General features: G+C 44.1%; 4 protein-coding genes across 7 annotated transcripts; 2 read left to right on the top strand and 2 right to left on the bottom strand.

Annotated features, from left to right (window-relative positions):
- The first annotated feature begins 33,177 nt into the window (after positions 1–33,177).
- Positions 33,178–38,680, top strand: LOC129838875 (mitochondrial import receptor subunit TOM20 homolog). The gene is made up of 5 exons (XM_055906114.1): positions 33,178–33,425; positions 34,639–34,685; positions 35,286–35,367; positions 35,611–35,753; positions 37,821–38,680. The coding sequence occupies exons 1-5, from the start codon at positions 33,302–33,304 to the stop codon at positions 37,866–37,868; spliced, it is 444 nt and encodes a 147-aa protein (XP_055762089.1). The 5' UTR covers positions 33,178–33,301; the 3' UTR covers positions 37,869–38,680.
- Position 38,681: 1 nt separating this feature from the next.
- rbm34 (RNA binding motif protein 34) lies at positions 38,682–47,364 on the bottom strand. Of its 2 annotated transcripts, none has more exons than XM_055906093.1 (12): positions 47,305–47,364; positions 47,113–47,158; positions 41,837–41,996; positions 41,442–41,560; positions 41,107–41,320; positions 40,908–40,967; positions 40,683–40,726; positions 40,402–40,485; positions 40,006–40,069; positions 39,766–39,808; positions 39,541–39,659; positions 38,682–39,335 (listed from the first exon to the last, which is right to left on the bottom strand). In XM_055906093.1, exons 2-12 carry the CDS (start codon positions 47,118–47,120, stop codon positions 38,916–38,918), a joined length of 1,335 nt encoding a protein of 444 aa, XP_055762068.1. In that variant the 5' UTR covers positions 47,121–47,158; positions 47,305–47,364; the 3' UTR covers positions 38,682–38,915. The 2 variants fall into 2 exon arrangements, with proteins under 2 accessions (XP_055762068.1, XP_055762059.1); XM_055906084.1 differs by having other exon boundaries at positions 47,095–47,158; positions 47,305–47,359.
- Positions 47,365–47,442: 78 nt separating this feature from the next.
- Positions 47,443–57,464, top strand: tbce (tubulin folding cofactor E). Of its 3 annotated transcripts, none has more exons than XM_055906058.1 (17): positions 47,443–47,630; positions 47,904–48,074; positions 48,251–48,335; positions 48,630–48,806; positions 49,204–49,289; positions 51,982–52,081; positions 52,183–52,285; positions 52,721–52,797; positions 52,901–52,993; positions 53,302–53,366; positions 53,623–53,687; positions 54,078–54,230; positions 54,696–54,849; positions 55,135–55,203; positions 55,809–55,868; positions 56,606–56,697; positions 56,935–57,464. In XM_055906058.1, the coding sequence occupies exons 2-17, from the start codon at positions 47,942–47,944 to the stop codon at positions 57,028–57,030; spliced, it is 1,608 nt and encodes a 535-aa protein (XP_055762033.1). In that variant the 5' UTR covers positions 47,443–47,630; positions 47,904–47,941; the 3' UTR covers positions 57,031–57,464. The 3 variants fall into 3 exon arrangements, with proteins under 3 accessions (XP_055762033.1, XP_055762048.1, XP_055762042.1); XM_055906073.1 differs by having other exon boundaries at positions 47,898–48,074; XM_055906067.1 differs by having other exon boundaries at positions 47,893–48,074.
- Positions 57,465–64,617: 7,153 nt separating this feature from the next.
- On the bottom strand, positions 64,618–66,433 carry LOC129838866 (uncharacterized). The gene is made up of 2 exons (XM_055906102.1): positions 65,763–66,433; positions 64,618–65,567 (listed from the first exon to the last, which is right to left on the bottom strand). Exon 2 carries the CDS (start codon positions 65,520–65,522, stop codon positions 64,773–64,775), a length of 750 nt encoding a protein of 249 aa, XP_055762077.1. The 5' UTR covers positions 65,523–65,567; positions 65,763–66,433; the 3' UTR covers positions 64,618–64,772.
- Positions 66,434–70,976: the final 4,543 nt, after the last annotated feature.

The following is a 70,976-nucleotide window of genomic DNA, read 5'->3' as shown; positions in this document are numbered from 1 at the left end:
TAGGCATGCTGCAAGGAGGCATGAGGACTGCAGATGTGGCCAGGGCAATAAATTGCAATGTCCGTACTGTGAGACACTTAAGACAGCGCTACGGAGAGACAGGATGGACAACCATGTGAAACAACACCGGCACAGGATTGGTACATCCAAACATCACACCTGCGGGACAGGTACAGGATGGAAACAACAACTGCTGAGTTACACTAGGAACACACAATCCCTCCATCAGTGCTCAGACTGTCCGCAATAGGCTGAGAGAGGCTGGACTGAGGGCAGATCCTCACCAGACATCACCGGCAACAACGTCGCCTATGGGCACAAACTCACCATCGCTGGACCAGACAGGGCTGGCAAAAAGTGCTCTTCACTGACGAGTCGCGGTTTTGTCTCACCAGGGGTGATGGTCGGATTCGCGTTTATCGTCGAAGGAATAAGCGTTACACCGAGGCCTGTACTTTGGAGCGGGATCGATTTGGGGGTGGAGGGTCCATCATGATCTGGAGCGGTGTGTCACAGCATCATCGGACTGAGCTTGTTGTCATTGCAGGCAATCTCAACACTGTGTGTTACAGGGAAGACATCCTCCTCCCGCATGTGGTACCCTTCCTGCAGGCTCATCCTGACACGACCCTCCAGCATGACAATGCCACCAGCCATACTGTTCATTCTGTGCGTGATTTCCTGCAAGATAGGAATGTCAGTGTCCTGCCATGGCCAGCAAAGAGCCCGGATCTCAATCCCATTGAGCACGTCTGGGACCTGTTGGATCGGAGGGTGAGGGCTAGGGCCATTCCCCCCAGAAATGTCCGGCAACTTGCAGGTGCATTGGTGGAAGAGTGGGGTAATATCTCACAGCAATAGCTGGCAAATCTGGTACAGTTCATGAGGAGGAGATGCACTGCAGTACTTAATGCAGCTGGTGGCCACACCAGATCCTGACTGTTACTTTTGATTTTGACCCCCTCCTTTGTTCAGGGACACATTATTCAATTTATGTTAGTCACATGTATGTGGAACTTGTTCAGTTTATGTCTCAGTTGTTGAATCTTATGTTCGTGCAAATATTTACACATGTTAAGTTTGCTGAAAATAAACGCAGTTGACAGTGAGAGGACATTTCTTTTTTTGCTGAGTTTGGACAGTCATTGTAACTGACCCAGTTAGATGTCCGAGACCAGGGGAGTGTTCATTAGGGCATGAAACGGAAAACATTTAAAAAACCTTTTTCAGCTGAAAAGTGTTGAAGTGTTTCTTGTTGGACAAGTCCAGGTAGGTCCAAACTGCTGATGCCACTCTATCTCCACTGACCCCTGTTCTCTCTCTCTCTCTTTCTCTCTCTCTGTGTATGAATGGGACAGAGAGGGCTTTCCAGAGTCACCGACCGGTGGTGAAAGAGAAAGAGAGATGGAGGGAGAACGAGAGAGAGAGAGACTGATGACATGGCCTGTCTGTTGGCCCGGTCACAGTGGAGCCACTGTGGTGTGTAGCCACCTGTTCATTTGCAACAATCGGGGAAAGGATAGACAGAGAAAGAAAGAGAAAGGTATTTTGTGTGCGTCAAGTCCAGTAACATCAATGCACTTAGCCTCGCCGATATGAATTGTTCTATTTTTAAACCTACTGGGTGTGCGTAGGGGGCTGGGGTCCGCCCTTGACACTAATGGCCCAACCCAGTGAACTCATACAACACACACACATCTCCCCCCCCACATATGGCACCACCATGTGTCCTCGCTTATTGGGGTCCTATAAGTGGGGGGCAGGGGGTCATGTCCGCTCGCTTTAACCCCCCCCCCCCCCCCCCCCCACCCCCAGTCATCAGAGAGAGAGAGGCTGGTGCTTTGGTCTCCCTCCATACAACACAAAGATCTTTGTCGGAGAACCAATACCTGGATTTTGTGAGACCCCACTTCTTCCTCCCCCTTTAATTCCAGAGGGGGGCTTTCAGCAGTATTGGGGGGGGGGGCTTTTGGGTGGTCTTCTCGAGTAAGAGGTCAAGGTGCCAGGAATAAGTTGGCAAAGCAACAAACAAAAAAAACACAGACACACATGGGGGCTTTTAACGACGAACATCAGAGGCTGTCTGCGTTCGCGGACTTTGGTATTTTCGAGGGATAAAACCCTTATTGTTAAAGTGCAGTGGACTTGTGTGTCTGCAACCGTGAGCAATGAAGAGCTGCAGTTTAGATGGAGTACATTTAGCTCACTCAGTAAAGGAACGGTAGACAGAAGCCCTTAGAATAGATCCTACCAGGCTTACGTAAACAGTGTTGTGAGGATTTGGGCTGTGTTTGATGTCTCTTCCTCTCCTCTCCTTCATTTATTTTCTGTTCACTCCCTCCTTTCAGAGAGGAGAGTTAGCAGGTTGTGTTTCCGTGGATACTAGGCCTCTGTGGATGTGTTGCAGGTAGTAAGCTACCGATCGATGTGCTCTGGTGAGGAAATTCTGCTCGGTAACTCGTCGTCATGGCAGAGGCCCTGCGTGGTGATTGGAGGGGAGCCGTCGCCTGGGGGGGCTCGCTCTATGATTGCAGTGCATTTTTTTTTTTCTCCCCCCCCCCTCCCCTCCCCTCCCCAGCCAGACCAAACAGAGATAACGCTGTGGAGGGAGCCGCCGTTGCATAACAGCCCCAGTTTCATCTCTTCCTCAGTCTGTCCTTCTTTCTCTCTCCCGTCTTTCACTCTCCATTTCTCTCCTCCAGTCTCTGCTCTGTCTTTCTCTCTCTCCCTCTTCATCCCTCTCTCTCCTGTCTCTCCCGACTTGCGGTGTCCTCAGGGGTCGTCCAGCGGAGACTTTATACAATTACTGGTAGTGGAGCGGTATAATTTAATCGGGAGAGGGGGAGGATGGAAGGAGGAAGGAGACGAAAGTAAAGGGGGCACGACAGCTCGAGAATACATAATGGATCAAAGGGAGAGGAGGATAAAAATAGACGGGGGTAGGTGGCGGAGGAGGGGAGGAGAGAGAAAGGGAGTGAGGGAGGCAGGGATAAAGATAAGGGATGACAGGGAGACATAAAAAGGGAGAAATTCTTAGTTATGGCTAGGTTGTTGCGCCGGTTTATTTGAGTCTTATAAACCACCAGTCTGCCACAGAAGTGTTTTTGGATGGTGGTTGGTCCTGGTAGCCATTACTAAAAGCTCACTGTTGGCTACCTCATGTTGAAACCAGATGTAGTTTGAAGACCTTTGCAGAGGCCAAATACACAATCAAGTTACCTCAACCCCTTCAACCAAAGTTGAAAAAGAATTAACTATGTCAACGTACTGTATGAATCGGGACACAGAATGTTCTTAGAAAGATGCTACTTAAAGTCCCGAAATTCCGTATGTTAGCTTGTAGGCTACATACTGGCCTTAAGCAGGAAGAGACATATTAGTCAGTGTCTGTAAAAATACAGTTTCAACTCAAACCGGATTAAAAATAGCCTCTAAAATAAAGATGTATTTCATTAACCTACAAGATTTGAACTAGTTTCCAGAGTTTTCACTTGAAATGGAATTGATTCCAACCCTGCACCGAATATCAATAATCAATTATTCCCTGTCCTCCAATGGTATTGTTAATAACAAAACTGCTCAGTAACAAAAGGAATATTTATGAGTGATTTGGGTTTGCCTCACGTCCATATTTATTTATGCTATCATTTTCCAAAGTAACAGAAAAAGGTGAGTTGAGGGTACAGGATTATAGAATGGAGGCTTGTTGAAGAGTGGATGATGAGAGCTGGCAAGGAAATAGCTAACACCATTCTATTTTTGAACTGCCTCATTAGCGAGTGCTGGATTTCACGTCACAAATGACTAACTGTTAATGATGGTGAGATTTGAAGTGACACATTTCTAAAAGTAAAAGGTGGCCTATCTTTGTAACATCTACAGTATATAGATTACACTGCTGTAAGAAGCTTGCTATTGTCCTTTCTACCAGTTCACGAAGCTGCTTGAGTCTGATAGTAGGATAGTAGAGAAGCAGAGTTTTTCTCAAATAGTTTTAATCCTCAAAGGGGGATTTTTTGTACAAGACTGGAACTTGGCACATCCCACACTGACTGGCGCGGCCTCAACCATAAACCATAAACATTCTCATACGCCAACATAGCTCCCTGTCCAAATCCGAACTCTTTTCCCCCTTCTCTCTCATAAGTAACGGTTCACTTCTGGGTTTCGTTTTTGTACGGCCTCCAGTTCTCCATCATTTGGAACATAACAAAACAGGACAGACTCTGTAACCAGAGAAATGTGAGTATCCGCTCTGGTCATTAAGCTCCCGGGCCAAATCAGAAACAAATGTTCCTTCTTAGCCATCTTTGGCCCGCTTCCCGGAGCCCTTGTCCTCCGGAGTCTGGCGTCCGTTCCCTTAAAAAAAAAGTGCTCGGCATCAGCATAAAGGGAGCCGGTGAGAGCACTTCCGTTCATAACGTATCAGATGGCCCGTCGGGCTTCATCGGGTAGGACCCATCTCCTTGACAGAGATCGCTTTCCAAAAAAAGACTGTAGAGTGCAAGGTTTAGTGGAAGGGGGGAAAGTGGGGGAAAGTGGGGATATCTCAGGTATTTTATCTCCTTGCAGCCTTAGCCATTTGTTTAGTGGGCTAAGTTCAAGCAGCGGTGCAGTGAGTTTCGTTTGTCGGGGTGTAGTGGTGGCGGATTATCCAAAATGTTGAAAAAACCTGCAAGGGAATATGTGGCCGAAGGCCTACAAGAGGGTGAACTTTGTATCAATTTTCAGTTCTGCAACAGTGAGATGAACTCAAACCGGTATACCAGATAAAGTTAAACAGTTATCAGTATTATCCAACGTTGGCCTTTTTTACACCGCGGTTGTTTTCAGTCACATTTTCCAAGTTCAAAACGCTTCACTCCCGTTTCAAAACATTTTCTCACTACAGAAGAACACAACTGTGATTTTTCCTCTTGGCAAAGCGTTTTCAAACCTTTCCCAAGTTCAAATAGTACATTTCCTTGTTTCACACCATTTGTTTACATTTTCACCATGCTGAACACAACCCTGATTTGTCTTTACTTATCTTGACTTGGCCACAACAGCCTCTTGACACGTACGCCAGCCTCTGACTGACTGACAGTGAGATGGGATTGGAGTTTAAGATAATTAATCTTCTGATGGGCCGTGGTTAACTGAACACTAAAGATGATAATCCCGGGCTCCAGGTACCTTTGGTCTGATACATTCGGAAAGGTCACCAAAGGTCAATGGTCACAATGTGATACGGTCAGGTGAAGCTGGTAAATGGATTGTGATGTAGGGTTGTAAATGGTGCGTGTGGGTTGTAAATGAGGACTACGAGGCTGGAATCCGCCAGTCATGCAATCTAGAGTAGAGCCAAGACTTTAACAGGCAAACCCAGAGCACATGGTCCTTGGAATCAATTGCATACCCCATAGAAATAGAATGACTAGATTTACTATTTCTATGGGGAACATCATAGATTCCAATTATATTTATATGGTGAGCAACATGGATTCCAATGAAAGGGCTGTTAATGGGTTGGCATGTTAGTCTTCCCAGCTAGCACATAACGTTCTTAGAACCATATGTTTCTTAGAGCTTGGTGAGAGTGTGGTTGTCCTATGTTTATTTTACATACAACCTTACCACAAATTTCTAGGAATGGTGCAAGATAGTTGGTTGGCTTTGGAACATTCTCAGCACATTTAAGACACTAGACAAAAATACTAGATTTTCTTGGTATTTCATTACTTTAACTGAATGTTTCCTGAAAGTTCAAACATGATTACATTTCAATGTTGGTAATATTCTAGGAACGTTCTCCAACTGGTTTGACATTGGGAATGTTATCAAATAGTTTGGAAAATGTTAAGTAACAACATTCTTCTGTGGTAACGTCAGTACTTTAGCATAACGTTTCATTCAGGTTTCCTCGTGGTTTTATTCAAAGTAATATGCTCAAATTGTTCTGAGAATGTTAAGGAAACTTTCCATAAAAAACAGCTTGAAAACTAGTAACGTTCAAAGAATGTTATAGGAATGTTATATAAAAACATATACATTACGTTCTCAGCATGAACAAAACACTCTCTATCCTCTATCTTGTTTAGTGTGTTCGGGTGTGTTGGCCATGCCAACTAATTGGCCACACCTGATCTTAACGAGTGCATGTTTCCTTTGAAATTAGGTCTGTTTGACTAGACTAAAATGAACAGGTTTGTATAATAAATAAATAAAACATGCCTTGCTAGATCCATCCTGGTGGCGCAGTGGACTAATTCCATGAATAGAGAACAGACGAGCCGTGTCATAATATCAAATAAATGTGTTTTCCTGATTAATGTCTAAACAAATGAATTTCCACGTGTTCTATCTGTGCTTGGAGTTCAACACAATGATCCCAAACTAAGCTAGCAGTGCTATTAAAAGTCTTGTTGAAACATTTTCTCAGAACGTTATTTAATTACCTTTAACGTTAATAAAATCGCCAAGAAAAATGTTCAAGGAACCATTGTAAAACATTTTCAGAACCTCCCTGCAACTTTAAAATTAATGTTCCTAGAGCAAAATGTTCACTTCCGTTCTCAGAACGTTTAAAAAACGTTCAGTTTTATCGGTCAGGAAACTTAAGGCTTCATTCCCAGAACCAATGGGAAACCAAAAATATACATTCTCACAACTTCCAAGGAACTAAATATGCTAACTAGGTTATCTCTCCTATAGTGCATGAAATACAATCCAGTGATTCTATATCTGTGCCGTTCCCACCGTCAAGAAGTCTTTGTAGCGGAAACAAAAATATGATTTTATGACGCATTGTAAAGTCATTTGGGACAGGAAACTGAACAAAAGACCTCAAGTAAGAGGAAGTGGGCTCTTCACGGGAGGCCCCACCTTTCTTCAGCCGACATGAGGTGAAAGTTCAATCGTCCTACTGTCCCTTGATATCTCAGCGAAAACTGGATTTGCTGTCTTAGCCTAATTCTGTTTCTCTAACCCCGAAACGAAAGGAAGTGTACGATAAGCAAACCCAAGACTCTTTCATCTATTTGGGTCCGTACTCGCCCCTACTGTGATCGCCTGGCAGCAGAACAGAGCCTTCACTCCTCTCTCCTGGGAAATGGCTTCAGGAGGATTACTGGGAAACGGCTCTGCCCCGCCGTTTCCCAGGAGTCTTCCTAGTGCAGTCAGTGGTGGCTGGTGGCTGGCTGGTCCATTTGCAACGGGCCACTGGGGTTTATCGATTCACTGTTTGCCACAGTGTATTACTATTACACAAGATTACCTAGTGGTCTATGGGCTACTTAGATGTGCGTGTGGCCATTCATGTTGTTGACTGTTTGCAATGGCAGGAAGAGGAGGAGGTTTGACCCATCCTGTTCTCTCTCTCTTTCTCTCTCTCACTCTTATTAAGAGCTTAGCCTACCTGTCCTGACCTTTGACCCCTAAACTTGGACAGTCCCTTGATGGCAGTCTGGTAAACATACTGTAGGTGTAAAGATGCTTACGGTCGCCACTTATGCTCATACCCGTATACGGGTTGAAAATTGCAGTTTTGGGCACTAATAAGTGCCTAAATTAGAACGTAGTGGCTGTACATGATGTCAGAGCTCTAGCTCTGCACTTCACAGTGCTGTATTGGTTTTGGCTGAAAGCCGTTCTGAACTTGAGCACAACAAAAAGGTGCCTCCATCTCTCCAGGTAATTGGGGAACTTCAGCAAATGTTTTGTTGTCTGAGTGAGGGAAATGCTGTAAATTAAGATGACTCTATGTATTTTGAAAGATGAGACATGAGGATTATAATCAATACCGCTTTGACGTCATACAAGCAAGCCAAACACCGTGAGTCCAAATGTGCACTTCACATCTCCAAATCATAAAACTGATGTCATATACCGTGTCAACATTTATGATCACTATGTTTGATGTACAGTTACAAGACAACATGGTGTCCTATCACACACATGCACACAGACCAACACATTTACAACTGCGACCTGGCCAAGATAAAGCAAAGCAGTGTGACACAAACGACAACACAGAGTTACACATGGAATAAACAAAAGTACAGTCAATAACACAATAGAAAAGTCTATGTACAGTGTGTACAAATGAGGTAAGATTAGGGAGGTAAGGCAATAAATAGGCCATAGCGGCAAAATAATTACAATTTAGCAATTAAACACTGGAGTGATAGATGTGCAGAAGATGAGTGTGCAAGTAGAGATACTGGGGTGCAAAGGAGAGAAAAAAACAATATGGGGATGAGGTAGTTGGGTGGGCTATTTGCAGATGGGCTATGTACAGGTGCAATGATCTGTAAGCTGCTCTGACAGCTGATGCTTAAAGTTAGTGAGGGAGATATGCGTCTCCAGCTTCAGTGATTTTTGCAATTCGTTCCAGTCATTGGCAGCAGAGAACTGGAAGGAAAGGCGGCCAAAGCAGGGATTGGCTTTGGGGGTGATCAGTGAAATATACCTGCTGGAGCGCGTGCTACAGGTGGGTGCTGCTATGGTGACCAGTGAGCTGAGATAAGGCAGGCCTTTGCCTAGCAAAGACTTATAGATGACCTGGAGCCAGTGGGTTTGGTGATGAATATGAAGCGAGAGCCAGCCAACGAGAGCATACAGGTCGCAGTGGTAGGTAGTATATGGGGCTTTGGTGACAAAACGGATGGCACTGTGATAGACTGCATCCAATTTGCTGAGTAGAGTGTTGGAAGCTATTTTGTAAATGACATCGTCAAAGTCAAGGATCGGTAGGATAGTCCGTTTTACGATGGTATGTTTGGCAGCATGAGTGAAGGATGCTTTGTTGCGAAATAGGAAGCCGATTCAGGCCCTCCGATTTGACACACTGAACTCTGTCTGAAAAGTAGTTGGTGAACCAGGCAAGGCAGTCATTTGAGAAACCAAGGCTGTTGAGTCTGCCGATAAGAATGCGATGATTGACAGAGTCTTAAGCCTTGGCCAGGTCGTTGAATATGGCTGCACAGTATTGTCTTTTATTGATGGCGGTTATGATATCGTTTAGGACCTTGAGCGTGGCTGAGGTGCACCCATGACCAGCTCGGAAACCAGATTGCATAGCGGAGAAGGTACGGTGGGATTCAAAATGGTCGGTGATCTGTTTGTTAACTCGAACAAGCTTAGAACAAACTTTCAAGTCATGTACCACCTGACCCAGATTGGCATTTATAATGGTTTGTTTTTGGATTGCGTAAACAACAACAATAATTGTGTGATGGTGGGGATGCAGGGTTGTGTTTCAAACAAAACAACTACAAGTGTGCTTGCTCTAGTTCCTCAACGGCTCAGCTAGGAGAACACAAAAAGGTACCTTGAAAGTGCATTGAAATTGCTTAGGAACTGTGCACACTTTAGAGAGGTGTATGGCCACTTAGACACCAGTTAGTCCTCTCACTCAAACCCTTGTTTTTCTTATGTTGCACCTACCTAACAGTTTCCAGCAATAGTCTTATCAAGTTACTCAATGTATCCATCAATGTATTTTCAGATATCGTTTTCAATAACTTCAGTGAAAAGTAAAGTAAATGTAAAACGCAGATAAAGTCAACAGTGTGAACAGGTGAACTGTTATCTCCAAACTGTTCCCTTTCAATTGCTGCCATTATTATGCATATGCTTTCATATTTCTTCTGTATAATCATTTCATTTTAGCCCCGTCCATATAGGCCAATTCCCACAACTGTAAAGAGTTCAAGGGCCAGTTCACATATAATTACAAAAGGACATATACTGTATGTTTTCTTTAGCTATGGACCTGGGGAGATTGTTATTCACACTCTTTGAATTTGTACAACATAACACAGTCGCTATGTGCTAACATGCTAACATTAGCATCAAGCTAGCATTAGCATTGACGACCAATAAGCTATGGGAATGAATTAACCTAAGTTTAAATCACTTTAGAGAGTGTGTGCAGTTACTTAATGTAGCGAATGGAATCATTTACCTTTTTTTTTAGAAAGACAGACACTTCCAATATAGACTGATACTGATTCAAAATCATATATATTTTTTAACAATCTGCAAAAAGTGCCTGTCAAACATCATGAGTAAAAATCTGTTTAAATCTCTATTTTCACCACAAGGCTTGACCTCTGCTTGCTTGCGCAAAAGAAAACAACACTTTCCCAAGTAAGTCCCTCTCCATAAAAAATGAAAATGCAGAATTTGTTCAGGTCCCAGATTATATTGACTGCAGGGGGCCCGGAGAGGTGAAGTAAAAGCAATAGTGTTTAGGTTGCACCCCAAATGGCACCCTATTCCCAAACATAGTGCACTACTTTTGTCCAGGGCCCATAGGGTGCTCTATGTTGGGAATAGCGTGCCATTTGGAATGTACCCTTAGACTTAATCGCTGCTCTGGGTTTGCGGTCAGCCAAAGCCCTGAAGAAAATCTAGTGTGCGTGAGAAACATTACACTGGCCGATGTTGTGGCTTGTTTCTTAGCGTGACCCTCCATGCACCATGGATTAGCTCCAGTTACCATTAATGGAAAGTAGAGCAGACTCCTGGCTAGGCTGTTTGTGTGATAAGGCCTCTCTCTCTTTTGCTTTCTCTCTCTCCCTCTCTCTCTACTGAGTGTCCCCCCTTCTTCTCCTACCTCGTGTACTCAGTGTGTGTGTGTGTGTGTGTGTGTGTGTGTGTGTGTGTGTGTGTGTGTGTGTGTGTGTGTGTGTGTGTGTGTGTGTGTGTGTGTGTGTGCGTGTGTGTGTTGGTCTGTGTGTATGTGTGTGTGTGTGTGTGTGTGTGTGTGTGTGTGTGTGTGTGTGTGTGTGTGTGTGTGTGTGTGTGTGTGTGTGTGTGTGTGTGTGTGTGTGTGTGTGTGTGTGTGTTTAACTGTTCTTGTGACTCCGAGGACTCCCGAGTGGCGCAGCGGTCTAAGGCACTGCATCTCAGTGCTAGAGGTGTCACTACAGACCCTGGTTTGATTCCAGGCTGTATCACAACTGTCTGTGATTGGGAATCCCATAGGGAGGCACACAATTGGCCCACCGTCGTTTGGGTTTGGCCGGGGTAGGCTGTCATTGTAAATAAGAATTTGTTCTTAACTGACTTGCCTAGTTAAATAAAGGATACATAAAAAAGAGGTCCCCACAAGAATAGTAAACAGACATTTTGTTGGTCCCCACAAGATCAAATGCTATTTCTAGGGGGTTTAGGGTTAAGGTTAGGATTAGTGTTAGGGTTAGAATTACATTAAGAGTTAGGAGCTAGGGTTAGTGTGTGTGTGTGTGTGTGTGTGTGTGTGTGTGTGTGTGTGTGTGTGTGTGTGTGTGTGTGTGTGTGTGTGTGTGTGTGTGTGTGTGTGTGTGTGTGTGTGTGTGTGTGTGTGTGTGTGTGTGTGTGTGTGTGTGCGCGCGTTAGGGGCTAGGGAGTGCATGTGTGTGTGTAGACCGTGTCCATGTCTGTGGCCCCCAGACAAAGTCCAAATGAAATACCAACACAGATCAGCAGGGAGAAAGGTAAATGTACAATTTCCTGGAAACACACATTCTCCAAATCCCCAAAAGCCTTAGCCGCAGACTGTGTGTGTGTGCTTGTGTGTGTTGTTGAAAAAGCAGTTATATCAGTGCAGCTGAAAAGGGCAGATATGCAGACACAGCCACACACACACACTCACACACATTAACCCCCCCCCCCCCCCCCCCCCGCCCACACACACAAACACACACTAAATCCGTCTAACCCCACCCCCCGACAAACACAACGCATACCATGAGGCTTGTCTTTAGAACCAGGGCCTCAATTAATGCTATCCTGCCTTCAAGAAACTCCCTCTCAGCACCAGAAACCCAATGCCCTCAGGGATGGACGGATGTGGAGAATGTGTGTTTGTTGGGGAAGAAGGGAGAAGAGAGGTGTAGGGAAGGAGGGAAAGAGGGGTGGAGGAGTAAGGGAGGCCCATTGAGAAGTAGGCCCCAAACAAGGGCATCCTTTGTGCGAGCTAGAGGCTCATGTGATGAATTAGCACTAGCTCGCTGCTGCTGGAGAACATTTTTCTCCTCCCTCCCACTCTCTCTCTCGCTCTCTCCCTCTCTCTTTTTCTCCCTATCTCTTTCTCTCCCACTCACTTTCTCTCTCTCTTCCTCTCTCTGTAAACCGTGTGTATCTCATAACTAAGAGCTTGTGTTATGCTTTACGGTGAATGAATGTGGCCCCCCATTGCTGACTATGGGAAATTATGAGAGTTCATTGTGTACACACACACACAATACACACAAGGTACACACAGTACACACACGGTACACACACACACAGTACACACAAGGTACACCCGGTACACACAGTACACACAAGGTACACACGGTACACACACTGTGTATGGTAAACACACACACAGTTTTGTATTGTTATCCTTGTGGAGACCAAATCATTTATTCCCATCCAAAATTCTATTTTCCTTAACCCTAAATCTAACCCTAACCCTTAACCTAACCATAACCCTAAGCCTAAAATAGCATTTTTCCTTGTGGGGACCGGCTAAATGTCCCCACTTGTCCAAATGTTCATTGTTTTACTATCCTTGTGAGGACCTCTGGTACCCACAAGGATAGTTAAATAAAACACACATACACACACACACACACAAGGTATACAAACTAATGCTGGTACAGGCACCCCAATATTTTAGACCGACAACTGACTTGTCAATTTGGCAACAAACATCCTGACTCGTGGGGCCTTGATTGGGTGGAGGGGGAAACACGAACCGTGACCTATATAAGGTATTTAGAAAAAGTCCTCCAGTGACATTCATGGAATCTAGCATTTACGACCATGTCGTTCTTCAGGGGATGCGTGCCAAATAGCACCCTATTCTCTAGTGCGTTACTTTAGGCCAGGGCCGTCCCTATATAGGGCCTATGGAACCTGGTCAAAAGTAGCTCATAGGGAATATTGTGCCATTTGGGATGCAACCAGGGCCTACATAGTCGAAGTGAAGCCTTTCTCACACCCGCGACACACCGCCGACACTATGAATACACGGTACCATTTTGCGTCGTGATATGATAGACAAATACCACCACCTATACGGTTGACTCATGCAGCTTTCTTTTATGTGTGAGTGTGTGTGCGTGTTTGTGTGTGTGTGTGTGTGTGTGTGTATGTGAAAAAAAGTATGAAAATGATCAGTCGCTCTGGATAAGTAACAAAATAATGACTAAAATGTAAAGGTGGTATGGGTTTGCGTGTGGCGAATATTGCTTAGCTTTCCGTTGACATAGGCTCTTTGCCAAGCCCTTGGTGAAACCATTCCACAGTTTGGGATTCCACAGAGAATGCCTTAGATATGTTTCTTTTTCAGGCATCCGCCATGTATGTCTGATTAGATAATTATGGGTATTTTGTATCATTGTTGTGGGCCCCGACAAGGGGAATGGTACAGCTTGCTTTGCTGTGTGCTGGCAGGAGTAACGGCTCTACTTTTGTTTGTGCGTACATGCGTGTTAGAATTTTGACCTACCGATACCAGGTTTAGTATCACGATACTCGATACCATCACAATCAATTGATACCGAAACGATACCAGAATGATACCACAGCAAAAGAATAAGAAGTATTAGCCAAAGTCACAGAATGGTACTTCACAGATCGTTTTGGTTCAATATCGTTACATTTAATATTTTTGACTTTTTGAATGTATGCATTAATGAATCAATTATAGAACTATACAATACATTTTACTTTTTTATTTTTTAAGGGACATTAACATTTATTTGAATGGTAAATGTCTTGATAAACTGGGTGAATCAAGATGTAGCCTAGGCCTATTCACAATACAGGGAAATGCATATTCAGTAGGAGTGTGTACATGCATTATTATTGAGCTTGTTTTGGCTGACTTCATGAGGCTACAGATGAAAAACTGTTTACCTGTTTACCTTCTATTCGGAATACATTTTTTGTTACTAATTTTATACCAAAGCTAGATCCCTTCTATCCATGACCGCTCGTAGGTGGTGGGCCGTAGCAACCTATCTTCTTTAGTTTTTGAGATGATATACCTCTGTCGAGGGAGGAGATGGTTTTTACATATTATGTATATTTATTTATTCTGAAGACATACGTTTGTTAGCAATGTCAATTCTTGCAATTTGTTTTCAAAATACTTACTTTTATGTTCGCTAACTGGACAGGCAAACGCCACGGCGTACTAAACTGTAAACAAATCCAAACTTGAGTACTATCCATTGTACTATCTCTGCTGATCATATCTGCCAATCACATTATCCGATTCCAAGGTAGTAGAGAGATCTCTGTCCGACAAACTAGTATCAGGTAAATAATTTGTATTTATTTGTAATAAAACTATTTAATTATAGAAACGTGATACCATCAATGCAAGCTGTAAAATGTCTCCCAGCTTAGAACAGCAACTTTAGTAATGTAGCTAGCTTGCTAGTTAGCTAGTTACCACAAGTAGAACAGTTGCTAGCTAACAGGAACAGATAGCTTTATCACTAGCTAGCATGTCATTCTGGGACAAGGACGTTTTAGCTATCAAGTAATAATTTAAAACTATGAAAGTCTATAGGACTAGTAGTGTAAATCTAATACAGTCATCAAGGAAGGACCCACAAAATTTCATTCAAACTGACAAATAAGAAATGCCATATTGTCCCTGTCAATAGTTGGAATAGGATGACTGCCTCAGACTGTCAAGATGTTTATTTTGTAGCTCACATAGTACATTCCTTTGCTGTGATTGTTTATTTTATTAATTATTATCTATCACATTTGTCTTTTATTTGTTTTTATTTAACCTTTATTTAACTAGGCAAGTCAAATAAGAGCAAATTCTTATTTACAATGACAGCCTACCAAGAGGCAAAGGGCCTTCTGCAGGGATGGGTGCTGGGATTTTTTTTTAAACAAGTAGGACAAAACAGAAGACAACAACATAACATGACAGCAACACATGACAACACAGCATGGTAGCAACACAACATGACAAAAAAACGGTAGCAACACAACATGGCAGCAGTACAACATGGTACAAACATTGTTAGGCACATACAACAGCACAAAGGGCTAAAAGGTAGAAACAACAATACATCAAGCAAAGCAGACACAAGTGTCAGTAAGAATGTCCATGATTGAGTCTTTGAATGTAGAGTTGGAGATAGAACGTTCCAGTTTGAGTGTTTTTTGCAGCTCGTTTCAGTTGCTAGCTGCAGCGAACTGAAAAAAGGAGCGACCCAGGGATGTGTGCGCTTTGGGGACCTTTAACAGAATGTGACTGGCAGAACGAGTGTTGCACTGTATGTGGAGGATGAGGGTTGCAGTAGGTATCTCAGATAGGGGGGAGTGAGGCCTAAGAGGGTTTTAGAAATAAGCATCAATCAGATGGCCAGTTTACAGAGGAGTATAGAGTGCAGTGATGTGTCCTATAAGGAGCATTGGTGGCAAATCTGATGGCCGAATGGTAAAGAACATCTAGCTGCTCGAGAGCACCCTTACCTGTCAATCGTCAGGTTCTTGGGAGTATGTCTAGTGTACTGTCTAGCCATACTACCAAGAACTTGTATGAGGTGACTACCTGAAGCTCTAAACCCTCAGAGGCAGTAATTACACTGGTGGTGGGGGGGGGGGACCACATGACCTTTGTTTTGGAGGTGTTCAGAACAAGGTTAAGGGCAGAGAAAGCTTGTTGGACACTAAGAAAGCTTTGTTGAAGAGCGTTTAACACAAAATCCGGGGAGGAGCCAGCTGAGTATAAGACTGTATCATCTGCATATAAATGGATGAGAGAGCTTCCTACTGACTGAGCTATGTTGTTGGTGTAAATTGAGAAGAGCGTGGGGCCTAGGATCAAGCCATGGTGACAGGCAATGGCTGACACAGCAGATTTTATGACTTTAAGCATTACACTCTTTGAGTGAGGTAGTTAGCAAACCAGCTCAAAGACGCCTCAGAGACATCAATAATCCTTAGCCGACCCACAAGACTGGAATGGTCTACCGTATCAAAAGCTTTGTCAAGAAAAATAGCAGCACAACATTGCTTAGAATCAATGGCAGTGGTGACATCATTTAGGATCTTTAAGGTTGCGGTGACAAATCCATAACATTAGCGGAAACCAGATTGAACACCAGACAGAATACTGTAGACATCAAGAACTTTTTTCAAGATAGAAATTGAAGATAGAAATTGCAAGATAGAAATTGGTCTATAACAGCTAGGTTCAGCTTGATCTCCCCTTTAAATAAAGGATGCGCCGTGGCTGCCTTCCAAGCACTGGGAACCTCCCCACCGAGGAGAGACAGGTTAAAAGTGAAGAGATAAGATCGGCGATGATAGGAGCTGAAACCTGAAAGAAGAAAGGATCTAAACCATGCATACTTTTGTTGTTGTTGGGGGGGTGGTCAAGTTTAAGGAGATCCTTTAGCACCTCCGACTCAGTGACCGCCTGCAGGGAGAAGCTGTGTAGTGGGGCAGGGGGAAAAGAGGGAGGAGCATCAGGGCTAGTCGCATTAGAAGGGCTGGGAGGTAAGGAAGTGTTGGATAGGCATTTCTCACATGATCTATTTATCCTTTCAGAGTTGAAGAACACCCACTGCAGATACATGTGCTTGTTTGAGCATCTTTATTCATTTTTGTCTCTCACTTTTGTCTCCCATGATCTAGTCACCAAGTCTTGCAGTTTGAACTAACCCTGCTGTCACTATTTAGACATTGAGACTGCATGTAGTCTAGTGGTTAGAGTGTTGGACTAGTAACCGAAAGGTTGCAAGATTGAATCCCCGAGCTGACGAGGTAAAAATGTGTTGTTCTACCCCTGAACAAGGCAGTTAACCCACTGTTCCTAGGAAGGCTGTCATTGAAAATAAGAATTTGTTCTTAACTGACTTGCCTAGTTAAATAAAGGTTAAAAAGATAAATAAATAATAGTACTGTTGTCATTTCTTTGTGGATATTGTCTTACACGATCTAGTACACTTTGGAGTTGAAGAACAACAACTACAGATACTGTACTTGATTGAGCATCTCAAAGACTGAATTCAATGTAGAATCTAAATATTATTTTAGTATTGTAACATGCAGTGGGGAGAATTATATGGTCCCCGTCAGAAGCACAGGATTTTTCCATTGATGGTAGAGTACTCCTCTCTGGACCACACAAGCTTTAGATTGCATTCTGCTATGGCACTTGTCCAGCTACATTGCCGACCAGGGTGGTGTCATGGCGTGGCCCTTTTCGGGTGTAGATCGTGGCTTCTCCCTCTCTCACTATCTCCTACACCCAGGTTTTGTTATCTCAGGTCGTAAATTCCTGGCGGAGACTCTCTCCCCCTTTTTTATGCAGAGAGAGAGACCGGCGTGAACAAAGGATCTCACGTGGCCGAACTCCTAAATCCCCAAAATGGGGAAATGAAACTGTATGTTCACCTTTGAGAGTGTGGGAATGGTCTGTGGACACTTAAGAGACAGTTATGTTGAGTGTGTTTCATTTGGTGACCTCACGAAGGACAGGAAACACACATAACTATAGCTCTGAATGTGTACATTTCTCAATTATGGTGTTTGCATCTAATTCTTGTATAAAATGAATGAGTAAAGATTCAACTATTTGTGAAATGACGTAATGTGTTGTTAAACCTTTAATGTGAGAGAATTGCATTCACTTTAACGTTTAACTAAGTCATTGGCCTGCCCCTGTGAGCACAGACATGATCTGGCATCATGGAATCTCCTTTTCTATTGTTACGAATAAAACCCTCTCCTAAGAAAATCCTCTTCAGACCACGCATACCTCGGTGTAAGCTGAGGTGGCAGAGGTTTGAGTACCAAAAGTAGAAAACTATACCACGTGGAGCATTGGATACACGGCTGGAAATGATTCAACTCTGAGACTATCGATCCCTACAGAATAAGAGCAAATCTTAGATACTAATCACTAGTCTGTAGCTAGAAATTATGTAAACATGGGACGAGAATACCGACAACTGCCGAAACATGTATTTTACGAGAACATTTCTGAATAGTACTCTGAAGTATTCATTATAACCAAGAAAGACTTTGATCTTCAGTGAAACAGAAAGATAGAGAGAGACTCGGATGAACTATCCAGCAGACGGACCAGATTCCAACAGAGAAGATCACAACGACACATGGGCGTAAATATACACTGCTCAAAAAAATAAAGGGAACACTTAAACAACACAATGTAACTCCAACTCAATCACACTTCTGTGAAATCAAACTGTCCACTTAGGAAGCAACACTGATTGACAATACATTTCACATGCTGTTGTGCAAATGGAATAGACAAAAGGTGGAAATTATAGGCAATTAGCAAGACACCCCCCAAAACAGGAGTGATTCTGCAGGTGGTGACCACAGACCACTTCTCAGTTCCTATGCTTCCTGGCTGATGTTTTGGTCACTTTTGAATGCTGGCGGTGCTCTCACTCTAGTTGTAGCATGAGACGGAGTCTACAACCCACACAAGTGGCTCAGGTAGTGCAGTTCATCCAGGATGGCACATCAATGCGAACTGTGGCAAAAAGGTTTGCTGTGTCTGTCAGCGTAGTGTCCAGAGCATGCAGGCGCTACCAGGAGACAGGCCAGTACATCAGGAGACGTGGAGGAGGCCGTAGGAGGGCAACAACCCAGCAGCAGGACCGCTACCTCCGCCTTTGTGCAAGGAGGTGCACTGCTAGCGCCCTGCAAAATGACCTCCAGCAGGCATTTGTAAAAATTTTGTATTACAAGAAATTCTACACTGAACAAAAATATAAACGCAACATGCAACAATTTCAAAGATTTTACTGAGTTACAGTTCATATAAGGAAATCAGTCAATTGAAATAAATTCATTAGGCCCTAATCTGTGGATTTTACATGACTGGACAGGGTGCACATAGGCCCACCCACTGGGAAGCCAGGCCCAGCCAATCAGAAGGAATTTCTCCCCACAAAAGGGCTTTATTACAGACAGAAATAATCCTCAGCATTCCCCCCCCCCCTCCCCCTCCTTAGTTGATCCTGCAGGCGAAGAAGCCAGATGTGGAGGTCCTGGGCTGGCATGGTTACACGCAGTCTGTGGTTGTGAGGCCAGTTTAATGTACTGCCAAATTCTCTAAAATTATGTTGGAGGCGGCTTATGGTAGAGAAATTAACATTAAATTCTCTGGCAACGGCTCTGTTGGACATTCCTGCTGTCAGCATGAAAATTGCACGCTCCCTCAAAACTTGAGACATCTGTGGCATTGTGTTGTGTGACAAAACTGCACATGTTAGAGTTGCCTTTTACTGTCCCCAAGGTGCACCTGTGTAATGATCGTTCTGTTTAATCAGCTTATTGATGTGCCACACATGTCAGGTGGATGGATTATCGTGGCAAAGGAGAAATGCTCACTAACAGGGATGTAAATACATGTGTGCATACATTTTAGAGAAATAAGCTTTTTGTACATATGGAACATTTCTATGTTATATTTCAGCTCATGAAACATGGGACCAACACTTTACATGTTGCATTTATATTTTGGTTCAGTATACAGTACATTCGTAAAGTATTCAAACACCTTGAATTTTTCCACATTTTGTTACGTTACAGCCTTATTCGAAAATATATTAAATTGTTTTTCCCCCTCATCAATCTACACACAAAACAAGCAAAAACAGTTTTTTAGAAATGTTTACAAATTCATACAAAATAAAAAACTGAAATATTACATTTACATTTACAAGAATTCAGACCCTTTGCTCAGTACTTTGTTGAAGCACATTACATTACATTTACATTTAAGTCATTTAGCAGACGCTCTTATCCAGAGCGACTTACAAATTGGTGCATTCACCTTATGATATCCAGTGGAACAACCACTTTACAATAGTGCATCTAACTCTTTTAAGGGGGGGGGGGGGGGTTAGGAGGATTACTTTATCCTATCCTAGGTATTCCTTAAAGAGGTGGGGTTTCAGGTGTCTCCGGAAGGTGGTGATTGACTCCGCTGACCTGGCGTCGTGAGGGAGTTTGTTCCACCATTGGGGTGCCAGAGCAGCGAACAGTTTTGACTGGGCTGAGCGGGAACTGTACTTCCTCAGAGGTAGGGAGGCGAGCAGGCCAGAGGTGGATGAACGCAGTGCCCTTGTTTGGGTGTAGGGCCTGATCAGAGCCTGAAGGTAGGGAGGTGCCGTTCCCCTCACAGCTCCGTAGGCAAGCACCATGGTCTTGTAACGGATGCGAGCTTCAACTGGAAGCCAGTGGAGAGAGCGGAGGAGCGGGGTGACGTGAGAGAACTTGGGAAAGTTGAACACCAGACGGGCTGCGGCGTTCTGGATGAGTTGTAGGGGTTTAATGGCACAGGCAGGGAGCCCAGCCAACAGCGAGTTGCAGTAATCCAGACGGGAGATGACAAGTGCCTGGATTAGGACCTGCGCCGCTTCCTGCGTGAGGCAGGGTCGTACTCTGCGAATGTTGTAGAGCATGAACCTACAGGAACGGGTCACCGCCTTGATGTTAGTTGAGAACAACAGGGTGTTGTCCAGGATCACGCCAAGGTTCTTAGCACTCTGGGAGGAGGACACAATGGAGTTGTCAACCGTGATGGCGAGATCATGGAACGGGCAGTCCTTCCCCGGGAGGAAGAGCAGCTCCGTCTTGCCGAGGTTCAGCTTGAGGTGGTGATCCGTCATCCACACTGATATGTCTGCCAGACATGCAGAGATGCGATTCACCACCTGGTTATCAGAGGGGGGAAAGGAGAAGATTAATTGTGTGTCGTCTGCATAGCAATGATAGGAGAGACCATGTGAGGATATGACAGAGCCAAGTGACTTGGTGTATAGCGAGAATAGGAGAGGGCCTAGAACAGAGCCCTGGGGGACACCAGTGGTGAGAGCACGTGGTGCGGAGACAGATTCTCGCCACGCCACCTGGTAGGAGCGACCTGTCAGGTAGGACGCAATCCAAGCGTGGGCCGCGCCGGAGATGCCCAGCTCGGAGAGGGTGGAGAGGAGGATCTGATGGTTCACAGTATCAAAGGCAGCCGATAGGTCTAGAAGGATGAGAGCAGAGGAGAGAGAGTTAGCTTTAGCAGTGCGGAGCGCCTCCGTGACACAGAGAAGAGCAGTCTCAGTTGAATGACTAGTCTTGAAACCTGACTGATTTGGATCAAGAAGGTCATTCTGAGAGAGATAGCAGGAGAGCTGGCCAAGGACGGCACGCTCAAGAGTTTTGGAGAGAAAAGAAAGAAGGGATACTGGTCTGTAGTTGTTGACATCGGAGGGATCGAGTGTAGGTTTTTTCAGAAGGGGTGCAACTCTCGCTCTCTTGAAGACGGAAGGGACGTAGCCAGCGGTCAAGGATGAGTTGATGAGCGAGGTGAGGTAAGGGAGAAGGTCTCCGGAAATGGTCTGGAGAAGAGAGGAGGGGATAGGGTCAAGCGGGCAGGTTGTTGGGCGGCCGGCCGTCACAAGACGCGAGATTTCATCTGGAGAGAGAGGGGAGAAAGAGGTCAAAGCACAGGGTAGGGCAGTGTGAGCAGAACCAGCGGTGTCGTTTGACTTAGCAAACGAGGATCGGATGTCGTCGACCTTCTTTTCAAAATGGTTGACGAAGTCATCAGCAGAGAGGGAGGAGGGGGGAGGAGGGGGAGGAGGATTCAGGAGGGAGGAGAAGGTGGCAAAGAGCTTCCTAGGGTTAGAGGCAGATGCTTGGAATTTAGAGTGGTAGAAATTGGCTTTAGCAGCAGAGACAGAAGAGGAGAATGTAGAGAGGAGGGAGTGAAAGGATGCCAGGTCCGCAGGGAGGCGAGTTTTCCTCCATTTCCGCTCGGCTGCCCGGAGCCCTGTTCTGTGAGCTCGCAATGAGTCGTCGAGCCACGGAGCAGGAGGGGAGGACCGAGCCGGCCTGGAGGATAGGGGACATAGAGAGTCAAAGGATGCAGAAAGGGAGGAGAGGAGGGTTGAGGAGGCAGAATCAGGAGATAGGTTGGAGAAGGTTTGAGCAAAGGGAAGAGATGATAGGATGGAAGAGGAGAGAGTAGCGGGGGAGAGAGAGCGAAGGTTGGGACGGCGCGATACCATCCGAGTAGGGGCAGTGTGGGAAGTGTTGGATGAGAGCGAGAGGTAAAAGGATACAAGGTAGTGGTCGGAGACTTGGAGGGGAGTTGCAATGAGATTAGTGGAAGAACAGCATCTAGTAAAGATGAGGTCAAGCGTATTGCCTGCCTTGTGAGTAGGGGGGGAAGGTGAGAGGGTGAGGTCAAAAGAGGAGAGGAGTGGAAAGAAGGAGGCAGAGAGGAATGAGTCAAAGGTAGACGTGGGGAGGTTAAAGTCACCCAGAACTGTGAGAGGTGAGCCATCCTCAGGAAAGGAACTTATCAGGGCGTCAAGCTCATTGATGAACTCTCCAAGGGAACCTGGAGGGCGATAAATGATAAGGATGTTAAGCTTGAAAGGGCTGGTAACTGTGACAGCATGGAATTCAAAGGAGGCGATAGACAGATGGGTCAGGGGAGAAAGAGAGAATGTCCACTTGAGAGAGATGAGGATCCCAGTGCCAAGCACCTTTGGCAGTGATTGCAGCCTCGATTCTTCTTGGGTATGACACTACAAGCTTGGCACACCTGTATTTGGGGAGTTTCTCTCATTCCTCTCTGCAGATCCTCTCAAGCTCTGTCAGGTCGGATGGGGAGCGTCGTTGCACAGCTATTTTCAGGTCTCTCCAAAGATGTTCGATCGGGTTCAAGTCCGGGTTCTGGCTGGGCCACTCAAGGACATTCAGAGACTTGTCCCAAAGCCACTCCTGCGTTGTCTTGGCTGTGTGCTTAGGGTTGTTGTCCTGTTAGAAGGTGAACCTTTGCCCCAGTCTGAGGTCCTGAGCGCTCGGGAGAAGGTTTTCATCAAGGATCTCTCTATACTTTGCTCCGTTCATCTTTCCCTCGATCCGACTAGTCTCCCAGTCCCTGCCGCTGAAAAACATCCCCACAGCATGATGCTGCCACTACCATGCTTCACCGTAGGGATGTTGCCAGGTTTGCTCCAGACGTGACGCTTGGCATTCAGGCCAAAGAGTTCAATCTTATTTTCATCAGACCAGAGAATCTTGTTTCTCATCTTTTAGGTGTCTTTTAGGTGCCTTTTGGTCAACTCCAAGCGGGCTGTCATGTGCCTTTTACTGAGGAGTGGCTTCCGTCTGGCCATTCTATCGTAAAGGCCTGATTGGTGGAGTGCTGCAAAGATGGTTGTTCTTCTGGAAGGTTCTCCCATCTCTACAGAGGAACTCTGGAGCTCTGTCAGAGTGCCAATAGGGTTCTTGGTCTCCTCCCGGACCAAGGCCCTTCTTCCATGATTGCTCAGTTTGGCCGGGCGGCCAGCTCCAGGAAGAGTCTGGTGCTTCCAAATTTCTTCCATTTAAGAATGATTGAGGCCTATCTGATGGAGGCCTTCCCCATATCTGTGCCTCGACACAATCCTGTCTTGGAGCTCTACAGACAATTCATTCGACCTCATGGCTTGGTTTTTGCTCTGACATGCACAGTCAACTGTGGGGCCTAAATAGACACGTGTGTGCCTTTCCAAATCATGTCCAATCAATTGAATTTACCACAGGTGGACTGCAATCAAGTTGTAGAAACATCTCAAGGATGATCAATGGAAATAGGATGCACCTGAGCTCAATTTTGAGTCTCATAGAACAGGGTCTGAATACTTATGCAAATAAGGTATCTCTGTTGTTTTTGTACTGATACATTTGCAAATATTTTCGAAAAACCTGTTTTTTGCTTTGTCATTAGGGGTTTTGTGTGTAGATTGATGAGAATGTATTTATTTTTAATCAATTTTAGAATAAGGCTGTAACGTAAAACAAAATGTGGAAAAAGTCAAGGGGTCTGAATACTTTCCAAATGCACTGTATATATGTAGGCTATGCCATATGTATTGGTTAATATGCGTATGCAGCTGTCGTTTATAAACCTCCATTCTAGCGTACATGACACACACATCTTTCTATGTACTTGCTTTTATTTGGGTTTCTATGGGAATTATATGATTTAAGGTTTTTTTAAGCCTGCAGCTAGTTACTTGAAATAAGACATATAATCATCCCAAAACATGATTAAAAAATGTAATTCACTGACAGAGAGATAGTTATTGAAACACACATTTGCATTTACAGTAGCTGGCTAGGCTAGTCAAATTGTAACATTGGCTAGCTATCAATAAATTGGCTAAATGGTCTCTCTTCATACGATCAAAACAATTCGTATTGCATGCTGCATATTTCAAGTGCACTCGAAAACAGATACAGTATGTATCTTATTTCAGTCTTTGGGAGCTATGTATATCTGTATACTTTCATCAGACCGCAGCTCGCGTTTTCACAAGAGGCTGTGTTTACATTGTAGATAGAAGCAGGCCATTGGCTGCCTTCGTCACGAAGGGTACGTATGAGAGTTCTGATTGGTTCCAAGTTTAGCAGTTTGTTAAATTTGCCTGAGCAGATATACTTTTTATGAGAAAATCTGCAAGGATTAAATGTGCCAACAAATTTTAGAGTCATCAAAAGAATGTTTACTGTGCTTCTACACCTGCATTGCTGCATTGCTTGCTGTTTGGGGTTTTAGGCTGGGTTTCTGTATAGCACTTCGAGATACACTGATGTACGAAGGGCTATATAAAATAAACTTGATTTGATATACAAAAAATCTGCTCCTCCCTTGACAGGGATTGGTCAACTTCACTATTTTCGGCTACGGCCCACCAACTATCAAGCAAAGATGATCTTGACTGGGAGAGATGTGAGGCGTGGGAGATGAAGTCAATTAAGTTTTGGCCGACAATCAGCCATGTAATCAGCAATATTTTTGCATAGTGGTTTTTATATTGTCACAAACAAGGTACTAGGGCAGTGAATGGATGTCGGCTTGAGCTGTAGCTAGCAAGGAAATTTAGCCTTCAAAGCTGGAAGCTACCGGTATCATCTGGCATTGTAGTGTTCTAGCCTGTACTGGACATTGTTTTGGAAACAGTAATTAGTCGTTTCAACATTTCTACATGCCTTGTTGCATTATTCAAGTGTGTTAACTTCTGTACAGCGTAAGTGTTAATGAAGCCCGGACTCCCAGTGAGTTCAGTGGTTCCTCATGGCAGGCTAGAGCTAGCACTGAGTAAGTGGAGAAGTCACGGTGCTCTTGCTTTATAAGGGGACATCGCTTGCACTGATAGACAGACTTGATCCTCTCTTAATCAGTACATATGTAAGACACATTTACCGAACTGTTTTTCATGTTCTAGTATCAAGAAAGTACAGAAGTTTTGGTATTCCGTGCAACACTAGTGTGTGTGTGTGTGTGTGTGTGTGTGTGTGTGTGTGTGTGTGTGTCTGTTGTTCTTGTGTGTGTTTGTGCATGTGTATATGTTTGTGTGTGCACGTGGGTGTGTATCAATGCATGCATCTGTGTGTACACGCCAGCAGGGCTATCATTTGGCCGTGGGGTGTGCCGAGTGTGCCGAGCCTGGAAGATCATGGGAAGCATTGTGAACTCGGGATGATTCAATTAAACACTGTAAATAATTGAGCTAATGGAGAAACTCTAGCCGGTGACTGGATGGGAGAGCTGACATCATGAGGTAAAGTGAAACCATACACCTCCTCCAACCGGAGACATAGCTGTCTGTCTGTCTCCCGAACAAACCATCCGATCTGATTACTCACACACGTGCACATGTGTGCACACACACACACACACACACACACACACACACACACACACACACACACACACACACACACACACACACACACACACACACACACACACACACACACACACACACACACACACACACACACACACACACACACACAAACCCATACACACAGTGGTATATCCCCATCCTAAGTCAAAATTAAAGTAAAAGGACAGTGTATGATCGGTACACTGACTGAAATAGTAGGGTTTATTTCAGGACGTGAACAGAGGACAGGTCAGGCTCCAGGGATGGAACTCTCTGATCCTCACAAACAACATGAAACCCTAACATGAGTCCCATATCAATAAATGATCATTCACTTTACATAATCGCTATGAAAAGCTTGGTATTTTGAGTCTCTTCTCTCATCCAAATGATTTAAAGCTCATATAATATATGATATAATGTAATTATTAAATCAAACTATTTCCCAGAAATCTAAAAGTTTGGATTGATGGAGGCATGGCCTAGAGTAGGGGTATCAAAAAAAATTGCCCTGGGGGCCACTTTCAGTTTTCACTGGGGTCAGGAGAGCAGCATTTAAAATGTATTATATTTCCTTATCGTCAAAAATAATCATCTATCCATCACTTTTTGGATTTTTGATGCTCCCTGACTGTCTAGCTTTCGTTTTGATGACTGTTAGCAAACTGGACAGTGAAGAGGCTATAAAATGTAGGTCCATTAATATTTCTACCCAGTTTCAAATTGGTTTTAGTCATTTCAATGTCCATTGAGACTGCCCCAAAGTAAAAAAGAAACAGGGTATTTTCCTCTAACCAATCCCGGGACAGATTTCCAACATGCATTCCATCTGAAATTCTCCGTCTTTTGATGGATTTTTCTCCTCCCCGGAAGGCGCACACGTGATGTGGGAAGCGCTGGCCTGGTCATCTGGACTCCCCCGAAGCTCCCCTTTAAGTCTGGGGTGACCACCAGAGCCCTCCTTTAATGCGGTGGGTAATCATTGCCATGTGCTAACGAGAGGTCGGAGGGCACGGGAAATTTTAACGCACTCGAGGCAGCCATGAGAAAAGCATAGAGAGATGGTGGAGGGTGGGAGGGATAGGGTTGACTGTCTGAGAACAAGGTATTTTCTGTTTTGTGGAGGAGGGGATGTGAGTGGAAGGTGAATGTGGTTGGGGGGGGCTGGGCTTTGCTGGGATGTAGAAGTTAACCAACGACAGAGACCACGTGACAGTCAAATGAAAGGTGTCAAGATCAAAAGAGAGGCGGACCAGTCCAATTGTCTTCTTTCTTTCTTTTGCGCACTCACCGGCTGGTGGTGCCCCTTTCAAAAAAGGTTACTGTCCCAACCTTTAAAGTAGGTCTACCTCCTCGGTATGTACTTTACACTTCTTAAGCGCTCTCTTCTTCTCTTCTCCCACTTCTTCACAGGAGTGCCGTCATGCTCCCATAAAGCCTCTTTTCTTTTCTTCGCCCATGATCCCGATACATCCGGGTGGTTAACCCCTCTATTCTACCCCCCCCCCCTCCCCCTACCACTTCATTGCTACATATACCAAGCTATGACTGGGCTATTACACATGTTAGATATATACATTCATTTCTATTGGCCACATATGTAGTCCGATGACCCATTTCTATCGGCCATAGGTGGGCGCTATTGCTCACATATCACTCTGAATCGAACCATGTCTACACTATTCTGAATCATGTCTACACTATTCTGAATCATGTCCACACTATTCTGAATCATGCTTATGGGTACGGTCAAAATGACCTTGCATGCTGAAGGGGGGGATGATACTGGCTCTGCAATATCCTTTTGCAACCTTATACTACAAACCATTTAAAAGCTTTGCATTCCTGTCACCAGGAAATGAACACATGCCCATGACTAAGCTGAACAACATTCAACATATGACCCCAAGCAATATGGCCGCCTCCGTCACTACACAGCCACAACCATGTTTACATTTTTCCCTTGCCAGAAAAAAAGAGCGAAAAACAGTTGCTGGGGAATCCAAACAACAGCTCGGCCTGTGTGTTGAGAAAGCCCAGGGCTCTGTCATAATTTCCTGAACACAGCACCTCTTTAACACCCCTCTAGCACTCCTCCCCCTCCTTTCTCCTGGTACAGCATGCTAAACTAAAGGCAGCGTGTCTGCCTACATCCTTGACGATGGGAAACTCTGCTAAAAGCTCACAGACTACCTCAATAATCCCCCAAAGACTTAACCCGAAGGAGTGCAGAGATTCGCTACAAGTCACTGCATGGTGGGTATCCCACGACCACGCTACGGCCCACTCTGGTTTTAAATAGTCATCTACTGATCAGTCTGCTTGTTTGTTTGGTTTACCCACCTCCAGGCAGGCTGGGACAAGCCACCTTTTCAACCAGACTTCTACCTGCCAAGCTTCCCGACACACTTCCTCCTCTTGTGCCCAAATTATTTCCTTTGTTTGATTCCTTCTCGACACAGAGAGAAGAAGAACATTTGTGGACAAAACATTTGTGGACGTCGACCTATACTCAGTCTTCGCACCGCAAAGCAAAGAGGCTGAATTCAAAGAAGATTCCTTCTATTCAACCCTTCCTTCCAAATCTGGCTGATGACCAAACAACAACAAAAATAATATGTTCGATTGCTAAGACAAAAATAACACTATAGCTACATTACATAGCGACAACACGATAGCTATACTTCAAAGAAGAGTGGGACCTCCAAGGCCAATTGGTATGCTGAGAGAAGAGCCTCCATGTAAATGGATGTCTATCTCTTTCAAAGAGGGTCTAATCATCAGAGGCATCTAAGGCGGAGGCGTCACACTGAGCTGCCATCCCCGGCCATCTGCACAGACAGCGTCGCTGCCAAGGCCTTCCTACGGGCGTGCTTGGCCAGGCAGCCGTGATGGCAGAGAGACGATATAGCTAGCTAGCTTGCTAACCAGGCTACAGCAGACCGTCGACGCTATAGCTAGCTAGCACTACTAACCAGGTGCCGCAGAATAGGGCTGGGGGTAGATGTATGTTGCCACCCAAGAACAGATCTAGGAACAGCTTACCAGGACCCAATCTTTGATCTGACCATAGATTGGGTCTCCTCAGTATAGATCAGTGCTTAGGAGAACTGTCTCCCTATAGCTCCTGCAGCTGCAGTAGGATGTTATGGAATAGAGAGAATAGAGAAAACAAACAAATACACAGATTGACACTGAAAGTAGCTTTACAGGTTGAGCTGTGCTAGATAGCAATTCCCCAAGTGTAATAATCTGTATTTTGTACTAAACTACAGCAATGACAGAAAAGCATCTATTGTATACAAGGAATACAATCCTGTTCAGTTAGCAACACTAACTTCCAAGGCCTTGTTTTGTCCACTCTTAAACTTTCCACTTGGCAAACACGGGTTGAATCAAAGTTGTTTCCTTGTCATTACATTGAATCAAGATGGAAAACTGATTGGATTTGAAAAAAGTACTCCATTTAAAGGAATTTCGTATTTTTTTTCACCCAACTTTTAACCTATATCCAATGACACGGTGAAATGTTTTGTTGATTTCACTTTGAATTCTGGGAGTTGAGCTGACGTCTGTGCCCAGTGGGTTGTGTGTATTGATATAACCTACTCGTAGACTACTACTTTTTTAGTGTCATTCACCCATTACTTCAGCTGAAAGTTATCTTGTTTTGGGAGAGTGTGTGTTTCTCTGAGTGTGGGTGTGTGTTAGTGTTTGAGTGAGCAAGTGTGTTTTTTTGTGTGTATGTGGTGCTGTGAATGTTGTGCTGGAGCAGCAGCTACCCCTATTGAAAGCTGAAGGGTGGTGGGCTATCTGCCTCGGCTCAGCAGCCTCTTCTCTCTCACTGTGCCAAACAGCCCACTCCATCTTCCACTCTTTTATCAAATCCCTCTAGTCCTTGGCTCCCTCACAGCTCAAACCCTAAACTATATCTCAAGCTCTACAACCAAATGATAATCCTAGCGCTAACTCAGAATATAGAGGTAATTCTAAAATGCTAAATAGCCTGAAAGCTAACTCTTGGTCCTGGAGCTAACCAGGCTAACTTTTGGAGATAAAATGGTAGCCACCGCTCACTGGCCAGAACTCTGTTGCACTCATATCCGTCCAGAGATTCCACTCACCCAGAAGGGTGGAGGGAAAGGGAAGGAAACTGTCTGGAGCTGTAGCCAGCCTCCACCGCCGGCACTTACTTTTCCCTTACTGACCCCAGAGGGAGGGAGTGGTGATTTCAACATGGAGGACTAGTTGGAGCACTGCAGAGAGGGAGACATGGTTCACTTACAGCTGCCGATAAAACCTCCACCGCCAATGCCGATGCCAAGAGCTGAAGAGAAAGCTAGCTAACGGGGTCCTGGGGCGCAACACCATGCTAACACAAGCGGTCCTCTTTACCTCTCGCTCTCCCTTCCCTCTCTCTCTCACTTTCCATTCCTTTTCAGTCAGCACTCTCTCCTCCATTCAGACAACCTAAACAGAAAAGTCTCTCTTTCTCCACTTGGCTCAGAGAGTTGGCAAGCCTGCCATCCTCTCTCCCTCCTCCCTCCATTCCTGGTTCCACTACGTGTTGCTCCCTTGAAAACACATCTAATGACATAGCCTTTGGAATGGGGAGAGCACAGGGTTCATGGAAAATACAGGGTAGGCCTGCCATTTCCAGTTTTATGGGACGTTCCTGGGCCGGGATTCAAAACGTTCTGTATTTTATTCCAATAGTAAGAGAGGGGGATTTTTTCGGTTCCTGTCTCCTGGCCTGTCTCTCTGCTGCTGGAGCCAGGGCTGCCAGGACAAACAGAAAAACAGCTGCAGCCAGGGTAAAAATAATTACTTCTCTGTTTGTCCCTGCAAGCTTTCCTTCACTGGAGCCCTTGTGCAAATCTCCACTCAAAAACACTTGCTTGGCCTGTGTGTGTGTGTGTGTGTGTGTGTGTGTGTGTGTGTGTGTGTGTGTGTGTGTGTGTGTGTGCGTGTGCGTGTGCGTGTGCGTGTGCGTGTGCGTGTGCGTGTGAGCGTGCATGTGAAGCATCAGTGGGAAAGACCTGTGGTCGTGTGTGCATATCTGCCTTATTCAGCTGAAAAAGCTGAAATAACCGCTTTTTAAAGAATCCTGTCATGTTTGAACAGCTCTCTCTTTCTCTCGCCCTCTCAACATCCCCCCCTCTCTATCTTATCTCTCTCCACCGCATTAGGGAATACCAACAGTGTTGCCATGGTTACCTCTCTGGTCCAAAACCATGGCAACGGAGGAGTACGTGCACCATTCCAAGGAAGATGACAGTGCAGAGGAAGATAATTGCTTTTGCACTCGCAGACGCAAGTCGCCGTGCCAGGTTTTGCAGTAAATGTGCCGAGTCAGCATGGCTGCGAACGTCATATAGCGACGAGCTCACCGTGCAGCATCATGCACACTGATTGGATTATGAGCCCAAGCATGCTAATTGCCTAGCCTTTATGGAGCATGCTTAATTATTTGAATACTGCTATGTGCACAGTCAATAAAGGTATACAGTGTGGCTCGTATACTGCACAATAAGCAACTACAGTGTGTCTCCTGTCTTATTGCCAACCTTAGCACACCCAGGATAACAGTACAAGTTATTCCCATATAAGGGGTTTTAAGAGAGATATGTAGGAATCAGTCGGTAAAGCATCCCCATTGGTCGGTTATCTTTATAAACTCTAAACTCTTACATAATTCTACTATCTGATTTAAAGGTAGTTTTGCAACAACCACCATTTGTACAACATCCCTAAACAGTCTCTGATGTGTGTGTCAATGTCTTTCTATCCAAACCTCCAACCCAGATCGACATAAGATCTGTCTGAGTCCCAGCTATCGACAAGAGTTAATGTTTCCTAGGGAATTGCTACAGACATGTATAATGTGGCCTGGGATGACAGCATGGATTAGGAGACCTCCGAACACACACGCACAGGGATCACATACAGTAGGGTTTCCAAAGCAGCTTCCAGGAACGATTGAGTAATGGTAATAATAACCCACCGCCGCGAGAAGACGAGCCTCTGGCTGAGCCGCCTCGTGTCATGCCCGGGCACCGGCGGAGCTAGATGTCCCTGAGGGGCGAATTCTTCGCCAACCCCCAGGCAGCTGCATGCCAGGTGCGAGCTGCTAAGCCGCTGGCGAGAGAGACGGCAGGGCAGACGGATAATCCTCCTACCATGTAAACTGTCCACAGACAAGTGTACACACGTACGCACATACACATACATACATACTTTATTCCGGCCATTATTATGAGTCGTCCTCCCCTCAGCAGCCTCCACAGCCTCCACTGATACACACACGCACACACACACACACACACACACACACACACACACACACACACACACACACACACACACACACACACACACACACACACACACACACACACACACACACACACAAGTATGAAGAAGTACACATGCAATGCATGTGCACATACACACACACACATAGAGACATAAATAAGGGTGTGGTGTACACACACTTGTTCAAACACACACTTGTACAAACACATGCACACACACACACACACCCACAGCTTAACTGGAAACAACCCACCAAAAGCACACACACCCTTCCAAAATCCTGTCACCCGGCGACGTGTGGTCAATGACGCCAATCTCTAAGGTTCAGTTATCCCTTTAATAAACTGTAACCACAACAACCGGCCACAGACATTGTGCAAGGGTGCAGAATGGCTCGGTTGCCATTTAAAGGCAAAGGTGCACGTCATACCAGACACAGTATGGTGATGATGTAATCCATGCAAGGATGTGCATGCCTGATGGTTTGTATTAATGCAGGTCTGAGCATGTGCCCTCAGAAGCCTAATAGTCAAGGTGGTATATTTTTGCAGCAGTCTGGACTTGCACATGTAATGCAGCTGACCATCTGTTCTGTTGAGCAGCACTTCTAGGGATTTGCTATCATCTGGGAGATGAGAAGTGCCAACTAAGGCCAGACAGGCATATGAGCAACTGGCATAATTTTTCGTAAATGAATTGGTCATAGTGAAAGCAAAATTGTACATGTTTTCTTACTAGTCTAGATGATTGTGTCACTCACCATGTAGCCTAATGTTCAATATTTCACTTTGCCATTGTTTGCTGCTGTGTGGTCTACCCCAGACAGTCAAAATACCTAGAGTTGTAGTTAAATTGTTTCTATTTTTGTTACTCTGGGGAAAATACTGTTAAATTGTATCAAATGTGATCATTTGCCTGCTGCTTCTTTTTTAATGAATTGCTACTGCCACCTTGTGGCACTTACATTTCAATGCGTCCGACTGCTACTTATATTGATTTGAAGAAATCCTAACACATGTATTTTTTCCCATCTGATTTCAACAACATCCAACACTTTATATGCACTCAAAATGCATACGTTATTGGAGAAATCATGTGATTGGGAATTCACGTTGTATTCTTTTTCATCAGGCGTTCAATGCGGACACCCTATCTGTCAAATTAGTCAGTGGTCCTACTGGTCCCTTTTGCTGGGAACTTGCGCCTGTGTGAGGTCATGTACCGTCTCTGATATAAGCCAAAATTGAAATATTATATTTGTTAACACAGAAATATTAACCATTTCGGAAGTGATGATGGGCGGTAAATCGAGCACGATAGCCGCCGGTGTTTGCGGGGCTCTGTTCGTCGGCTACTGCATCTACTTCGACAGGAAAAGACGGAGTGACCCCAACTTCAAGAACAGGCTGCGAGAACGTGAGTGTTGTCTGCGTCCTGTACACCCCACTCCGGTCTCTGTTTGGGAGACCTAAGGTGCAACAAAATGCCCGAGCCAGGCCGAACTCGTTTAACTATTCCCAATTAGCGAAGTATAGAAGCTTGAATGGTAACGTTAATGGTTTGTGCAATAGATCTGATTAATTCATTCATTGTCAGCGCACTGCTAACCCCAAAAACCCTGCACTTAACTAGCCAGTGCTGACGTTAGCTCATAGCAGAGGAACGCTCAACTCTGTTCTCTTCGAGGAGATGAGCGTTTCTCAGCTAACTAGCTTCTATATCATGTATTAATGTACTTCCTACTCACTCACACGCGTTCTGTTACTTGAATTCAGACATGGAAAGCTGCACCTACCCTGATTCATTCATTGATAGTGGTTTGAACTGTTATGTAATCTAAACCAACCATTCTAGGCTACTAGCCATATCAGACAGAACTTGCCAAGCAGGATTAAAAGCAACCTGGATATCCCTAATGTTACTCTATCCAGGCCTACCGCTCATTTAAGGCAGTGGGTTGTTGGTAGGAAGAAGCTGACAATGCTCCTTAAGTGCATTAGACTGCATAATGGGATATAAAATAAATATGAGTGGGAATGGCCACACCTCCACACACTACATCATGGCAGCTCTGCCTTGTCTTCTACCCAGAATGCCTCACTCTAATAGAGGAGTAAATTAGAATACAGATCTGGATGCATGTCACAAATCCTATACATATCACAACCCCCCCCCCCCCAAAAAAAAATCACATTCCAGTCCCACATTAACTAGACTACAATTTTAGCTGGATTACAGTATGAAAGCTGGACTTTGGTTGTCAGCTGGCCACAATGCTTTATACACCTTTTTTTGTCATTCACCTTCCACTGTGGTAGTTCATCACCCTATCAGGAAAAATAATAATAACTAGGATTGTTTGGCTAGTCACTTGCTACTTAGCGGCTACGCTTATTTCCTGATTCTGACCCGGGTAAACCACTTTATCAAGGGATATCAGAAGGGGTGGGGATTATATTGGAGTTCAAGACTGAAGCTGTACTTCAGGGTGTTAATGTGACTTCCTTGATTGTTCCTAATCATAGTCTGGCATTGTAGGATCGCCAGAGAAACTAAGATGTCCAAGTACAAACAGGAACAATCCCCAAAGCTATTTATATTAACAGTGATTGTGTTACCTCTGCCCCAGGGAGGAGAAATCAGGCTGCTGCAAAACAAGGGACAGGACTTTCGAAGGTGAGTAAAATCCCCTCACGGTAATATTTCAATTCCTCCTCAATGAACACGTCTGAAGACGTCATGTCTAGTACACGTCAGGTGATACCACGTGGAAAATAAATCTCCAGTGAAATAAACAAGAGACGATCTTCACTGGCGTGTATTGGGACACCGCGAGGTGATGGCTGGGTAGGACTGTTTTGAGACTAGAATTCGTGCATTGACACAACCTTTTGTCTGTACAGTGGTACCAAATTTCAGTCAACACAACTGTACAGGTCCCCAATAGAAACTGACCGACTTCACTGCTCTTCCCTCAAATCTGTTACTTAAGGCCCATATTCTTGACTCGCACAAGATTGGCGTGTTCGCCACAGAACCATTGTTTTTCCAATGGAGGAAGTGCAAGAACTGCTGTGCCCTAAGAGTTCACTTAAATTGAACTCTGACCTTGCACCTGACTAAGTGGCACGCCTCTGTGGATTGCCCGACTCATTTGAATAGGCCTTTTATTCCTCCTGGAGCACAGGCCATCGACAGCAGCTTTTCCACCAGTACATTATGTTTCAGTTATTCCTTGACCTATGGAAAGTAGTGTGTGTTGTGGGACTCTTGCAGCTCCCAGACCTGAAGGATGCTGAGGCGGTCCAGAAGTTCTTTCTGGAGGAGATCCAGCTGGGAGAGGAGCTGTTGGCTCAGGGTAAACCAGTCTTACATTGACATCACTTGGTCTGTGTGTGTGACGCACTATTCCCCATATAGGCCTTCTAGTGCACTTCTTTTTACCAAGCGATGACCCCCTATTCCCCATTTAGTGCACTGTTCTCCATATAATGCACTACCTAATTTACTTGTGACCAGAGTAACGACACTGTTCTCCATGTGATGTACTACTCGTTTTTGTCGATCTAAACCTCTTTGCACTTGGTGTTTTCCGGTATAGGTGACTACGAGAACGGCGTGGAGCACCTGACCAACGCCATCGCCGTGTGCGGCCAGCCCCAGCAGCTTCTCCAGGTGCTGCAGCAGACCCTCCCGCCACCTGTCTTCCAGATGCTACTCACCAAACTGCCCACCATCAGCCAGGTACAGTTCTTTTCTCCGCTTCAAGGTCATTTAGCAGACACTCCTACCCTGGGCTGCGTACAGTAAGTGCATACATGTAAGGAAGCTAATGTATAATGTATCTAATATGTAGTCAGAACTGCAAGCCTATTCAACATTGAGCTTATGTAACAACACTAACCATCAGCCAGGTACAGTGCCTCTCATACGTTTCAGGATAGAGTTGCAGCGCTATTAGCAGAAACATTGCCACAATGTGTGTGCAACACAGCGCTCTGTCGTCTCCTGCTGTTTGTGACAAACTAACTTTTTAATGCCCGCAACTGCAGCAGGTCCGCTTCTATTCAGAGCAACTTGCAGTAAGTGTATTCAAGCAAGAAGGCAGAAACCAATTATGGCTGGCTGATATGGTGTAAAAATCACATCTCTTTTTTTTTAAACATGGGCGATTCCCAATATACCTAGATTTTATCTGTAAACATTCTCTCATAAGCCCTGTTGCAGTTAAAGGTCAACACACTGCATTTCAAACAATCAGCAATAATTAATTCAGGGCTTGTAAAATTATAAATAGGCTAAATATAAGCCTTCCATAACCATAAGACTGACTAATTTATTTAAAATAGTTTTTACCTGTTTAAAAAAAATAATTGATCTGGCTTTCAAGTCCATGAAAATGCCATTTGTTACAAATTTAGCCAGAAACATGCACAATGACCAACTTCTTGTAGCGGGCAGAGTAGCCAGCTAATGTTTTATATTTCAAGTCTAACCAACTTGGATCTATTTGCTTGCCAACAAGGTATGAACAGACCCTCCAAATCTGTCTCCAACTGTTTGAACAACACAGCCTGGCCACTTTATTTAAATGTCGAAATCAAGTGGCCTACCTGGATAAACCGATGCTTATTTCTCAGAATGAGAACGAGTTACCAACTCCTAATATAAATGCGTATTTTTATGCAACATTGCATAAGGCTGTGGCTAAAATGCTGCTAGTGGTGGCGCAATGCCGCGCCCGACAAACTGACCGTTACTTTTCCACAATCATGTTCATCGATACTCGTTTTAGTAGGGTCTGCTCTGTTCTACATGTTGATAGTTGAGACATAAAGGGTATCATCAGAAAGGTTAAGTCCTCGTCTATTGCAGTAAAATAGTGTGTAAGCGTTTTGGTGTCCATATGAACGACTCTTAAGTTTTTAGACTGCTTGTTGTCAGAGGAAGTTATCGTGCGGGGGGAGGGGCTTGTTGTCAGAGGAAGTTATCGTGCGGGGGGAGGGGCTTGTTGTCAGAGGAAGTTATAGTGCGGGGGAAGGAGCTTGTTGTCAGAGGAAGTTATCGTGCGGGGGAGGGGCTTGTTGTCAGAGGAAGTTATCGTGCGGGGGAAGGGGCTTGTTGTCAGAGGAAGTTATCGTGCGGGGGGAGGGGCTTGTCTGTGTGCTGGTGGGAAGGTGCACAGTGCACACAAGGAGCGACGGAGACGAGACCAAAGACAGAACGATAATTAAAACAGATTCTTGCGATACAGGCATTTGAACATTGTGCTAAAACAAATTCAAATGATTTAGATATCGCCCAGCCCTTAAACCATTTGTATGATATGCTAGACAGAAGTCAAATCTGATTCAAGAATGAGTTTAGGTAACAAACGTGTCAATATTAGACAAACACAGCTCATGACTTTGGTAGAGCTGTAGGTGCCTCCAAGTAAAAAAAAAAAATTATAATTAAATGCTGGAACTGTACAAGGCTTGAGAGGTGAAAACAGTATGGTGGTCTTTCTAACCTAATGAAAGGCACCCACCACACTGTTTAACCATCTTCAGTCCTTTCATGTCTCAACCATAGAGTAGGAGTACTGATTTTAGAATCCGTTTTTACCTTGAGTAAGAACATGGACAGAGGGGACCTAAGCCAGTATTCATATAGCATCTGAGTAGAAGATGCTTTTTGAATACGGGGCCTGACCCTAGATCAGCACTCCTGAGACGCTTTGATTATTGTACCATATCAACAATGAAGAGGAAATGGGACACATTTCTTCAGCATGTTTATGGATTTTGAATTTCCCTCTCTTTCCTGCAGCGTATTGTGAGCGCACAAGGTAGCTTGAATGAAGACGACTTAGAATGAGGATCGTCGATGGAAGTTTCCCCTCGGAACACTCTTCCTCTGGACCCTCCTATAACAGGAGTAGGGTGAAGTTGCCCCTAGATGCTGATCTTGGGTCAGTTTTGTATTTTCCCCACTAATGGTTAAGGTTAGGATTGGGGAGGGGAAGGTGATCCTAGATCATTACTTAGGGGAAAGTTCATCCCGGAGCGCCTATAACCCCTTATCCTGACTTGTATAGAAAATTGGTTAACTTTTTTTTTTTTTTACTCACTTGAGGGTATTCTTTTGCTTCTATCCAAATGAAAAACATGAACCCGTCCAATTACCACATGTTGTGTGTTACTATTGGTCGCATCAAATTACCATCTCTTGATTTGCAGCAATGGTAACCAATCAAATGCCTATCGGACCCATTTTATTGGATTCATATGCAGTTAGTGTTTTGCTTCTCTGAAAGGTATAGCAAAACATTTCTCAGCATTTACAATACCATCCCACGTTTCCACAGCTCTGGGACCATATGTATTAAGCATCTTGAGTAGGAGTGCTGATCTAGGATCAGGTCCTCCCCCCTGCAGTCTTATTCATTGTGATCTAAGGAGACTTATCTTAAAAAATAATTCCTACTCTGAGGCTTGATACATATAGCCCCTGTACTAAGACCTCTTTCTACAAACTTCTTAGTCTTTCAATTTCCTTGCTCCCACATTGTATAAGTTGTTTTGTTTTCAGTCTGACATGGATACTTTAAAGTGATTGAATGTTCTGTTAGGTCATTAAGAGGTTGTTCCTCTTTGTAAGAAATCTAAATAAAAAGGTAAATGACAACACTTTTGCTTCTTCTAAAATTTTATTTAGTCTGTCTTGAATAGTTCATGAATGTTTAACCTTATCATTAGGTGGGATTGACATACATATTCGGTGGGACAGCCCCAACCTAAAAAAACAACCATGTTTCAACTGGAAATGTGGGTAGGCCTGGATGTTACGTCAGGAACGTTTACACACCATGATAATTGTACAACACATTTTCTGCTTTAATGATACATCACAAAGCACAGACCATCAAATGTGTACAACCTGATTCCTTTTCCTCGGTTTGAGTTTCTTCTTCAGTGCTTTCGCCTTAGCTTTTTTGCTGTTTGGGTCTGCCATCTCACCTTTGAAGGAAGAGGGGCCTGTGGTGGCTTTCTGTGCCTCGCCTGGATTTTTCTTGAATGGCTTCCCCGTCGATTTCATTTGAGGCCCCTTCCCCTGCGGCCTCCCTGAAGATTTGTTTTGGGGACCGCCCTGGCCCGGTCTCCCCTTAAATCCCCCTTTGGTAGGCTCCTTCCCTGCACCCTTAGTCTCTCTTTCTTTCCCTCTAGGCCCTCTGTGCACCACCTTCTTCTCTTTCTGCTTCTTCACTGACCTCTTCACCCGGACCGACCTCCCGAGAAGGTCGGAGCCGTCTAGTCTCAAGGCCAGCTGGACAGCATCGATGCTCTACAACAAAAACAGCCATTAGAGATGGTGTAGTTAGAGTAGAGGTTTCATAAGACAAATTAGTAGTAGTCACAACCCAAACTGTGCATGCAACGCATTGGCTGCAGTATCAGACTTGGCCAGCTCAGTAGTGGGAAGCCTCTTGAAATGCATACATAACATCTCCGAGCGGGTCTGGTGCATATGAAATGTTATATTTCCTCACCTGGAATAAGATGTAGCCGAAGCCCTTGCCCATTCCAGAGTTCTTGTCCCGCACCAACCGCACCCCCTCCACCTTGCCACACTCCTCAAAGTGCTGTCGCAGTGGCAATTCGTTTATATCTGCAAGTTAATACAGTATGAAATATGAACCCAATAACCTGCATGTTATTGCTTTCCTCTTGACTGACAAGTTCACAGGAAAGTAAACCCTCTTATAGTTACTCACCGAATGGTAGATTGCCAATGAATATTGACCTCTTGTGATCGTGCTGAAAGACCAAACAATTCTATTCAATAGATGTCGCAGTATCCTTGCTCAAACAAGTTTATACAAAATCAAAAGATTAAGCAAATGTATGACCTTAAGTTGAACTGTCAGCAAGTGCATTCTTATTGCCACCAAGTATTCCGGTCTTAACGCTTGGTGTGTTCTTTTTAAAATATCCAATGTCGTGGGGACACTTACCGATGAACTTTTGGTGACCCTGTCCACCCGGATGTGAACGTCTTTCTCAATCTCCATGCCGTTCCTGCAACATTTAAAGTAGTGTAATACATATTAACCCACAAGGGCCTAAAGAGAACACTTGATATGTTAACCTCCCGGACAGATGCGCGTAACGTGGTATAGCGTCTCAACGGACTGTGGGATGTGACGACTAACGAGGAACTTTGTTCTAGTATGCATTTTTTTTTTTTTTTTTACATCATATTTCGCAGGTGCTCACATCTCACATTTCTGAACGGAAATGTAATAGAGCATCTGACGCAATTAAGGAAGACTTCAGTTCTGGGTTTACGAGATTATGATCATTTAAAACAGCCACGCTAAAATTCAAGTTGAATGCTTGTCAGGGACTACCTTTCCAATGCCTTCTCGGCTCCTTCCTCAGCTTTGAACACCACGTAGGCATTGATGGTCTGCTTCTTTGGGTGAACCTTACGTCTGGAAAGGGAAAGCAACAACAAAGAGGACTCGAATACATGCGTCATGTTACCACGGATAAACTCCCATTCAATCAGTCAGATGTCATAAGGTGAATGCACCAATTTGTAAGTCGCTCTGGATAAGAGCGTCTGCTAAATGACTTAAATGTAAATCAGCGTTCGCATTTCTCATGGTTAAAAATCAGGGAAACTTACTGAATAGCTGCTACTTTGCGTGACATAGATGGATCCTCTCTTACCTGCAAGAAAAATGCCATGTTTTAGCTTCACCGATCAGGGTTGAGTCTTCAGAAATGTTTCACTAAGATCATCTTTCATCCATTACTATGAAAGCTTTCAGGAAGCTCAACCCTAGTGGAAATGAGCACTCATATTGTCTAATAGGTATTAGATTAACCTAATAGTGAATGGAGTACTTACCACTGATCGAAACCGAATGCTTTCAATGGCTCCCTGATCCTTGAAGACAAGCTGTAGTGTCTGAAAAACCAAACCGAGAAACATAATATTAAACATTTGTATTTTCACATGCTTTTAAAACCCAGGTCTGCTTTCGACATACCTAATCAATGAGATTATGGTCACTGCTTATCACGACTAGGACTGGGGCTGCTGTTACCTTCTTTGTGCAGCTGGCAGGAAGGTTGCCGACAAACACCGTGCGTTTCTGCTTTACCCTCGCCTCCGCAAATTGGGCTGCAGTCGTCTGGTTTTTTGTCTGCCTCTCCTCCTCGGTCGCACCCCCTTCTCCCATCTCAACAGCTTTCCTTTTAGTCTTCTTGGGCATCTTTCGGACCTGTTCATCTTCGTCAGCATTTTGTAACGCACCTTCTCTGAAAGCGAGAGAGAATGGGAGAGAGCTTTATCTATCAATCTACATCTCTTGCATATTCTTTTGCGTGTCATTTACTATATTTTTTTTTTTTTTTTTTTTTTTTTTTTTTAATCGCTCACCTGTTTTCTAGATTTAGTTCTGCAGCTGACTTGTCCCTTGCAGCTTTCTTCGTTTGTTTCTGGTTGTTCGGGACTTTTGTGACTGCGCCTTCCTTCACCTCCACGCTCCTCGGTTCAGGCTATGAAGGGAATAAAAAGTAAATCATAATTTCACTCAGTTGGCAAACAAAGAAGATTCTAGCAAGGGTACACGACTCAGGCCCTGAAGCTCTGTAGTCCTGTTGGTTTTCCAGATAATGCCCCCCCTCTTAGCGGACAGGTAGAAACTCCGTTTCACATATATTTCAAAAACCTTTTCTCTACTGAACATGGCCTTGGTATCCTGGAAAACAAAAATGAGCTGGGCTGCAGCATTAAAAGACCCGTGCGTCCTTTCCTTTGACTTATGGCCTTACCTTGGGAGCAGGAACAAAGAACAGAGTGTCAACTACTGGTGCAGCTTGGAACAAGGCAGATAACGATCCCGAACTGGATGCAGACTCCTTTGGAAACAAGCTGCCTGATACTGATCCCACTACATAGTCCATGGGCTGTTTGTCCACAGATGGCCCCTCACTAAGGAAAAACAAGTAACATTGTTAGACTCATGAGATACAGCAGCAGTTCACTACCACGGTGCTGTGTTCGGTAGCTAAATGTGCATGGATGCCAAGGTACGTGCAATATTTATTGCTACAAAAGACGCCACATAAGGGCAGCAAGCTATCTTCATAAGCATTTCCCGGACATCCATAGAGGTAACACACAATCAAAAGGTAGGCTATCCAGTGCCAATGAGGTGCCAAACGAATTGGTTGCGAACTAGAAGCAACTTAATGAACAAAAAAATATCAAACGCAACATGAAACAATTTGAATGATTTTACTGAGTTACACTTCATATGATAGTCATTTGAAATAAATAAATTAGGCCCTACTCTACGGATATGCATCTGTTGGCCACAGGTAGGGGCGTAGATCAGAATACCAGTCAGTATCTGGGGTGACCACCATTTGCCTCATGCAACGTGACATCTCCTTTGCATAGAGTTGATCAGGCTGTGGAATGTTGTCCCTCTCTTAAATGGCTGTGTGAAGTTGCTGAATATAGCGGGACCTGGAACACGCCGTCGTACACGTAGAGCCAGAGCATCCCAAACATGCTCAATGGGTGACATGTCTGAGTATGCAAGCCATGGAACTGAACATTTTCTTCTTCCAGGAATTGTGTACAGAGCCTTGGAGACATGGTGCCGCACATTATCATGCTGAAACATGGTGTTGACGACTGATGAATGTCACCACGACGAGAGGCCAATTGTCGTATCTCTGTGCATTCAAATTACCATCGATAAAATGCAATTGTGTTCGTTGTCCGTAGTTTATGCCTGCCCATACCACCATGGGGCACTCTGTTCACAATGTCGACATCAGCAAAATGCTCTCCCACCCACCGTACACGTGGTCTGCAGTTGAGGGTGGTTGGACGTGCTACCAAATTCTGTAAATTGACGTTGAAGGCAGCTTATGATAGAGAAATGAACATTCAATTCTCTGGATATTCCTGCAGTCCGCATGCCAATTGTCTATAATAGTGGCCAGCACAGTCACTGGATCTCAACCCTATTGAGCTGTTGTGGGAGCAGCTTGACCGTATAGTACGTAAGAAGTGCCTATCAAGCCAATCCAACTTGTGGGAAGTGCTTCAGGAAGCATGGGGTGAAATCTCTTCAGGTTACCTCAACAAATTGACAACTAGAAAGCTAAAAGCCTGCAAGGCTGTAATTGCTGCAAATGGAGGATGCTTTGACAAAAGCAAAGTTTGAAGGACACAAGTATTTCAATTAAAAGGAATTATTTATAACCTTGTCAACGTCTTGGCTATATTTCCTATTCATTTCGCAACTCATTTAATGTATGTTTTCATGGAAAACAAGGGCATTTCTAAGTGACTCAACTTTTGAATGGTAGTGTATTTAGCAGATGTTATTGAGGGTGTAGCGAAATGCTTGTGTTCCTAGCTCCAACAGTGCAGTAGTATCTAACAATTCACAACTATTTTCTATTTCATTTAACAAGGCAAGTCAGTTAAGAACAAATTATTATTTACTATGACGGCCTACCAAAAGGCAAAAGACCTGTGGGGACGGGGGATTAAAAATAAATTAAACAAAAATATAGGACAACACACATCACTACATGAAGAGAGACCTAAGACAACATAGTATGGTAGCAGCACAAAACATGGTACAAATTGGGCACAGACAACAGCAAAGGTCAAGAAGGTAGAGACAACAATACATCACACAAAGCAGCCACAACTGTCAGTAAGCGTGTCCATGATTGAGTCTTTGAATGAAGAGATTGAGATTAAACTGTCCCAGTGGGGGGAGTGAGGCCTAAGAGGGTTTTATAAATAAGCATCAACCACTGGGTCTTGCGATGGGGAAACAGTGATGACCAGTTTACAGAGGAGTATAGAGTGCACTGATGTGTCCTATAAGGAGCATTGGTGGCCGAATGGTGAAGAATATCTAGCCGCTCGAGAGCACCCTTACCTGTCGATCTATAAATTACGTCTCCGTAATCTAGCATGGGTAGGATGATCATCTGAATCAGGGTTAATTTGGCAGCTAGGCTGAGAGAAAAGCGATTATGATAGAGAAAACCAAGTCTAGATTTAACTTTAGTCTGCAGCTTTGATATGTGCTGAGAGAAGGACAGTGTATTGTCTAGCCATACTCCCAAGTACTTGTATGAGGTGACTACTGCAAGCTCTAAACTAGAGGTCGACCGATTAATCGGAATGGCCGATTTCAAGTTTTCATAACAATCGGAAATCGGTATTTTTGGACACCAGTTTGGCCGAAAAAAGAAAAAAAACACCTTTATTTAATCTTTATTTAACTAGGCAAGTCAGGTAAGAACACATTCTTATTTTCAATGATGGCCTAGGAACGGTGGGTTAACTGCCTCATTCGGGGGCAGAACGACAGATTTTACAGTTAACTAGTCCAACGCTCTAACCACCTGATTACATTGCACTCCACGAGGAGCCTGCCTGTTACGCAAATGCAGTAGAAGCCAAGTTGCTAGCTAGCATTAAACTTATTGAAATCAATCAATCATAATCACTAGTTAACTACACCTGGTTGATGATATTACTAGTTTATCTAGCGTGTCCTGCGTTGCATATAATCGATGCGGTGCGTATCGTTGCTCCAATGTGTACCTAACCATAAACATCAATGCCTTTCTTAAAATCAATACACAGAAGTATATATTTTTAAACCTGCATATTTAGCTAAAAGAAATCCAGATTAGCAGGCAATATTAACCAGGTGAAATTGTGTCACTTCTCTTGTGTTCATTGCACGCAGAGTCAGTGTATATGCAAGTTTGGGCCGCCTAATTTGCCCGAATTTTACGTAATTATGACATAACATTGAAGGCTGTGCAATGTAACAGGAATATTTAGACTTATGGATGCCACCCGTTAGATAAAATACGGAACGGTTCTGTATTTCACTGAAAGAATAAACGTCTTGTTTTCGAGATGATAGTTTACGGATTTGACCATAATGACCTACAGCTCATATTTCTGTGTGTTATGTTATAACTAAGTCTATGATTTGATAGAGCAGTCTGACTGAGCGGTGGTAGGCAGCAGCAGGCTCGTAAGCATTCTTTCAAACAGCACTTTCCTGCATTTTGCCAGAAGCTCTTCGCTGTGCTTCAAGCCTATCAACTCCCGAGATTAGGCTGGTGTAACCGATGTGAAATGGCTAGCTAGTTAGCGGGGTGCGCGCTAATAGTGTTTCAAACGTCACTCGCGCTGAGACTTGGCGTAGTTATTCCCCTTGCTCTGCATGGGTAACGCTGTTTCGAGGGTAGCTGTTGTCGTTGTGTTCCTGGTTCGAGCCCAGGTAGGAGCGAGGAGAGGGATGGAAGCTATACTGTTACACTGGCAATACTAAAGTGCCTATAAGAACATTCAATAGTCAAAGGTTAATGAAATACAAATGGTAGAGATAGAAATAGTCCTATAATAACTACAACCTAAAACTTCTTACCTGGGAATATTGAAGACTCATGTTAAAAGGAACCACCAGCTTTCATATGTTCTCATGTTCTGAGCAAGGAACTTAAACGTTAGCTTTCTTACATGGCACATATTGCACTTTTACTTTCTTCCCCAAAACTTTGTTTTTGCATTATTTAAACCAAATGGAACATGTTTCATTATTTATTTGAGGCTAAATTGATTTTATTGATGTATTATGTTAAAATAAGTGTTCATTCAGTATTGTTGTAATTGTCATTATTACAAATAAGTTGTAAAAAAAAAAATGGCCGATTAATCGGTATCGGCTTTTTTTTTTTGGTCCTCCAATAATCAGTATTGAAAAATCATAATCGGTCGACCTCTACTCTAAACCCTCAGACGAAGTAATCACACCTGTGGGAGAGGGGCATTCTTAGCAAACCAAATGACATTTGTTTTGGAGGTGTTCAGAACAAGGTTAAGGGCAGAGAAAGCTTGTTGGACACTAAGAAAGCTTTGTTGAAGAGCGTTTAACACAAAATCAGAGGATGAGCCAGTTGAGTATAACACTGTATCATCTGCATATAAATGGTTGAGAGAGCTTCCTACTGCCTGAGCTATGTTGTTGATGTAAATTGAGAAGAGTTTGGGGCCTAGGATCGTGACTTGGGGTACACCCTTGGTGACAGGCAGGCAGTGGCTGAGACAACAGATGTTCTGACTTTACACTGTGTGGGTGGACCATTTCAGATCGTCAGTGATGTGTACGCCGAGGAACCTGAAACTTTCCACCTTCTCCACTGCGGTCCCGTCGATGTGGATAGGGGCGTGCTCCCTCTGCTGTTTCCTGAAGTCCACAATCAGCTCCTTTGTTTTGTTGACGTTGAGTGAGAGGTTATTTTCCTGGCACCACTCTCCCAGGGCCCTCACTTCCTCCCTGTAGGCCGTCTCATCATTGTTAGTAATCAGGCCTACTACTCTTGTGTTGTCTGCAAACTTGCCATGCAGTCATGGGTGAACAGGGAGTACAGGAGGGGGTTGAGCACACACCCTTGTTGGGCCCATGTGTTGAGGATCAGCGTCTGGGCTGGCAGCCTTGCGAGGGTTAACACGCTTAAATGTCTTACTCATGTCTGGAGAGCCCACAGTCCTTCGTAGCGGGCGGCGTCAGTGGCACTGTGTTATCCTCAAACCGGGCAAAGGCGTTTAGCTTGTCGGGAAGCAAGACGTCCGTGTCCGCAACGTGGCTGGTTTTCCTTTTGTAGTCCGTGATTGTCCGTATAGCTTAACACAAAAGTCTGTGTAATGTTGTTTAATCGTCGTCTTGATATGCCACATCTGTCAGGTGGATTAATTATTTTGGCAAAGGAGAAATGCTCACTAACAGGGATGTAAACAAATTTGTGCACAATATGAGAGAAATATGTTTGTGCATATGGAACATTTCTGGGATCATATTTCAGCTCATGAAACATGGGACCAACACTTTACATGTCGCGATAAAATGTTAGTTCAGTGTAATACACAGTGTGAGTTTCCCCAACTACCTAGTATTTCCAACAATGTACAAATTGAACATTATTATTATTAACGTTAGTTACATGCGGACACTCGTGTAATGGCGACTAACCTCTCTTCAGAAAAATACCTTTTCATGGTTAGTTCACTTCAATGTTCTCGATGGTCGATCCCACCTGGTTTGAATGATGAGACAATCTTATAAAAACGTGCTTTTTATCATGGAAATAATTAATCAAATAAGTTGGACGGGAAGTTATAATAAACACATCTCATTAGAACTATTTGTTGATGCCAAAAAGAACTGTAGCTATTTACTCACGCTTTACTCAACGAAGGCCTGTCCTTCACCTAATTATATCCTACCATGCACAACGCAATTGTAAATGGTTCCTTGCTGTAACATACGGGTGGGCTTTCATCCATTGATCTAAATATAGATGCATTAATTGTTAACTGATTATAACGATGATAGCTATTTAAATAATGATACTAAAATAACGTTTATTGCCGAACTTAATCATTAATAATCTATCAAACTTGTACGGCAAACGTGTGCATCATCATATTCAGTTACTTCCTGTCGGGATGTTGTGAGCTGTGATTATTTATGCTGCTGCGAAATATGACCAACACACTCTGATTAAGGTAACTTTCAAACGAATATTTGGAAATAACAGCATATTTATTCTGTGGATAAGTGGTAATCGTGTTTCTTTGGCAGTGAAGATATTTGCTGTAGCTAATCTAGCTAGCCAAGCAAATAAAGCTAAACGCAGATTCCTGGGAGTTGACATGACAGCAAGTATTTTAGCTAGATACTATAACGTTATTACCTAACTCTTTCTTAAATATCGCTGTCAAAGTACAGTAAGTACAGAAGGCTTTACCTGCTCATTATTTTTCATTGTACATATATAGGTAGAATTATACCCAACGTTATAGATACAGTGAGTACAATGAGAGTCCCTGACCAGATACAACCCACCACCATGCACGAGGGCCTTCCATCAGACGCAGTGGGCCGACGTGTGGCTTGTGACGGGGAGCGTGGCACGGTGCGGTTTGTTGGCACTGTACCACCAACTGCAGGTAAGCTAACTAGCTACAGACTGCTTGGGATATGGATATAATAGGCAAAATAACATAAGCGTTATCCACAGTGGGTGTGGCAGCACTGTTTGAGAGAAATTCTCCATTATTCTTGGTCATGTACTATAACCAAGTACTTATTCAGTGCCTGTGCTTACCAATGCCTCTGTGCTTAGGGTTGTGGCTTGGTGTGGAGTGGGACAACCCTGATCGAGGCAAACACGATGGCACCCATGAAGGTGTCCACTACTTCACTTGCAGGTAAAGTAAACCCTATCTAGTATCTCCATGATGGTAGCATGAAATTGCACTGGCCTGTTGAGATGGTTGTCATCCTAATCTCTGTTAACCCATAAATCAAATATTGCGTAATTTGGTCAGCTGCGTTATTCATTTCTGTGTTCATACGTGTTAAGAATTGAGAGTTCTGGCAAAAATGAAGTCTCCACCCTCAAAAAAGAAAATAGGAAACATAATTTTGGGGGGTTTGGAATGTGGCCATTATGTGTTTGCTGCTCTCAGACAAAGGTTCTCTCCCCCTCCACCCCACCTAAGGCACCCGAAGGGAGGCTCTTTCGTCCGGCCCAAGAAGGCCAGCTTCGGGGTGGACTACCTGACGGCCATCAGGCGGCGTTACGAGATGGAGGTCCAGCAGGTCTTGGGAGAGGAGATCCAGATCTCCACGAGGACGGTGGAGATGGTGGGCTTCGAGGCCATCACAGAGAAACAGAAGTAAGGGGACAACAAGGCTTTGGAGCCTGAGAGTGAGAGTGCATTTTAGTCCAGGACTAGGCTTAATCTGACTCAGGGAATCTGTCCCTAAGAGTGCTTATTTGTACGGTCAACTCTGTATGTACTGTTTGGAATATTGTTAAAGCATGCCACCTATACCAGAGGATGCCAGTATCAGGCCCCCCTCGCAAAATAGGTTTCTAACCTAAAGGGTATTCCCTGGTTAAATAAAGGTTAAATAAATATTAAGTAAAGAATGGTTACAAAAAGTAGACTAATGCACTTGAGTTGGGACTGTTGAACTGCACCACACTCCAACAGAGTTTCACTTGTCTGATCTGCAGTCATCTGTACTTATTCAGTGAAATGCGTTGTTGTCATCTGTGCTCCTCCGCAGGGTGGAAAACCTGACCGATGTTGCCCTGAGATTGTGCGAGGTTTCCAGCCCGGGCTCTGCAAATGAAATCCGAAACACCACTCCCCGTATCCTTTCATTTAGAAGCTTTTAATTAGTTAAATAAGTGCTCATGTCCAAAAAGTTACAACTATCAATCATATGAAATTGTTCATGTTAATAATACTTGAGTGCACATCTCTGACCTGGACTTATTGTGGTATTTATTTATTTATTTAACCTTTATTTAACCAGGTAGGCAAATTGAGAACACGTTCTCATTTACAATTGCGACCTGGCCAAGATAAAGCAAAGCAGTTCGACACATACAACAACACATAGTTACACATGGAGTAAAAACAAACATATAGTCAATAATACAGTGAAAAAGATAAAAAAATAAGTCTATATACAATGTGAGCAAGTGAGGTGAGATAAGGGAGGTGAAGGCAAACAGATATATGTATAAATAAATAAAAATATAAAAAGGCCATGGAGGCGAAGTGAGTACAACACAGCAAGTAAAATAAAAACTAAAAAAAAACACTGGAATGGTTGGTTTGCATTGGAAGAAAGTGCAAAGTAGAGACAGAAATAATGGGGTGCAAAGGAGCAAAATAAATTAATAAATAAATACAGTAGGTAAAGAGGTAGTTGTTTGGGCTAAATTGTAGATGGGTTATGTACAGGTGCAGTAATCTATGAGCTGCTCTGACAGCTGGTGCTTAAAGCTAGTGAGGGAGATAGGTGTTTCCAGTTTCAGAGATTTTTGTAGTTCGTTCCAGTCATTGGCAGCAGAGAACTGGAAGGAGAGGCGTCCAAAGGAAGAATTGGTTTTGGGGGTGACTAGAGAGATATACCTGCTGGAGCGCGTGCTACGGGTAGGTGCTGCTATGGTGACCAGCGAGCTGAGATAAGGGGGGACTTTACCTAGCAGGGTCTTGTAGATGACCTGGAACCAATGGGTTTGGCGACGAGTATGAAGCGAGGGCCAGCCAACGAGAGTGTACAGGTCGCAGTGGTGGGTAGTATATGGGGCTTTGGTGACAACGGATGGCACTGTGATAGACTGCATCCAATTTATTGAGTAGGGTTTTGGAGGCTATTTTGTAAATGACATCACCGAAGTCGAGGATTGGTAGGATGGTCAGTTTTACAAGGGTATGTTTGGCAGCATGAGTAAAGGATGCTTTGTTGCGGAATAGGAAGCCAATTCTAGATTTGACTTTGGATTGGAGATGTTTGATGTGGGTCTGGAAGGAGAGTTTACAGTCTAACCAGACACCTAGGTATTTGTAGTTGTCCACATATTCTAAGTCAGAGCCGTCCAAAGTAGTGATGTTGGACAGGCGGGCAGGAGCAGGCAGCGATCGGTTGAAGAGCATGCATTTGGTTTTACTTGTATTTAAGAGCAGTTGGAGGCCACGGAAGGAGAGTTGTATGGCATTGAAGCTCGCCTGGAGGGTTGTTAACACAGTGTCAAAAGAAGGGCCAGAAGTATACAGAATAGTGTCGTCTGCGTAGAGGTGGATCAGAGAATCACCAGCAGCAAGAGCGACATCATTGATGTAAACAGAGAAGAGAGTCGGTCCAAGAATTGAACCCTGTGGCACCCCCATAGAGACTGCCAGAGGCCCGGACAACAGACCCTCCGATTTGACACACTGAACTCTATCAGAGAAGTAGTTGGTGAACCAGGCGAGGCAATCATTAGAGAAACCAAGGCTGTCGAGTCTGCCAATGAGGATGTGGTGATTGACAGAGTCAAAAGCCTTGGCCAGGTCAATGAATACGGCTGCACAGTATTGTTTCCTATCGATGGCGGTTACGATATCGTTTATGACCTTGAGCGTGGCTGAGGTGCACCCATGACCAGCTCTGAAACCAGATTGCATAGCGGAGAAGGTGTGGTGTGATTCGAAATGGTCGGTAATCTGTTTGTTGACTTGGCTTTCGAAGACCTTAGAAAGGCAGGGTAGGATAGATATAGGTCTGTAGCAGTTAGGGTCAAGGGTGTCCCCCCCTTTGAAGAGGGGGATAACCGCAGCTGCTTTCCAATCTTTGGGGATCTCAGACGACACGAAAGAGAGGTTGAAGAGGCTAGTAATAGGGGTGGCAACAATTTCAGCAGATAGTTTTAGAAAGAAAGGGTCCAGATTATCTAGCCCGGCTGATTTGTAAGGGTCCAGATTTTGCAGCTCATTAAGAACATCAGCTGACTGTATTTGGGAGAAAGAGAAATGGGGAAGGCTTGGGCGAGTAGCAGAGGGGAGGGCAGTGCTGTTGTCCCGGGTAGGGGTAGCCAGGTGGAAAGCATGGCCAGCCGTAGAAAAATGCTTATTGAAATTCTCAATTATAGTGGATTTGTCGGTGGTGACAGTGTTTCCTATCTTCAGGGCGGTTGGAAGCTGGGAGGAGGTGTTCTTATTCTCCATGGACTTCACGGTGTCCCAGAACTTTTTTGAATTTGTGTTGCAGGAAGCAAATTTCTGCTTGAAAAAGCTTGAAAAAGCTAGTATGTATGTAGGTATGTAGCTACTTTACACCATGTTTGCGTCCCAAATGGCACCCCTTTTCCCTATATAGTGCACTACTTTTGACTAGGGCTCTGGTCAAAAGTAGTACACTTTAGCGAATGTGTGTGTTATTTGGGACGCAACCCTATGTGTCTCATTAGTAAATGTACCGTCCACCCACCCAATTTAATGAGCTTGGGGGAAGCGTTGATTGGACATTTAGCTGATGGTGCGCTACTACTACATCCTTAATGGTCCCTGTCAGACGTGCTGATGTTGGACCTGTGTGGGAACCTCCTGTGCTGCTGGGACGACGTGATGGCCGTCACGGAGCAGATGGAGGAACTCAAAGAGCTTCAGCTCAGGTAGATCACGCTGAATAATGATGTGTGTGTGTTTTTGTGCCTCACTTTTCTCAAACTCTGATCCCCTCACTGACTGTCTCTCTTGTCCTCTTTCCCCTCAGCCACAACAGACTGCGTGTGCCCTCCAACCCTACGGTGCGACCTCGGGCCTTCTCCTGCCTCAGGGTCCTCTCCCTCACCAACTGTGCCCTCACGTGGCCTCAGGTGACAGCCTCCACCCTGTACCTTTCCCTTAGGCATTACGGGTCTCTTTTTCAATTAATCTTTCCTCAATTCCTTGCATCCTCTGTGCTTACATCCTTCTCAAACACCCGTTGGAGAAGAAGGTTGGAGGGGAAAAACCTTGGATTTTATCCACCAATATGGTTGAGAAGGAGGCAAGGAGATAGGATGTGAGGAATTGATAAAAGATTAGTTCGGATCGATCCCATGTGAAGGAAATACAATTTTGTAGGCTGATTTTGTTTTTAAAGGTGTTTTTGTACCAGTTAATACGGTAATAGATAATTAAGTTGCAGTGCACAATATGTTAATTAACAAGCTGGTGCAAACATGTGAAGGCCTAATGAAATGAGAAGAACTGATCTATATGCTGTCTCTTTACATTTATCCCCTCTCCCTTTGGTGTTGGTCTGTTAGCTGCTTGAGTGCGCCCCCATGTGGCCACTGCTGGAAGAGCTCTACGCCTCTGAGAATGACATCACTGAACTACAGAAGTAAGGTTTTAGCCGTCCGTTTTGGGTCTCTGTTCCGATGTAGTTTTTTTTATTTCTAAAGCAACATATAGGACTGACTTGTATTTCCGCCTCTTTCGCACAGGCCTAACAATGTCTTACAGTCTTTGACACTTTTGGATGTCTCAACAAACCCTTTGGTTGATGGAACCGTACTGAGTATTGGCGAACTGCCTAGGTAAGAGCGGGCATAACCGTATCAACACAGATACTTCTCATAACAGTTCACTACATCTTATTTTAAATGACATAGGCCTGTTAGCTTCGACTTGTGCATTTATAGTTTTTGGGAGTACTTTACTTTCATGAGCATTATCAACAACAACAACAAAATGTATACTATTATCCTAATAAATGTCATTATTTGTAAACATTAGCATTTCAGTGAATAAGCATTTGTAACATTTATAATAACCTATGTAGCATTTATAATGTAATTTACCATAAAGTGTAACCTTTTACATCCATGCTTTTCATGAATTTCAGACTGGAGAATTTAAATATGTCTAAGACTGGTTTGTCAACCTTGCGGTTTGATGACGCACTGCCTGGTAAAGTTTACGTCGGACATTGTTTGGAAAAAAACGTAACATATTTTTTTTTTGACGTGTTTGTTAATGGAAGTCAAGTTGAGTTAGCATAGCAGTAGAGGTAGTTGAACAAGATCCCAGAAATGTTTTTATGCATGTGGATATGTGTTTCGATGACACGGGCATTTGACAATGTGTAGAACTGTAAGGGCGAAAGATCGGCATTGAGTATACTGGTAAGACTCTGTAAATTGTTATTTTATCACTTCTTCTGCAGGTTGCAAAACAGCTATGTTTCCTGCCCTGAAAATTCTCGCAGTTAACAGCAACAACATTTCAGAGGTGAGTGTTGTTTGTGAGTAAATCGTAGTGAAATATATCCGGTTATATAAATTATTAATTACTAAACAAATTTGATGAATGTCACTAGTCTGCAAAAAGTTCATACTTGTTCTGTAAAGATGGATAGTAAGAGAGAATGTGAAATCCTTCTTCTAACTCAACCCTTTATCTCCTCTCTCTCTCTCTCTCTCTCTCTCTCTCTCTCTCTCTCTCTCTCTCTCTCTCTCTCTCTCTCTCACTCAACCCTACACATACACTCGCTTGTGCTTACACACTGACACGGCAATACGTACAACAATTTTAAAAAATCGCACACAAACACACACTCACCGACACACACTCTTACAATCTCATTCACTCACTGACACACTCATTGACACACACACACAGTGGTCGGTAATAAACGAGCTAGAGAAGCTGCAGAGCCTGGTCCGGTTGTCGTGTCGGCAGAACCCCCTGCTGAGCCAGGAAAGGAACCCCGGCACGGCCATGCAGCTGCTTATTGCCAGGGTGGGCCGGCTGGAGGCCCTCAACAGGTGGACGGTGAGGCCCCGTCCTCTGTTTTAACACTACCGCCAAACCTGGGTGTGTTCATTTAAGCTCCATTTTAATATACCCGGTTCTGAACGACAGACCCAGCTCCTTACAGTTGATCCCCACATGGCCGACATGCAATTTATACTGGTGCGATTAATGGTCAGCCACTGCGCGCGCAAACCTAACGTAATCGCAGTGGTAGATCCAGCTCTATCCCTCCATCCCAAATGAATGGAAAAGATATGCACCGAAGAAAACCAGGAAATTAGACAGTGCTTACTATATCTTCATTCGAGATTGAGGCATATAGTAGCTGGATCTACACAACTTTTATCTAGACATTGTGAACGGTTCCTTTTTAAAGCTATATACGTTTCCTTCTCGCATCTCCCACTATGAATGCATCAGTGTTTGCAGATGCGCTTGCTGAAATCCTCCATTCTCCTTCCCTGTTACCGTGGTTACCTGTAGGTCCTGCCTGAGGACAGGAGGGGGGCGGAGCTGGACTACTGCAAGATGTTCGGGCTAGAGTGGCTGGCATCCGGGGGACACCGAGACCCCCAGCAGAACCGCCCCAGTGCTGAATTCACCGCACAGCACCCCCGCTATCAGAGTCTCATACAGAGTGAGTCAAGAGTGGTACATTCCTCCCAAGGTTTCCCCGGCACTCGGCTGCAACACCCTATTTCACACTGAGAAGTGGTACAGCCCATCCTATATCTACTCCACTATAGGCATTTCTGAAGAAAAAAAACATCTGCCGCACTGCTACCCATATCCCGAGAAAGAAGTGATACCACGCAACCCATGTCACTCTTACAAAGAGACAATGGTGATCCTAATTCTCGCCCTGTAGTCATTATGAGTTCAATGAATTGACGGAGAGGCTCGATTCTCTTTTGTTTTTCAGAATACGGAGCTCCAGAAGACAGCGAACTGAAGAAGCAGGAGCCATTTGCACTGAAAAACCAGCTCTTAAGTGAGTCCTTCTCACTTCTCTTAAGTCTAATTTATACAGTACACAACGCAAGAACGCAATTAGCGATGCAAAATGGCGATCCTGTGTAGCTGCGTCAAGTTACAAATTCCGAGGCTGCACACATTTGTGTAAAGCAGTGATTATGAAACAAGTTCTGGAATTAGATTTTTTTAATGATTTGCTAATAAACCGTAATAATCTCTTTCCCGGAACTGCATGTGCGGTGCCCCAATAAACACATCTCGATATTTACTCAGGAGATGAGCCAGAGTATCAAAATTGCATTATAAACTGGGTGGTTCAAGCCCTGAATGATGATTTGGCTGAAAGCCGTGGTACTGTATATCAGACGGTATGACAAAACATTTATTTTTACTGCTCTAATTATGTTGGTAACCAGTTTATAATAGCAATAAGGCACCTCGTGGGTTTGTGATATATGGCAAATATACCACGGCTAGTGGCTTTGTCCTAGCACTCCGCGTTGCGTTGTGCGTAAGAACAGCCCTTAGCCATGGTATATTGGCCATATACCACATCCCCTCGGGCCTTATTGCTTAATTAGTTCTTAAGAGTAATATAGCATTTCAAACTTCCCCCACCAGGCATAACATTTGTTTGTCCAGATGAGACGGACCGAAAATCTGTGGTGAAGAAACTCCCAGGTAAAGTCCCCCACCTGTCATCATCAGCTAGTTAGATGGCGTTTTAATATTATTATTATAATATTATGTTCGGTAGCTAAGCTAATGAATTGAGATGTGCATGGATGTTAGAGGACTTTTCACATGTGCAAGACTCAGACTCACATATAGCCCCTGGAAAATGTCTGTTCCTCTTAATGTTTCTCCCTCTGTCATTTCTGACTGTGCTTTCAAATAACAATACAAAATATGCAAGGAGGTCAGGACCCCGATTTCCCCCCCCTCCCCCCCAAATAGACTTTTCATAGCACTGAACCGAGCTGAGCCAAAGGAAAGTACATCTACTTGACACCCTCGATACCTGTGTGGAATTCTAGTAAGAGACCCTTTACTAGGCAATAGGACACATGTTGGACGTTTTTGTATCGTGTCAACATCCAACAACTGCAGACTTTGGAATGTTTTGGGCAGTGTGCACAATATGCATCAAGTTGTCCTCTTTTGACCATAGACCCACGTGAAAATGGCACGCCAAATCATAAAGTGTTGCTTGGATAAATAGTTAAATAGTTCTACTTGTCCACTGTTTTCATACTCTTCAATCTCTTTGTGCCAATGGGAGATCATGCATGTAAGATCCTAATGAAATGGCGCCATCTGTGTGTGACCTTCAGTGTAAGAGCAATTGAAGTGATGGTAACCTATTGCATTTTAATAAAGATATTCAGGGGTCACTCCACTCTTTTGATGTGTTTTAGATTCCATGATCGTTCAGAAAGTGAAGGGGCTGCTCTACAGACTTCTAAAGATACCGGGTGCTGAGTTGAAACTCTCCTACACTAGCTCAAAGGTAAAGAGGTTTACTGACAACAGCAACTGCCCTATACTACCTCAACGGTAAAGGGGTCTGAATAGACTAGGTGAAATGGTCTTACTCACCTAGACTAGCCCACAGTCTAGTTTTATTTCTGTGTTGGTGTAACCATACTCGCCACTCATAGGTGAATCTGTTTAATAGACCAATGGTACAGTCCCACTTTCTTAGCAGTGGAATGGGCTCCCTAAAACAACATTTGTCTTTCCTCAGATGGAGGGCAAAGAGATTGAGATCGACAACGACCTGAAACCGCTGCAGTTCTACTCCATCGAAGACGGAGACAAGGTCCTTGTCCGCTGGTTGTGATCCGCAAAGGTCCGGATTGGCTGCCTGATGACTCAAACTGAGTTCTTCCATGGCATAACGTTTGGCCGGAGCAAGGAGTTTGGGTAGCCAGGCAACCGGATTTGAAGTTCAAGCGATATTCCGACATCCACTAGAAAAATGTACAGCACTTAACCTGGGACGAAAACACAGCGCAGCTCCCATTCAGCCAGAGGAGACCAATCGATGTAGGAGAAAGAAACACAGGGTCGTGTTCATTTGGCACGAAACGGAAGATAACTGTCCAAAACGGAGTTAAACAGGAAGGGAACATCTGAACTTGTCCAATAAGGGTTGCCCTAATGAACACAACCCAAGTGTGAACAATGTGTATTTGTATTTATCAGGATCGTATCAGCAGCTTACATCATAAATAAAACAATTCATCATCCAATAAATACATTTTAAAAAAATGACTTATTACTCTCACTCAATGAGGCACCGGGCAAAAAAGAATTAGGAGACATTTAGTCTCTTGAGTGGTGGATTTTCCCATCCCTGAGCCATGGTAGCTTTCATAGCTTGGCCTTTAGTGAGTTAGCAGCAGTTAAGGTATTCTTTATATAACCGATATTTAACTAGGCAAGTCAGTTAAGAACAATTTCTTATTTACAATGGCGGCCTACCAAAAGGTTTCCTGCGGGGATGGGGGGCCTGGGATTAAAAATATTTAAAAAATACAAAAATACAAAAACACACACATCACAACAAGAGAGACAACACTACATAAAGAGAGACTTAAGATGTAAACATACCAACGCAGCAACACATGACAACACAGCATGGTAGCAACACAACATAACAACATGGTAGCAACACATGGTACAAACATTATTGGGCACAGACAACCGCACAAAGAGCAAGAAGATAGAGACAACAATACATCACACAAAGCAGCCACAACTGTCAGTAAGAGTGTCCATGATTGAGTCTTCGAATGAAGGGATTTAGATTAAACCGTTCAGTATCATCATGTGATGTCAAATTAGCCTAAAACTTTCCAGCAAATATAGATCTGAATATGTGGTCGATAGGCTGTTGGTCGACCAATATGTTTTGTTGTAGCAAATAGATTTTTTTCATGCCACATGAGACACCTGTATGATTCACGCCTGTCTCAGTGGACTAATCCATTGAGGAGGCCCCAGGGATGCCACGGTCCAAGAAGAAAGGGAGCGTGGCTAAGATGCACAAGGCACATCTCTCTCTAGAATGCGCTCTCCAACCATTTTGTGCACGTTCACTGTTTCATAACTTCATTGTGTTAATTGTTGGCCCTTTGATGTTAGTGTCTCTCAATTCCCCCATTACATGTCACCAGTAGTAGCCTACATTTACTGTTAATTCCCATCATTTCTAATCTACAATATTTCTTTGGTTACTGTAATTTCTGCTAATGCATTCAATATATTATTTTATAGTCATTTACCATTCTCTTTGTCGGAGTGGACACATTGTTTGCAGAGCTCATAACCTATACTACACTTGTAAGAAACACGTTTTGGTTTATTTCGTTCCATTTATGAGTTTTGTCAATTTTATTCATTGTCTTTTGGAGCGCTCCTGTCAATGTTGAGTAAAGACGCGCACCTGATTACACATATAGAAGTACACCCACTCTAAAATAAAAAATAAAAAGGTTCATGGAGACACCTTTGAGTTCCTCAGATTGCCACACCGGTGGAACCACCAACGGTACTTCCAGGAACCTTTCCCTGAGGAACCTTTTAAACAGGTTCCTCAAATAACCTTTTTAGGGTTTTAGAACCTTTTTATGTCCCAAGTATTCTATTTTTAATAATAACAATACAAATAACATTGAGTGGAAAACTTGTAAGTCACAAATCACACATTGTATTGACTTTAAAAGTCACAGAAATCTCACTTGCAGACATCACAGGAATATCTGGTCTCCCCTATCTCGCTTTACAGCAAAAAGTTTGCCATTCATACAATATTTGTTGGTAATTTATCCCCTTATCAATTCCCAGAAGACATTTCTGAATGAACAGCATTGTGCTTTTCACTGATGCTGCTTTTTAAAGTAACTTTTAATACGGCTGGAAGTCTAAACACAGACGGCAAAACTCTGGTTGATTGATGTGTCATGTTGCTGGCCAGTTGATATGTCAACTGGACAGATGTTTTGCTGGTCTGTTTGCTGCAGCTGTGAGCTAACAATAATAATATAAAGTCTTTCACTTTCAGGCTCAAGAAGCAAAAAAAGAGCAGAGAATTGGAATAGGATCAATGTGATAAAATCAATGATGCAGATGACAGTCATAGATTGACTTATCTCTTTACAGCTTTGAGATTCTCCAGCAATTTTGTGATTTTTGATTCAAACTTTGATTATTGGAACGAGTTGCTCCACCATTCTCTGGTCCAATGACATCCAATTTGGTGTTCTGGTCAGGGCATATCACAATAGGAAAAGCATATGAAAATGTGAAAACAAAAGTAAAGTGCCAAGCGTGTGCAAAGCTGTCATCATAGCAAAGGACGGCTTATTTGAAGAATCTAAAATATATTTTGATTTGTTTAACACTTGTTTGGTTACTACATGATTCCATATGTGTTATTTCATAGTTTTGATGTCTTCACTATCATTCTACAATGTAGAAATGGTCAAAATTAAGAAAACCCCTTGAATGAGTAGGTGTATCCAAACTTTTGACTGGTACTGTAGGTTCAGAAAATCCCCTTATTGTTTGTGATACATTTAAACGTAGCTTCAGAGGTCATTCAATTCAGTATTCATCGGTAAAGAAAAAGCCGTTTCTGTCCGAAGAGACAAGACTAACAAGGGAAATACAGGAACTAACAGTACAGGTAGATAGCAATAAATACGTTACTACAGAGATACGAAAAGAACTGGAGGAATTTATTCAAGAACGATATGATTTATTTAAATTTCAGCCCCCAGAAAAGATAGAACAAAGATATTACAACAAATATTATGGTTGATCTCAAATGTGCTGGTTGATAAAATACCTGTATTTATAGAAAATATGTTTGAAAAGGGAATGTTGTTTTTAAATTATATTGTAAATTGGAATGGTAGAGTTATCTTTTTCATGGCGCTGTCAGAATTGTATGGAAAGGTCTGGTCAATCCAAGTTTACAACCAATTGATTAAAGCATTACCTCAAAAATGGAGGAGGCAGGTGGCAGCGGGAGGAGGTAGGGAATTGGTCTGTCTGCCCAATATAAAGGATCAAAACTGGCGGAGGAACAAAAATAGCATAAATAGGAAAATATACCAGTTTCATTTGAGGACCAGGATGTTGACAGCTGTGCCATACAGATTGCAAAATAGCTGGGAAGAGATTTTTGATGTACCAATTCCATGGCACAGGATGTATGAGTTGATATATAAAACAACGCAAAATTCAAGACTATTTGAGGCATACAATCATCACTGCTCTGCAGAAATTGTTGCGAGGACACAGAATCAATAGACCATTTGTTCTGGTATTGCCCTCAGGTAGCCTGTCTCTGGTCTCAGGTTCAAGGAATGGTTGAAAAAGCATAACATGACTCTAAAATTGACCCTAGAAATAGCATTGTTGGGAGATTTAGAGAGACCTGGTCAGTCAATGGTTGTTTTGGTTGGGATAATATGATGCTCCAAATAGGGCATTCATTTCTTCTTCTTTGTCAACCCAAATTGGCCTATTAGAGTTCTCAATAAAGAGAGCCTATTTGGACAGTTATAAAGGCTTCTTGATACAGTGCTGTGAAAAAATATTTGCGCCCTTTCTAATTTATCTGGTGTGACCACCATTTGCATCATGCAGCGCGACACATCTCCTTCACATTGATCACATTGATCACGTTGATCAGGCTGTTGATTGTGGCCTGTGAAATGGCCCACTCCTCTTCAATGGCTGTGTAAAGTTGCTGGATATTGGCGGTAATTGAAACACGCTGTCGTACATGCCAATCCAGAGCATCCCAAACTTGCTCAATGGGTGACATGTATGGTGAGTTTGCAGGCCATGAATGAACTGGGACATTTTCAGCTTCCAGGAGTTGTGTACAGAGCCTTGCGACATGGGGCCGTGCATTATCATGCTGAAACACGAGGTGATGGCGGAAGAATGGCACGACAATGGGCCTCAGGATCTCGTCAAGGTATCTCTGTGCATTCAAATTGCCTTCGATAAAATGCAATTGTGTTTGTTGTCCGTAGCTTATGCCTGCCCATACCATAACCTCACAACCACCATGGGGCACTCTGTTCACAATGTTGACATCAGCAAACCGCTCGCACACACGATACCATGCACGCTGTCGGCCATCTGCCCGGTACAGTTGAAACCGGAATTCATCCGTGAAGAGCACACTTCTTCAGCGTGCCAGTGGCCATCGAAGGTGAGCATTTGCCCCCTGAAGTAATTATTATTATTATTATTATTATATATATACAGTTGAAGTTGGAAGTTTACGTACACTTAGGTTGGAATAATTAAAACTTGTTTTCAACCACACCACAAACCACTTGTTAACAAAATATAGTTTTGGCAAGTCGGTTAGGACATCTACTTTGTGTATGACGCAAGTTATTTTTCCAACAATTGTTTACAGACAGATTATTTCACTTATATTCACTGTATCACAATTCCAGTGGTTCAGAAATGTACATACACTAAGTTGACTGTGCCATTAAACAACTTGGAAGATTCCAGAAAATGATGTCATGGCTTTAGAAGCTTCTGATAGGCTAATTGACATCATTTGAGTCAATTGGAGGTGTACCTGTGGATGTATTTCAAGGCCTAGCTTCAAACTCAGTGCCTCTTTGCTTGACATCATGGGAAAATCTAAAGAAATCAGCTAAGACTTCAGAAAAATAATTGTAGACCTCCACAAGTCTGGTTAATCCTTGGGAGCAATTTGCAAACGCCTGATGGTACCACGTTCATATGTACAAACAATAGTACGCAAGTGTAAACACCATGGCACCACGCAGCCGTCATACCGCTCAGGAATGAGATACGTTCTGTCTCCTAGAGATGCAAAAAGTGCAAATCAATCCCAGAACAACAGCAAAGGACCTTGTGAAGATGCTGGAGGAAATAGGTACAAAGTATCTATATCCATAGTAAAACGAGTCCTATATCGACATAATCTGAAAGGCCCCTCAGCAAGGAAGAAGCCATTGCTCCAAAACCGCCATAAAAAGCCAGACTATGGTTTTCAACTGCGCATGGGGACAAAGATCGTACTTTTTGGAGAAATGTCCTCTTGTCTGATGAAACAAAAAAAGAACTGTTTGGCCATATAACCATCGTTATGTTTGGAGGAAAAAGGGGGAGACTTGCAAGCCGAGGAAAACCATCCCAACCATGAAGCACAGGGGTGGCAGCATCATGTTGTGGGGATGCTTTGCTGCAGGAGGGACTGGTGCACTTCACAAAATAGATGACATCATGAGACAGGAAAATTGTGGCTATATTGAAGCAACATCTCAAGAGATCAGTCAGGAAGTTGAAGCTTGTTCGCAAATGGGTCTTCCAAATGGAGAATGACCCCAAGCATACTTCCAAAGTTGTAGCAAAATGGCTTAAGGACAACAAAGTCAAGGGATTGGAGTGACCATCATAATGCCCTGACCTCAATCCTATATGACATTTGTGGACAGAACTGAAAAAGTGTGTGCGAGCAAGGAAGCCTACAAACCTGATTCAGTTACAGCAGCTCTGTCAGGAGGAATGGGACAAAATTCACCCAACTTATTGTGGGAAGCTTGTGGAAGGCTATCCAAAACGTTTGTCCCAAGTTAAACAATTTAAAGGCAATGCTACCAAATACTAATTGAGTGTATGTAAACTTCTGACCCACTGGGAATGTGAAATAAATCATTAAATAAATCACTCTCTTCTATTATTTTGACATTTCACATTCTTAAAATAAAGTGGTGATCCTAACTGACCTAAGACAGGGAATTTTTACTAGGATTAAATGTCAGGCATTGTGAAAAACTGAGTTTAAATGTATTTGGCTTAGGTGTATGTAAACTTCCGATTTGGCTAAGGTGTATGTAAACTGTATATATTGTTTTACACTCTTTTTCTCCCCAATTTTGTGGTATCCAATTAGTAGTTAAAGTCTTGTCTCATCGCTGTGACTCCGGTACGGACTCGGGAGAGCCGAAGGTCGAGAGCCGTGCGTCCTCCGAAACACAACCCAACCAAGCCGCACTGCTTCTTGACACAATGCCCACTTAACCCGGAAGCCAGCCTCACCAATGTGTTGGAGGAAACACTGTACACCTGGCGACCGTGTCAGTGTGCACTGCGCCCAGCCCACCACAGGAATCGCTAGTGCGTGATGGGAAAAGTACGTCCCTGCCGGCCAAACCTTCCCCTAACCCAGACGACGCTGGGACAATTGTGCACCATCCCATATGTCTCCCGGTCGCGGTCGGCTGTGACAGAGTCTGGACTCAAACCCAGAATCTCTAGTGGCACAGCTAGCACTGCGATGCAGTACCTTAGACCAATACGCCACTCGGAAGGCTGCCCTGAAGTTAGTTACGGCACCAAACTGCAGTCAGATCAAGACCCTGGTGAGGACGACGAGCACGCAGATGAGCTTTCCTGAGACGGTTTCTGACAGTTTGTGCAGAAATTCTTCAGTTGTGCAAACCCACAGTTTCATCAGCTGTCCAGGTGGCTGGTCTTAGACAATCCCGTGGCTTATGGTAAAGAAATTAACATTCAATTCTCTGGCAAAACCTCTGGTGGAGATTCCTGCAGTCAGCATGCCCAATTGCACGTTCCAAAAAAACTTGAGACATCTGTGGCATTGTGATGTGACAAAACTGCACATTTTAGAGTGCCTTTTATTGTCCCCAGCACAAGTTGCACCTGTGTAATGATCATGCTGTTTAATCAGCTTCTTGATATGCCACACCTGTCAGGTGGATATTCCATAATGATATTCAATAGGCAAGATCTGTTGGTACATTGAGAAATTATGATGTAATTTACATTAGTATTGCTCTCCGGCACCTAAAATATTTGCACTACACCATGAACGTTAGGGGGATTGTTGTGTGTGTGGGTCCCGCAAAATCATCCTGTTGTCCCGCATTTGAGTATTTTAAATAGTGTCACTCAACTGCAATCAACCAATAATATTAGTATTTTCTGTGCAGAGCCATGTTGTATCTGGCACGTGTCACATATAACGTTCCACCTGAGAACAGGGATCAATCTCTGCTTCCAACCTTGTCCCTGTTTCTCCCATTTGCCTGTCTCCCTGTCTCTTTTCATTAGTGTCAAACCACCTAAAACAAATATGTTGAAAAAAATTATCAGCATACTTCAAATTTCCTCCCACCAAAACTCAAAGTAACAAAGTTGTAAAATGTGTTCATTTAATGTTCAAATCATCCTGAATTCACCTGGCCTGTGTTTTTTTTTTTAATTGTCCACCCTGGTCATAGGCCTAATACGTAGAATTCCAGGAAATTTGCTTAAAATCAGTCAAATGTTCTTGGGAGAGGACCCCCAGTCCCCTCGTCTAGGGGTTGTGCAAAGGGGCAATGAAATTCATTTACATTACATTTACATTTAAGTCATTTAGCAGACGCTCTTATCCAGAGCGACTTACAAATTGGTGCATTCACCTTATGATATCCAGTGGAACAACCACTTTACAATAGTGCATCTAAATCTTTTAGGGGGGGGGGGGGTTAGAAGGATTACTTTATCCTATCCTAGGTATTCCTTAAAGAGGTGGGGTTTCAGGTGTCTCCGGAAGGTGGTGATTGACTCCGCTGACCTGGCGTCATGAGGGAGTTTGTTCCACCATTGGGGTGCCAGAGCAGCGAACAGTTTTGACTGGGCTGAGCGGGAACTGTACTTCCTCAGAGGTAGGGAGGCGAGCAGGCCAGAGGTGGATGAACGCAGTGCCCTTGTTTGGGTGTAGGGCCTGATCAGAGCCTGAAGGTACGGAGGTGCCGTTCCCCTCACAGCTCTGTAGGCAAGCACCATGGTCTTGTAGCGGATGCGAGCTTCAACTGGAAGCCAGTGGAGAGAGCGGAGGAGCGGGGTGACGTGAGAGAACTTGGGAAAGTTGAACACCAGACGGGCTGCGGCGTTCTGGATGAGTTGTAGGGGTTTAATGGCACAGGCAGGGAGCCCAGCCAACAGCGAGTTGCAGTAATCCAGATGGGAGATGACAAGTGCCTGGATTAGGACCTGCGCCGCTTCCTGCGTGAGGCAGGGTCGTACTCTGCGAATGTTGTAGAGCATGAACCTACAGGAACGGGTCACCGCCTTGATGTTAGTTGAGAACGACAGGGTGTTGTCCAGGATCACGCCAAGGTTCTTAGCACTCTGGGAGGAGGACACAATGGATTTGTCAACCGTGATGGCGAGATCATGGAACGGGCAGTCCTTCCCCGGGAGGAAGAGCAGCTCCGTCTTGCCGAGGTTCAGCTTGAGGTGGTGATCCGTCATCCACACTGATATGTCTGCCAGACATGCAGAGATGCGATTCACCACCTGGTTATCAGAGGGGGGAAAGGAGAAGATTAATTGTGTGTCGTCTGCATAGCAATGATAGGAGAGACCATGTGAGGATATGACAGAGCCAAGTGACTTGGTGTATAGCGAGAATAGGAGAGGGCCTAGAACAGAGCCCTGGGGGACACCAGTGGAGAGAGCACGTGGTGCGGAGACAGATTCTCGCCACGCCACCTGGTAGGAGCGACCTGTCAGGTAGGACGCAATCCAAGCGTGGGCCGCGCCGGAGATGCCCAGCTCAGAGAGGGTGGAGAGGAGGATCTGATGGTTCACAGTATCAAAGGCAGCCGATAGGTCTAGAAGGATGAGAGCAGAGGAGAGAGAGTTAGCTTTAGCAGTGCGGAGCACCTCCGTGACACAGAGAAGAGCAGTCTCAGTTGAATGACTAGTCTTGAAACCTGACTGATTTGGATCAAGAAGGTCATTCTGAGAGAGATAGCAGGAGAGCTGGCCAAGGACGGCACGTTCAAGAGTTTTGGAGAGAAAAGAAAGAAGGGATACTGGTCTGTAGTTGTTGACATCGGAGGGATCGAGTGTAGGTTTTTTCAGAAGGGGTGCAACTCTCGCTCTCTTGAAGACGGAAGGGACGTAGCCAGCGGTCAAGGATGAGTTGATGAGCGAGGTGAGGTAAGGGAGAAGGTCTCCGGAAATGGTCTGGAGAAGAGAGGAGGGGATAGGGTCAAGCGGGCAGGTTGTTGGGCGGCCGGCCGTCACAAGACGCGAGATTTCATCTGGAGAGAGAGGGGAGAAAGAGGTCAAAGCACAGGGTAGGGCAGTGTGAGCAGAACCAGCGGTGTCGTTTGACTTAGCAAACGAGGATCGGATGTCGTCGACCTTCTTTTCAAAATGGTTGACGAAGTCATCAGCAGAGAGGGAGGAGGGGGGAGGAGGGGGAGGAGGATTCAGGAGGGAGGAAAAGGTGGCAAAGAGCTTCCTAGGGTTAGAGGCAGATGCTTGGAATTTAGAGTGGTAGAAATTGGCTTTAGCAGCAGAGACAGAAGAGGAGAATGTAGAGAGGAGGGAGTGAAAGGATGCCAGGTCCGCAGGGAGGCGAGTTTTCCTCCATTTCCGCTCGGCTGCCCGGAGCCCTGTTCTGTGAGCTCGCAATGAGTCGTCGAGCCACGGAGCAGGAGGGGAAGACCGAGCCGGCCTGGAGGATAGGGGACATAGAGAGTCAAAGGATGCAGAAAGGGAGGAGAGGAGGGTTGAGGAGGCAGAATCAGGAGATAGGTTGGAGAAGGTTTGAGCAGAGGGAAGAGATGATAGGATGGAAGAGGAGAGAGTAGCGGGGGAGAGAGAGCGAAGGTTGGGACGGTGCGATACCATCCGAGTAGGGGCAGTGTGGGAAGTGTTGGATGAGAGCGAGAGGGAAAAGGATACAAGGTAGTGGTCGGAGACTTGGAGGGGAGTTGCAATGAGATTAGTGGAAGAACAGCATCTAGTAAAGATGAGGTCAAGCGTATTGCCTGCCTTGTGAGTAGGGGGGGAAGGTGAGAGGGTGAGGTCAAAAGAGGAGAGGAGTGGAAAGAAGGTGGCAGAGAGGAATGAGTCAAAGGTAGACGTGGGGAGGTTAAAGTCACCCAGAACTGTGAGAGGTGAGCCATCCTCAGGAAAGGAACTTATCAGGGCGTCAAGCTCATTGATGAACTCTCCAAGGGAACCTGGAGGGCGATAAATGATAAGGATGTTAAGCTTGAAAGGGCTGGTAACTGTGACAGCATGGAATTCAAAGGAGGCGATAGACAGATGGGTCAGGGGAGAAAGAGAGAATGTCCACTTGGGAGAGATGAGGATCCCAGTGCCACCACCCCGCTGACCAGAAGCTCTCGGGGTGTGCGAGAACACGTGGGCAGACGAGGAGAGAGCAGTAGGAGTAGCAGTGTTATCAGTGGTAATCCATGTTTCCGTCAGTGCCAAGAAGTCGAGGGACTGGAGGGAAGCATAGGCTGAGATGAACTCTGCCTTGTTGGCCGCAGATCGGCAGTTCCAGAGGCTGCCTGAGACCTGGAACTCCACGTGGGTCGTGTGCGCTGGGACCACCAGGTTAGAGTAGCAGCGGCCACGCGGTGTGAAGCGTTTGTATGGTCTGTGCAGAGAGGAGAGAACAGGGATAGACAGACACATAGTTGACAGGCTACAGAAGAGGCTACGCTAATGCAAAGGAGATTGGAATGACAAGTGGACTACACGTCTCGAATGTTCAGAAAGTTAAGCTTACGTTGCAAAAAATCTTATTGACTAAAATGATATAGTACTGCTGGCTGGTGAAATAGGCTAGCTAGCAGTGGCTGCGTTGTTGACTTTGTTTGAAAGTGTAGCTGGCTAGGTAACCTCTAACTGGCTAGGTAACCTCGACAATTACTCTAGACTACACAATTATCTTGGATACAAAGACGGCTATGTAGCCAGCTAAGATCAAACAAATCAAACTGTTGTACTGTAATGAAATGAAATGTAATACTACCTGTGGAGCAAAGCGGAATGCAACTACTCGCTCCAACCCGGAAGTGCGTATCGTAGAGGGAGAGGCAATAGAAGTGTTGTTTCTTGTATTATTGTCTTTTGTGTCTTTAGAGGACTGCTTCACCTTAATGTCCCCTTTCCCCCCTTTCCCTTTTCTTCTGTCCTTATTTTGTCCCACTTTGTCCCTTCTTTGTCCCTTCTTCTCTTCTGCCAACTAGACACTCCTTGTTAGCTAGCTAGCTTCTTCCAGGAATGTCCCTAGCAACTGCCTAGCAACAGGTAAACAACTTAGCTAGCTAAGAAAACGGTATAATTTTATGAAAAAATTGTTACTTTTTCAAAAGCCTTTCTTCTTTGTTTGCTGCTTGTTTGGTCTCCTATTCAGTTTGCAGTTTTCTTTAGATTTGTTTTCAATGTACTTTACTCTAAAAAAACATTTAAATTTCAATATTTGTAGGAGCTCATCTTTTCAGCTGCTGCTGCTTAATTTGGAACTCCGGAACGTGTCACATTCAAATTCACATTCAAATATGTGTCAAATTCACATAGCAAATCTCACTCAAGCTTTCTACATAAGTTGGTAGCCTTGTGAAACCAGACTGACCGCTGCTCTCATGTTTTGTAACAGTTCATGTGAGATCAGGCTGGTTTAAATATGCAAACATTTTGCCGATGTTCATTGGCATTCACACAACTCTGTTAAAAATGTATATTGAAGAAACAAGTTGATTGGTTTGGTCCCCTGGTTAAACACTCCAAAAGGTAAGGTTCTCCAACACTGTCCCTTCCTTCCTGGCAATACATCCCAATTCTGCTTAACCTGTTTGCTGCAGACTTGGGTAAAATACGTATTTATTTTCTGTTGATTACGCAAGGTGTGTTTGATTTCGTAGACTCCAGTGTGATGGGCAAGCAAAATTTCCTAAACAAACACTGATGTTTGCAGAGAGATAAGAGCTGCTGGGAATTCTGGTTTAAGCAATCAATCAGTAATTATAACACAACACACACACACACACACATGCTTACAAACCAGCTAAATCGCAAAACATTCCCCAGGTATTGGTGGGTAGAAAGGACTCAATCTTCTGTTTGGTCCAAGTTGATCTAAGAGGTCATATTACAAACAGACATTTTGTAGCTATCAAAAACTTACAGTGCATTAGGAAATTATTCAGAACCCTTCCCCGTTTCCACATTTTATTATGTCACAACCTTATTCTAAAATTGATTTTTCCTCATCAATCTACACACAATACCTCATAATGACAAAGCGAATACAGGTTTTTAGAAACATTTGCAAATGTAATAAATATTTTAAAAAGAACTACCTTATTTACATAAGTATTAAGACCCTTTGCTATGAGACTCGAAATTTAGCTCAGGTGCATCCTGTTTCCATTGATCATCCTTGAGATGTCTCTACAACTTGATAGGAGTCCACCTGTGGTCAATTCAATTGATTAGACAAGATTTGGAAAGGCACACATACGTCTATATAAGGTTAAACAGTTGACAGTGCATGCCAGAGAAAAAACAAAGCCCTGAGGTCGACGGATTTGTCCGTAGAGCTCAGAGACAGAGTTATATCAAAGGCAAAGATCTAGGGAAAGGAACCAAAACATTTCTGCAGCATTGAAGGTCCCCAAGAACACAGTGGTGCTGTCCGCCCGGCCAAACGGAACAATTGGGGGAGAAGGGCCTTGGTCAGGGAGGTGACAAAGAACTCGATGGTCACTCTGACAGTGCTCCAGAGTTCCTCTGTGGAGATGGGAGAACCTTCCAGAAGGACAACCATCTCTGCAGCACTCCACCAATCAGGCCTTACATTTACATTACATTTACATTTTGTACAGGCCTTCATGGTACAGTGGCCAGACGGAAGCCACTCCTTAGTAAAATGCACATGACAACCCGCTTGGAGTTTGCCAAAAAACACCTAAATGACTCTCAGACCTTGAGAAACAAGATTATCTGGTCTGATGAAACCAAGACTGAAATATTTGGACTGAATGCCAATTGTCACGTCTAGAGGTAATCTGGCACCATCCCTACGGCAAAGCATGGTGGTGGCAGAATCATGCTGTGGGGATGTTTTTCAACAGCAGGGACTGGGAGACTAGTCAGGATTGAGGGAAAGATGAACAGAGAAAAGTAGAGAGAGAGATCCTTGATGAAAACCCGGCTGCTCAGGACCTCAGACTGGGGCAAAGGTTCACCTTCCAACAGGACAACAACCCTAAGCACACAGCCAAGACAATGCAGGAGTGGCTTCGGGACAAGTCTCTGAATGTCCTTGAGTGTCCCTGCCAGAGCCCGGACTTGAACCCGATCGAACATCTCTGAAGAATGGGAGAAACTCCCCAAATACAGGTGTGCCAAGTTTGGAGCGTCATACCCAAGAAGCCTCAAGGCTGTAATCACTGCCAAAGATGCTTCAACAAAGTACTGAGTAAGGAGTCTAGAAACTTGTGTAAATGTCATATTTCCTTTTTGTTTTTGCAAAAATTTCTAAAAACCTGTTTTTGTTTTGCCATTATGGGATATTGAGTGTAGATTGATGAGGGGGAAATTATTTTTGAATAAGACTGTAATGTAACAAAATGTAGAAAAAGAAATTGAAATTAGTGGATTCCGGCATTTCGGCCACACCCAATTTTCACAGGTGAATCAAATCAAGAACACAGCCATGCAATCTCCACAGACAAACATTGTCAGGGGAATGGCCTTACTGAAGAGCTCAGTGACTTTCAACATGGCACCGTCATAGGATGGCACCTTTCCAACAAGTAAATTAGTCAAATTTCTGCCCTGCTACAGCTGCCCTGGTCAACTGTAAGTGCTGTTATTGTGAAGTGGAAATGTCTAGGACAACAACGTCTCAGCCGCAAAGTGGTAGGCCACACAAGCTCACAGAAAGGGACC

This window comes from Salvelinus fontinalis, chromosome 3 (genome assembly GCF_029448725.1).
Source record: "Salvelinus fontinalis isolate EN_2023a chromosome 3, ASM2944872v1, whole genome shotgun sequence".
NCBI classification, from domain to species: Eukaryota; Metazoa; Chordata; class Actinopteri; order Salmoniformes; family Salmonidae; genus Salvelinus; species Salvelinus fontinalis.
Note: the sequence above shows the minus strand (reverse complement) of the source record. Positions and strands in the feature narration are given on the sequence as shown.

Excerpts from the sequence above, each read along its gene's own strand:
- LOC129838875 (XM_055906114.1), top strand. The coding sequence starts at position 33,302 with ATGATGGGCGGTAAATCGAGCACGATAGCCGCCGGTGTTTGCGGGGCT. Across the intron at positions 34,686-35,285 it reads AAGGGACAGGACTTTCGAAG|CTCCCAGACCTGAAGGATGC; the intron begins GTGAGTAAAATC and ends GGACTCTTGCAG. Across the intron at positions 35,754-37,820 it reads AACTGCCCACCATCAGCCAG|CGTATTGTGAGCGCACAAGG; the intron begins GTACAGTTCTTT and ends TCTTTCCTGCAG.
- LOC129838866 (XM_055906102.1), bottom strand. The coding sequence starts at position 65,522 with ATGACGGATCACCACCTCAAGCTGAACCTCGGCAAGACGGAGCTGCTC.
- tbce (XM_055906058.1), top strand. The coding sequence starts at position 47,942 with ATGAGAGTCCCTGACCAGATACAACCCACCACCATGCACGAGGGCCTT. Across the intron at positions 48,336-48,629 it reads GTCCACTACTTCACTTGCAG|GCACCCGAAGGGAGGCTCTT; the intron begins GTAAAGTAAACC and ends ACCCCACCTAAG. Across the intron at positions 55,869-56,605 it reads TGTGGTGAAGAAACTCCCAG|ATTCCATGATCGTTCAGAAA; the intron begins GTAAAGTCCCCC and ends GATGTGTTTTAG.
- rbm34 (XM_055906084.1), bottom strand. The coding sequence starts at position 47,120 with ATGAAAAGGTATTTTTCTGAAGAGAG. Across the intron at positions 40,070-40,401 it reads GCCGAGAAGGCATTGGAAAG|GAACGGCATGGAGATTGAGA; the intron begins GTAGTCCCTGAC and ends TAAATGTTGCAG. Across the intron at positions 39,336-39,540 it reads TCGGCTACATCTTATTCCAG|AGCATCGATGCTGTCCAGCT; the intron begins GTGAGGAAATAT and ends TTTTTGTTGTAG.